The 58,737-nt window shown below is 37.9% G+C and overlaps 1 protein-coding gene across 1 annotated transcript; it reads right to left on the bottom strand.

Annotated features, from left to right (window-relative positions):
- Positions 1 to 12,975: 12,975 nt before the first annotated feature.
- ehd3 (EH-domain containing 3) lies at positions 12,976 to 41,094 on the bottom strand. Its single transcript, XM_084090188.1, has 7 exons — positions 40,940 to 41,094; positions 40,301 to 40,519; positions 36,928 to 37,104; positions 34,629 to 34,726; positions 20,144 to 20,556; positions 17,006 to 17,170; positions 12,976 to 16,471 (listed from the first exon to the last, which is right to left on the bottom strand). Exons 1-7 carry the CDS (start codon positions 41,077 to 41,079, stop codon positions 15,944 to 15,946), a joined length of 1,740 nt encoding a protein of 579 aa, XP_083946314.1. The 5' UTR covers positions 41,080 to 41,094; the 3' UTR covers positions 12,976 to 15,943.
- Positions 41,095 to 58,737: the final 17,643 nt, after the last annotated feature.

Below are 58,737 nucleotides of genomic sequence, written 5' to 3'. Positions count from 1 at the left end.
TCTTTTAAAATGTTTTATTCTGTGGTGGAAACAAGCTTCCATAAATATCTGTTTTAAAATTGAGCAAAAAAATTTTCAGGCGTTTTCAGACAGTTTTGGAGGTGTGAATTAAAATAAGAAATATCTTGATATTTTGTTGTTTTCGGCTTATTTTAATGTTTGTTTTTGTCCCTGGTTGACAACCATTACCTTAATGCACTGTACAGCTTTGGTTCTTCATTTGCCTAAGAACATTGGACAGATAATACAGACATTAGTCACTCTATGGGATCAGATCAGAGAACAGTAATGATAATATCTCTGAAGGCCATGCTTGTTAAAAAAATATACAAAGTCATGAAATTAGATGGCACAGGCTGATAGGTCCTTAACTCAATTTGTTAGCGATCACATCATTATCCACATAGTGCAGCTGATTGGTTGCGGTTGCATCATCAGCCAATGAGCTTGCTGCTCAACATTCAAATACTTGCCATTGCTTGCATCTCTGCGCCCAAGTAGCAGTGCTTCGCCTGTGCTTCACCCCAATATAGTCCCAAGTCAATATCTGCCTAGGAAATCGCCTAGTCTTAATCTGCATTGATATTTGTACTCGTTGTGAATACGCAGGCCACAAGAAGTAATTCGTTTTTTGTTTTGTTTTTTTTTAATCACTTTTACTCACGACATGCTAGCTGGCAACAAAGGATTCCATTCATTATGCTAAGCTAAGCTAGCGGTGGTGCTTCCAAACTAAAACAATGCATGCACTGAGACAAAAATGCATTTGCCCACCTATCTTAATGTAGGAAATACGGTGAATAAGCCCTATTTCAAAAAACGGTGGAGTGTTCCTTTAACACTGGTATGTCCATTACAATGTCAATCTCTCCGAGAGTTGTGATGACAGAAATAACATAAATTCAAGGACAAGAACAACATTTTTCAAGCTGATCTACAGGAAAAAAGTAACTATTTTACAAGGTATGAATTCGTACGATGTGAATTGTACAAAAACCTATGATTATTAGTGTGGTGAGCAGGACGAGGCAGAGGGCCGTGAGAGCATGGCGCGAGGCCGGTGATGTGATTGATAATGAGCGACACCTGCGCGGCGCACCGGTCTCGTATCTCTCACGGAGGAGCGGAAGCATAAAACGACAGTGAAGAAGGACGAGAGACAGGCCTGGATTTTATGTTATGTTTTGTTATGTGACAGCAGTCGTCCATGAGGGGCTGCTGTCTTTACTTTCATTTTGTATTTGTTTATTTAATTATTAAAGTATTTGAATGTTCGCCAGTTCCCGCCTCCTCCTTCCCACAACAACGAACTGCGTTACAATTAGAAAAAAGTAAGCATGAGGGTCCACTCCTAAGCATACTGGGGTCTAAGCAGATTGTACATAATTTGTACATCAAATAGTTAATAAAATTAATTGTACATAAAATAGTTACAAATTCCCATGAGATTGCACTGAATTTCACAATAGTTCAACCAAAAATGAATATTCTGTCATTATGTACTAAATTATTTTGTGTTCCACAGATTTAAACCGCATATTTGTTTGGAATGACATGAGAGTAAGTAAATATTAATGAGATGATTTTGTGGGTGAACTATTGCTTTCAAGTTCTCATTTAGCGTCATATATTTTACAATCTTCGACAACATGTCAGTGTGTCTTGAAACTCTCCTCCTGATATAGGGGCAGGGGCTCTGACCCAGGAGAGCACAGCTGGGACTTCTTTCGACTGAGTTTGGGAAAATTCCTCATGAGATGAGACTCTCAAAAAGATGTAAACAAACCCTGACAAGAGCACCAGAAGATGTTTTTAACCTCATTTCGAAACAAGATTATGACCAAAGCAACCCAATTGTACTCTTCGCTTTAGATAAATATTGTAGATATAAAAAGACAAAGCCCAGAGGAATTCCAGCCTGTGTTTTTCTGACAACACTAAATATCCATGTATCTAAATATTGGCTTTTAGGGGTTACATGCTGTTACAATGACCCTGGAGATTTGAGAAGTACTCAAAGCGCAGCAGCAATGGTTCATAATTATTTCCATCTCTCTCAGACATATCAGATTACTCCTTCTCCAAAAACATATTTTCAATATTTTTCTTGATTTATCCCTCATGTGTTTATCACCTCATCGGTTTTCTCAAGCTGTAAATCTGCCAAACGTAAAATCATGTGTTGAACTTTACCCATACGAGCGGGACTTTTGCGATCCTTCCTATACATCCTCCACACATGCCCTCACCTCAAAGGTCAAAGGTCAGTCTTTCAGTGCATTACATCTCTGTGTGAGCTCAGCTATAAAATTGCACATCTAGTGGAAATTCCTCTTTGACATTTCATGGAAGAAGTGCTTTGAACATCATGTGTCACCAATGTTTTGGTTGGCTGTGGAAGGAAGAAGATCTCCTAAAACAGATATTCACTCAATCTCACATGCACAGTCTCAATCTCACATGGATGAGACAGTGCCAGGTACAGTTTCATAGCTTTAAAAAGATCAAATATGACATGAACACAGTACATACTTTTTTTAAGTGATCAGACCAATTTTGCCTGGCAAATAAAAACCTCCCCAAAACTTACATTTATGAGGTACTGAGCCATATCTATGGACAAACAATAACAAACAACTGATCATTTGATGTGACAATAACTGACAACTGACTGAGTGGATCAATTGAATGAATTTTCATTTCATAAGAAGAGAGGGACTTGCATTTTCAATTAAAATAAATAAAAAAGTTAATTTAAAATTAATAATGAAAATAAATCTTAACTTTTATTAATAATACATATCTTCTAAAAAAAGGATATTTGAATATTACAAATATTCCAAAAGAAATCAGAGAAATATCCAGGCTAAAATATATTATGTTAAAGTTAAAACACCACTGCCTAGTCTTTACAGCAACAAAGCTAGGCATTTCCCATAAGGCCACAAGCTATCGGTTGTGATAAAACAGGAAATGTGTAGAAATGCAAAAAAAAAAAAAACTGGACGTCAGTAATATGAGGGTGGTGATAAATATGAATGGACCATTGTGACTATCTAGGGCTAGGCATGAGTAGGTTGAGTCAAGTTGAGAGAAGTTCAGGACTCGGCCATGGACAGACAAGGACAGACAAGGTTCACCCACTCTTCCCACAGGGATATTTCTTCCGGCTCACTCACAGAGATAGATTTTCATTGCATCCTGTTTTTTCTTCTAAACACTCGGAAACGAGAACAACTGCATACAGTATGTAACCACAGATATCACAATGTCAGACTGCACGTACAAAAGTAACTGTACTGTATATAGAAAGGAGCTTGGGTTGCTTGAAACTGTGCTTTGGTATAACAAGCTTCTTTTGTGTTGAAGTCTATCCCCTCTATTGACATGCATATTTTTGTGTCCAAGTGCATTATTTTCTTTTAAAATAATTTGATAAATTCATGACATGTTTCACTTTATTCTATAAAACCTTTTTAGTTTAAATACATTTTCAGTACATTCAAATAATTAATAATATTATACGTTTTGGCTAGGGCTGGGGGAATTAACGCGTTAATCTTTGCGATTAATTTGAGATGTTTAACGCATAAAAAAAATAAAAATAACGCAGCACTTGACTGCAATTGACGCAGCACCTTTTTTTTTTTTGCCTCGTCCTTTTGCGGCTTCTATTGAAAAGGCTGAAAATATGCCGTCCCGCCCCTCCGTGTTCGGCGATCAGGTTTCATTCTCGCGCAGCTTGTTTAGTAACTTCACGAGCGGGTCTTTTCCGTTCCGTTCTGCTCTGTCGTTAATGGCCCAAATGCTCCAATTATGTACCGATCACGCACCGATCACGCACTGGAAAAGCAAAGTCCGCTCAAATAACGTGAAATTTCTCAGTAGTAGACTTCTGTTTGCTGAGCTGGTATAGTCATGCTGGGCAACAATGGTAAAATTACCAGCTCTGATCACATGCTCCGGTAATAATAGCTTTGTATGACTATACTTTATTTTGATAATTAGTCAAAAAATAAATCTGTTAAATCTGAGTATGTTGTATAGAACTGAATGAAGAATAATATATTGATATATTGATGTTTAACATTTTAATATAGGGCTATTTTCTGTCCAATTTGTGTGGACATTTGTCTTTTTTCCCCCTTTTTTTGTGTGTTGTTTAATTTAATTAGTGATTCTACGTTTAAATATTGATGATTACAAGTTTGGGGGAAATGCGATTAATTGCGATTAATCACAGCAAATTGTGCGATTAATTAGTTACATTTTTTTTTATCGATTCCCAGCCCTAGTTTTGGTATCTTAAACCCCCAAAATGTCACGTGCCTGGACAAATGAACAGTCTAAGAATTTACAATGGTGCTTTAATAATGAGAAATTCAAAATAAAATACTATGGCATAATTTTAGGTTTTACAAAAAATAACAAAACTGTGTTAGACAAACAAAAACTTTTGTCCAGGATTTTGTAGTTTTGGCACAACTGCTTTCCATGTCAGGTGGTACAACCAATGTAAAAGTAGGAAAATGCTAATACAGGCATCCAAATAGAATTTAAACCTTAAACCTGTTCAATGTAAAATTAGTTGCAAAAGTCAGGTGGTGCAACCAGGAAGTCAGGTGCAACTGCAATGAATGTGCCTATATGAAATCCTAAGATTGTCTTTTAGTATTCTATTTTTTTAATCGCTCTAATAACTCTCGTGGTACTATGATATCATACACCGATTAGTCAGTGCAGTGCCACTTTAAGTCGAACACACCTACCTTCTCTTTAAAGCACCCCCCACCACCCCAAAGACATGTCAGCCAACCCGGTGTCAGCAAATGCAAACACGTAAAAGACAAATGCTGAATTCAAACCGCATACTACTCGTATTACTTTTACCATATCTTTCTATGGCAGAAATGAATAGAGAAGTATGCAGTTCCAAAGCCGTTTCAGCAAGACAGAGTTTCTGAATTACTAGTTTCTGATTGGCAAAAAAAAGATCAGTCCGCTCTGCCGACTCAGTTTTTCCACTAACGTAGCCGGCTGTCACCAAGACAGGTGTGTTTCCAAAGACACCTTTGTTAGATATACATGTCAAGTAGTAGGAACATTCTATACTGGTAAAGAAAAAAAAACCTTAAAGCATCATTAATCTTTTGTAATCAAAGCTTTACATGTGCTACTCATTGTCGTGCATTAGGGGGAGACAAATACTCACAAAAATCTCCAATTATGAGTCACACTGTTGGTGTTTGTGTGTGACACCATTTTTGTTAAGTATGACGAAGACCGGTTTTCTTCAAACAAACACAGACTAACATCAACAGGCAGATGATATACACACTCCACTACGGAAATATAAGTACGCACAGCAACAAATAGACATTTCTTATGGCCAGGATGAATTTCAGCAGAGTCAGACTCACCAAATACTATACAAAATTTTCAGAGAATGAGTTTAACTCAGCATGGAGATGTTATCAGGTTTGCTGCATACTAATAGACATTCTCCTCACATACTTGAGAGTGTCTTCAGGTCCAAGCGCTGAGTAACAAACTCGTGAGGCCTCATGCCCTGGGTTCAGCACTTCTCTGCATTGCTGTCAGCCAGCTCATCTTCACCTCTGTCAACCAAGGGCTCTTCATGTCTGAAACAATTAGCAACTTAATGTGAGCTTTCATGAGTACAACAGTCTAACCTTGACACTCGTGACACAGTCTTTCAGATCGGCAAAGGGGAATGTGAACAGCACTCTCCACAGATAAGGAATACTTTGATTTACTATTACTTAAAAAAAAAAAAAAACATTTGATTTTTTTTGTTTGTTTTTGTAAAAATGATTAGATATGCTAGATAAACTATTATTTAACACAATTACCAGCATGAAAAGTTAAAATAGCGATTTTTATTTCCAATTTCTCAATTTAATGCAAAAGCTTAGTGTTAAATGCATTTATGCATGCAGCTCAACCATTCAACCCTGTTATTATAAATTATCAAGCAATTTTTTTCTTTAATTATTTTACGGAAATATAGGTTTATTGATAGCTATAAACCAACATTTGGTCCCAAACTAGTTTGCTTTTATTGTGTAACAACTTTCTGTAAAAAATTAACAAAAATAAATACAAAATACAAAAATAATCTGCATTTAAAACATCCCAAATTTTAGTAAAGAGTTATAGAAAATTAGGCCTGCAACATTGCCTTCAATAAATGAACTTATTCAAACTTTAACAGACTCAAAAGAGGATTCTAGAACAAACCAGATGACCCTGAGAAAAACATTCACAATAATGTTTTCACTCGCTCTATTCATTTTCTCCAGTGATAATTTGATCTGACAGATCAAAATTTATTGTTGGGTTGCCAAAAAGATTACATGGAACCAGTTACATAATGTGGAATAATTGTGAACAGAAGTGAGAGCTGTAGTTTCACATTTTTACTATATCTTTCACCATCTGTGTTCAGACAATCTTTACAGCATTCCTTTTAGTTATGGATGATCTTATCAGCATCATTAATAAAGCATGTATTTGATAACAAGCGCTCACATTTCTGTAGTATATCCTCCTCTCTGATATCCTTATCTTGAAAACCATATACTGTTCTGTCAAAATGAAAATGATTAAATTCCTGCTGCTATTTTCACTGTCATGCATCTCCCTGAGAACACTTACTATTGCATCATATTGCCTTCCCTTTCAATCTGGAAATTTCAGTCTATATTAACTCTAAAAGCTATTTTAATGTACCCAGTGTTGGAAAGTTTTTTTAAAATAAATGTTATGTAATCACTTGTAAAATCTTAAGCATCTAAATGTCACAACCTCACACATCCCACTCAGGTTCTCATGCACAAATAGCATACATTAGTATATACAGGGATTCACGTGGTGTCCCTAACCGGCTGCAGGGCTCTACAGTGCGCCCATTTCACTCGCACATGCGAGTAAATATTTCAGCGTGCGAACGTGAAAAAATATTTGGGCGCACTCGTGCGAGTGACACAGCATTTTTCTATAGAAACAGCTGCAAATACATCATCATGAGGAGGGGCAGAGTAGGACACTATAGTGTATATATATTACCGGGAGATCAATTTAGGCCTAAATCTTCAGTAGCTAGTCTGTAGCCTCATACAAAAAACTACAATGCCCACACACGAACTATTTTAGGGCCCTATAATTTCCGCGATCACGGAATCGCGGAATTGGCAAATTAACGCGGAATCTAGTGTCAACGCGGAATTTTACATATTTGGAATAAAATTCTGTTTTTGTGTGGGAGAAAAACGTATGTCTGAGGAAAATCGCATATTACTGAAAGAACGAGCAGAGAGAGAGGCCCGGTCGCGCGCGCGTCTTCAAACTGTCTTGCTCTCTCTCACTCCCTCGCGCTTATTAATCTAAATCATTTGAGAGTTGACACAATGGTAAAAGATCGGAAGAACGAGATTTCACGTGGAGCATTCGGATATTTTTTTTCCTGAATTAGGCTACCGCTGTGTGTGAATTGTGCAAAAAAAAAAAAAACTTTTTTACCTTTCCTTCTTCTCTGAAAAGCGTTCCGCCCATTCAGCTGACATAAAAAACACTTTCAATAAACTAAACAAATCCTATCCAATGATGAAATGTTTTCTGTGTTGACAAATCTTGTGCGATGTCCTAAACTGCCGGGATAATCACACAACGCGTACAAGTCTGCTAATGATACGTCCGATTCGCGAACTAATGACTCATTTGAACCGATTCACTTTAATGAATGGTTAAAACAACTGATCTGTCCAACACTGAATCGGTATAATCTGTATAACAAAATCGGTAACACTTTACAATAAGGTTCCATTTATTAAACTCTGGTTAACTAGATCAGTTAACATTAACTATTAATAAACTGCACTTCTACAGCATTTATTAATCTTTATTAATGTTAATTTCACCATTTAGTAGCCTACATTATTTAAATGAAAAGTTGTATTTGTTAACATTAGTTAGCTTAATGCACTGTGTGAAGTAACATTAAAAATACAGGGTTAGGGTTAACTAAGATTAACAAAGATTAATAAATACAGTAACAAATGTATTGCTCGTGGTTCATGTTAGTTAGCCTAATACATTCACTAATGTAAACAAACCAAACCACATTTAACATCTCTTAAAATGAGAATTTTGTTTGTTACCTCTTAAATTGTTTGAATTTAGGGTCATTCCTATTTTATTTGTGTACATTTTAATCATTAACATTAAAAACACTCTTTTTACGTAAAGGGTAAAAAAAAAACAGAATTCCCAAAAATTAAAACGGAAAAAACGGAATTTGGGAAAAAATAAAACGGATTTTATAGGGCCCTACTAATTCGGATCAGCACAGAGGGGCCCTCCCTGGAACTGTTTGATCCTACAAAATGTGCTGAAAATTGGCTGTCTGCTGGAAAGAGGTCAAGGCGACCAGGCTACAAAGCTTGGCCAAGTGACTCAGACATGATCTTCATTTCAGATAAAATGTGAAACATACATAGGGCCTACATACAATGATAAATTAAATCTACATGACGATAAAATAGAATTAAATTAAAATCTTTTGTTTGAAAGTTTTGGTCTGATGTTCTTAACCTTACAGTGAGCATTGTAAATTTAATTGTTGAATGATTCTAATAATAAAACTATAATGATAAACTTATACAACAAAAATGACTGTGCCCCCAAATATTTGTCTGTGCTCCTAATTTTTTTTATTTAGGCGCACCAGTGCTCCTTGTTCAAAAAGTAAGTGTAGAGCCCTGGGCTGTGATAGAGTGTTCCTCTTCCTGAGGGATTTATCTAGAGCGCCGGATGTTTAAGAGCTTTCGAATCATGAAAATCTTCCTCTTCCTCTCATGGTTCAACATGGGGAAGGACTCAAGGTCAGGGAATATTAATTTATTATGAAATAAATGTATTATCGTTATTTCGAGTGACTCAGATACACTTTTGTCCTCTAGCGGTTAAAAACACAACACTACATGCAGTTTGCGGAAGAACATTGTTTTGGTTGTGCTTCGGCTCTACACGACTGTGGCTGAATTATCCTACTGCTCGTAAAACAAGAGATATTACCAGTTTAGATTGAAAGGTTCTCAAGCTGACTTTAGCTGAAGATGTCACTGTAGCTATACCCATCAAATGTACTTCCTTGAAAATAAATTCCAGCACAGAGCTACAATAATGAAATGACCCTTCACAATAATGCACAATGAACTCTGTTAGAGTGCTACATGGTCTTTTATCTGTTCATTAAAATACCTTACTCACCTGCTGCGTAATAAAAACACAATCACCGCGTAGCTTTTACATTTCAAATCCCTAAGTTTTCGTCATCGCCGAAAAGCCAAGCCAAGCCAGTCTTGATTTCGCATGCTCCATGTCAACCTTTCTCTTGCGTCAAGGTAGCGAGCGAGCAACTTTTCTCTATTTACGCCGCCTTCACACACTGGCAGTTGAAATCAGCTATTTCTATTTTCACGGATATGAAGAGACACGCACGGGTGACTGACGTATGCACGCAGTTTCCCGCGAAAACCATCCCGTCAGGTCTAAAATATCTATAACTTATAAATTTACCATAGTAGTGAATCAGGGTAAGACAAACCCACGTTTTGGAAGAAGGATTGATGCTGTATTGACTCATTATTTAAATTTTGTTAATTTTGAACAAGAAAAGTTACATAGTGTGTAGGCCAACAAAGGATTCAGTCAGAGAGGCATTCCTTTTTTTATCACATGACATGCATATCAATGGCACAATCAAATCTATTTATTTGTTTGTTTGTTAAATAAGAACTTTTTTTTCCTTTTTCTATTGGTTAATTTGATTGACTCTTAAAGGTTTCAGTATTCTTTTTTTATTTGTTTGTTTATGAAATGAGGCATTTTATTTTATTTGTATTCTATTATTTTTTATCACATGACAAGATTCAATGGTGTAATCAAATCTATTTGTTTGTTTGTTTGTGAAATAGTTACTTTTTTATTTTTTTATTCTTAAACTAAGATTTCAGTCAAATGTATTTTATTTTTTATCACAGAAAATACATATCAGTGTTGCAACAGACTTCCTGCTGATTTGATTTTACATTCCTGTTTTAAGTTGTTTACAGTGAGTATAGGGCAAAAACATTATTTTGGTATATTTATTTAACAAAAGTCTTACTGTAAAAACTTCTGCTGTGGAAAGAGTAAACCTTGATAACCGTTAATCTCCATTTTGAGCTATTCATTTGTGGCTTTTCTTGAGTGTTTTGGTCATTGTCTTGTTTTTGCAATGTCCACTTGTGGTTCAGCCCCAGCTTTTAGACAGATGGTCTCACTTTCCCCTCAAGTACTTTCTGGTTCAGTGTGGAATTCATGGTTGACTCTGTGATGGCGAGCTGGCCAGACCCTGAGGCACAACTGCAGCCCAAAAACATAAAGCTTCCATCACCAGGCATTACAGATGGCCTGAGATACTTTTGACCAAAGGCAAACGTCGGTTTTTGCCAAACATGTCAGGTTTTGCTGCCAGACAGCCTGGTCACTCCCAGCAGATGTTATTGATCAGCTCTTGTGGTGGGATCACCTGGCCTGGATAGATAACACGGGTCCATAAGATTTTTTTGTTGTTGAAAGAAATGAATACTTTTATTCAGCAAGAAAAATCAAATTGGAAAAAAAGAAAGAGACAATAATGTTACAAAATGTTTCTATTTCAAATGCTGTTCTCTTGAACTTTATATAAATCAAAGAATTCAAAAAAAACAAAACAAAGTTTTTATCATTTTCCACAAAAATATTAGAAAGCACAACTGTTTACTAGACTGATTATAAAAAGAAATGTTTCTTGACACCATATCAGCATATACAGTAAGAATGATTTCTGAAGGATCATGTGACACTTAAGACTTTAATACTGACTGCTTTAATTCAGCTTTGCCATCACAGGAATAAATTACATTTTTAAAGTATATTAAGATAGAAAACAGTTTAAATTGTAATAATATTTCATAATTTTACTGTTTTTGCAGTATTTTAGATAAATGCAGCCTTGGTGAGCATGAGAGACTTCTTTCAAAAACATTACCAACCCCCACATTTTTTAACAGTAGTGGATATAATTTTACATATTGTGGTTTGAACAATATATATATATATATATATTTTTTTTTTTTAAATGCAAAGTTGTATTATCTTATACATAGGATACTCCATCACTTGGAGAGAATATTCCGTGACCGGTAGTGAGGAAGGGTCAGGTGTTCCCTGCTTATCATATCCTGCTGTCAAGAACATATCCAGATGAGAATACACCCTGTGCTTGCGTTTCCTAGGACATACAATACATGATGCAACAAACAGGAAGACATCACTCACACAGACGGCCCTGTTAATGCAGGACAAGGATCTGCAGAAAACATTATGTACTGTCTCCACCGGGAGTTCCTGTGTTTAGCATGATTACCAATGGGTTTTTTTCATGCTGTACATCCATCTGACCTGTCTATCCCATTTCTAGACAAAGACAGACTTGAAATGTTTTGGGAAAACTGAAGGAATATTATTACTGCAGGTTTTGTAGTGTAATTTTGTATTGCAAATTAACATTGTGAAGTAAAAAAACATTTTTTAAATACAAAACTTTGACTGTTTTGTTTAAAATGCCACTATTATGCATGTTCAGATATTACTTTTCATGCAGTATGTAATGTAGCTGTTTGTGAAGGTAAAAGATCTGCATAGTTATTGCCTCCTAAAAGAAAGAATCTATTCTGTCTCACTTCCTGTTACACACCAACGTAACAATTTAACAACATGCTGTTTTCATCGCTGAGGAAGACTCCGGAGCTGAAATTGAGATATGGCAACAGGCATTTAATTTCTGACATGCGCTGTAAATGGTAGACCAATCACAACAGACTGGGCCGTCTGACCAATCAGAGCAGAGTAAGCTTGCGGAAAGGAGGGGTTTAGAAAGTCTATAGGCCCTACCATAGCGCCAGGCTAAGTGTTTTTTGCTAGTTTCAGCCTGACGCAGTTATCATTTTCACATCCTGCGCCACATTGTTAAAATAGCAAATGCATTTGCGCCTATTTGTGCACCCATGGGCTTGCTGGTCTGAAAACGAGGTGTGTTCGGGCGCATTGATGGCGCGTTGCTATTTTGAGGCAACAGAAACCTGGTCTAAAGTCAATGGCGCAATATTTTTTGGGTTATTTAATATGCGTGTGCTTTAGTAATATGCGCCTATAGGCGGGTCCAACACGCGCGTACACTCTGATTATTACACACACAGGGACGCGCAGCAGCACACAAACCAGCCAAATATTTAAAATATAAGGATTACAATGTAAAAGATTATTATTGTGTACATAAAGATATGGTGGAATCTGGCTTGTCCCGTAGATGATCTGCTTGCGCACTTTTACCTCGCGCACAAGCAGTTCCGTTTGTGCTCTGGAGATGCGTTCAGTCTTTCCACAATCAAATTCCGTCATGTAAATAGGGAATAGTAATAGTAAATAGCGCGAGCGCAACTGGCATTTAAAGGGAATGGGAGATGAGACTCTGATTGGTTTATTGCACACTCATTACTCATTAAGAGAATAGAGACAACCCTTTTAGACCATTTTTACCATATCATTTTTTTTTTACTAGTTTAACCGTCGTTAAACTAGTAAAAGTGGATTCGGACACGCCCTAAGTGCACTTGCACTGTGCGCTTCGATAGTTAAAATAGGGCCTGAATCTTTAAACAAACTGGTTTCAGACTGTTTGAGAAATGAGGTGATGTGCAAAGTATATTATGAGAGAAAAAAAAAAAAATTGTATGCATTTAAACCAACTGTAGGAGCACTCCAAAACAAAATTAGGAAAAGAGTAAAGAGAGTTGTTGTTTTACTCTGGTATAAGTTAGGTCGACATGTAACAAGACTCAAACAAAAAAACCTGAACACAAAAGACCTTTAAATGAGTTTGATCTTTATTTAGTTGGATAATGTCCACCTCCCTGAACAGTAGTGTCTCACATAGTTTGTCCGCACTGGTTAAAACACAATGAGCAACAGAGCATCTGTGCTTCACACAAGCACACGTACACAAACTACTTCACAATACATTTGCAAACCATATTGCACCCTTATACATGTACATACTTGGTCAAACACACATATACACAACCCTACTTTATGGCCCAAAAAAATCTGATGTGCAAAACTTCTGGAATTTTTTCATTTGAGACTCACATCAAACTGTAAATGGAGCATTAATGAAAGTTTTTGAAGAATGTCAGTTCATTTTATTAGCATGTAATGGTATTGTAGAATACGACAATGTGCTTTATACATTTCTAATGTCACAAATCTGATTGAGGCGGGTGTGTCTCAAGGCACCGAGGCAGATTTTAGGTTTAATTCATCAAACTAAACAGGCTTTTGTTGGAATCAGAGGAGATATTTCACATAAGCAACTGGGCAGTCAAATCAAAGCAGATCAGATTTAAAGGAACAGTACACACAGTAAAGATCCTGTCATTATTTAGTCATGTCCATCAAAATGTGTATAATTTTTTTTTATTATCTCATGTTATTCCAAACCTGTATTTCTTACTTCTGCTGAACCCAAAATACAATATTTTGAAGAATGTTGATAACCAAACAGTTTTGGTTCCCATTGACTTGCATTGTATTTTTGTCCATTTACAATGGAAGTCAATCTGAACCGAAACTTCTTATATACCAACATTCTTCAAAACATCTTCTTCTATGTTCCACAGAAGAAAGTAAGTCATACAGGTTTGAAACTACATGAGGGTGAGTAAATTATGACACAATTTTAGTTTTTTGGAGGACTACCCCTTTAATGTCAGTGATGCCAAATGTCAGTGTACCTCATAACCAATCATGACATGCCAAATTACAATATGTACATAATATGGACGAATTTCAGTAAATAATCACTTGAAGACATGGAATATAGTGTATCAAACTATTTTATGACACTTTATGGGGCTTTTTTTGAGCTTGTATAGAAACAAAACAGATCTCCTTTTGTTGTCAACCACAGTATTTAAATCACAGGTTTGAAAATACATTGTGTTGAGTAAATAATGACAGAATTGTCATTTTCTGGGTGATTTTTCCCTTTGGAGACTATTTAGTTCAGTGCATCAAACCCTATCAATTTACCTTCAGATCCTAAATATCTGCAGGAGAAAATGTGACAGCTCTAGATAACTGCTTTTCAAGGGGTGGATAGAGAGGTAAATAGTTCATTAAATGCTGATATAATAAAGTAAATAGGACTTGATACATATTAGATCCAAAGCCGCTGCTCTTTCAATGGGCATTTGAATGTAGAAACTCTCATTCACATCATTTGAATAAAGTGTTCAGCTGTTTCGCAGAGTCAATCTATTTTTTCTTTTCTTTGGAAATCAGACCGGAATTACTGTATATAAACACTAATATAACCCAAGTTAGTTTAGATATGTTAAGCATTAACATATACAGTATACTATTGACAAGGATACTAGCTCTACGGGTCCATCAAAACACTAAACATTGAGTCTTCTGACATGACGGCTATACAGTTTTAACAGTCTCTTGGTCAGGCTAGAAAGGACTCGCAATCATTAAGATGCCGCCTTAACAAGAAGAGAATACAATTACACCTAGTTATAAAAGGAATTTTGCTTTACTCGTTCCATTTCACCAGTTGTGCATGTAAAACAACAACTGATACTAAGATTCAGAATAAAATTCATGTTTTTCTGCAGTAATTGATGTCTCACACCCCACCCGAGACACAGATCAGTCTGATATACAACACGTTCAAAAGTTTGGGGTCAGTTGGTTTTTTTATTTTTTTTAAAGAAAATATTTTTATTCAGCAAGGATGCATTAAAAGACATTTAAGACATTTATAATGTCACAAAAGGTTTCAACTTCGAATAAATCCTGTTCTTCTGAACTTTCTATTTTTTAAAGAATCCTGAAATATGGATCTTGCTTTCCCCAAACAATTTAGCAACTCTGTTTTTAACATTAAGGATAATAAGAAATGTTTCTTGAGAACCAAATCAGCATATTAGAATGATTTCTGAAGGATCATGTGACACCGAAGACTGGAGTAATGATGCTGAAAATTCAGCGTTGACACCACAGGAATAAATTACATTTTAAAATATGTTCAAATAGAAAACAGTTATTTTAAACTGTAATAATATTTCACAATATTATGTTTTTTTACTTTATCTTTGGTGAGCATAAGATACTTTCATTGACCCCAAACTTTTGAACAGTAGTGTATTAAACATGAAAGTGAAATATATTGATAAAGCATTTTAGCACATCCTTACCAGACGCAAAGCCACAAGTAATTCTTCGGAACGCAAAACAGCTATGCAACATGACACAGTGACAACCAATCCGAAGACACTGATGTTTAATGTAGTTACGTGAAGTAGGTCCAATGAGATTTCACTGTGGGCGAAGCTAGCGAGCACAATAGCGAGCGATCGACAAAATGTGCTGTTTTACATATAATATCTTTTAATCGCAACACGTCTGGTTAGGACACAGTGTTAGAGTCATGATAGCTGAAAAGATGAAATTGAAACTATGGCATAAAAATATAACTGTAAAATCTGAAAGCACACGTAAAACGATTTTAAACACTGCAGACAGTACGACTTGTTTATAATAATAAAAAAACTAAACTAAACTAAAAAAAAAACATACACAGGTCAAAATAGTTGAAAAGGTGGATCATTTTCAAATCCATTCTTGCAATTGAAGCATAAAACACACATTTCAAAGAAGTCACTGTTTTTTTCTATAAGAATGGTTGTCCAGCCATCAATAATTCAACCGCAACCTAAATGCACACTATTCGCTTTTCCAAAATCCATCCAGATTCCAAGCCGCTTCAATCTTACTCTGTAACTTTTCTCTTGGAGGGCGGCACAAGATGAGCAGGCAGTTCGCTTGGAAGCTCGTGACCTTCTAGTTTGACCTTGATCAGGTGGTTGGCCAAGGCAAACTCCTCGTCATCGAGCATCCCATCTTTATCAATGTCAGCCAGCTTCCAGATCTTACCCAGCACAGTGTTTGGCAGCTTGGACTTCACCATCTCCCTCTTGGCATTGGCCCCAGTCACTTTGCCATTGACAGGTGAGAGAGTGTAGAAGATTTCATCATACATGGGTTTGTCACGTGCCACCACCCATTCGACTTCATCAATGCCCTCGCCGGCTCCCTCGCCATATCCGTGTCCGAACGGCCCGTTCATTGTGCCCTCGAAGGCGCCGCCCTTCACCATCTGATTGGGGCGCTGCGTCTCCTCCTGGCGTACCAGAACCATAAGTTGAGCAATGTCGTGGGCCAGCATGTCATCCACGGAATCCAAAAGCTTCATTTTCAGAGGCTGGAACTTGTTCAGATCATGTGCCTGAAGCTGATCCTATTCAGCGGGAAAGAATGTAACAAAAGATCCTGTCAACATCTGTTGATACTTCTAGGGTAAAACAGCTCCACTTCCCTCACATACTCTGTTCCAGACAGGCTGTTGCTGCTTGGTAATATGAATATTTTGATGCTTTGGCTTCTTTTGGAAATAGTTTTGTGTTGGCGGAGAAGAAACATACAAATTTACTGGCCAAATTTTGTCTGAAACGCAAATTACTCAATATTCAATTGTTTGTAGAGCTGTTTTATACAAGCATCAATTATATAAACTGCATTCTTACTCAAGTGGTCATTTTTAACTATAAGACAGACACATAATCAGGTATGGAGAGGTCCACCCAAAGATGAAGCATTTCTATTGCTTTTGTTGATTTAAAAAAGTCACGTGGGCTTGAATGAAATGATGTGGAAAATTGAATGCTGCTTTTTAATGTGCACTGAAAAGTGCCCACTGATTCTAGAGAAAGACCTTTTAAAAGTCCAAGTGAAGCATTCTTGAATCAGTCTCTGTTGTTTCGATTGACCTTACCTGCATTTTCTTAAGATTAGGGAAGTCTCCCGGGGAAATCTGGTGTTCTCTCTCAATGCGGCTGTAGATCTCGCCCAAGCTGTTAATCAGCTCCTTCTTTTTGTTGTCTTTCCCAAAGACTGAAGGCATGTCTTTCTTCAAGGAGCTAATGATGTATGCATGGACCTGTGAGAACACAAAAATAAAGCTCCTTGTAAGTTTATAAAGCAAGCATCAGTAGACTACAGTTACTACTACTATTTCACAAAAAAATGTAAAATAATATGTGAAATAATAGGGGGGAATGTGGAATTATCATGGAGAATTCATATTATTAAAACATTAATTTGTCTTCTTTATCATTTATAATAACAAAAACAGCCCTTAAATACTGCTAAATCAAGCTAGGATGTAAAATGACTGTGAATGGTCGATCCAAATAAAACAGGCTTCAATTTCTTTGTAGATTTTAGTCTGAAATATGACTTGAAAATGTTCTTAACAAGCTTCATTAGATTGTATAGCCTTTATAGAAAAAAAAAATTACACAAGCTACTAAATAAATCATCATGTGTGGCAGAGAGGGGCCTGGCCCCAGCGTGGAAGGAAGGTGACTGTATAAATGATGACAGGAGGGGAAGCACATCTGTATGATCAGGGTGAGGGACAGAACTTAAATGTTCTTTTTCAATGCATTCGACTGGACCTGGAGATCTAAATGGAGTGTGATAAGTGACTAGTACTGACAGTCCCTAACATTTCCTCTTCCAGAACGGGTCTCTTTAACCCAACCCTTGTGTTTTGAGCAACATTTGCACTGATGGGGATAATAAAGGATTTCAGACGTAAATGAACCGACATAAGAGAGTTTCAGTTTCCTTTTAAATGACAGCTTTATGTTTGCCTACCCGAGCTACAGTTATATCTAGCAGGTGGATTGCTGTTGAAAAACATTGTTTTAATGTGGAATCTGGCCATTACAGCAGCTGACAAAAGATAATAAAAACGCTAGGGCTGTCAATTAATACATAAACACTGTGATAATTAAAAAGGTAATATGCTTTAAAAAATAATGCTGGTCCCTCTTTATATTAAGTGTCTTTAACTACTGTGTATTAACATTTAAATTAATCATTTGATACAATGCACTTATTGTGTACACACATATTTTTACATTGTACTTATATTTTTTAATATACCTGCATGTATTTCAATTTCTGTAAATACATCTATAATTACACTATTGACCTTTCTCTTGCACCTTAATTCACCCTTAAACCTACCCATATATATTTTATATTATCATTCGAAAGAATGACGAAAATGAAAGAACGAAAATGTTTAGTTCTGTACATTGGCTTTTATACTTCTATAACTTTTTTACCCTTTCATTTTATGAAGTGCATTCACTTCTGCAATAAATGGTTGTTTGCACTTCATGAATGCTTTGGAATACAGGCCCAAGTTTGCTCTCTTTTTTTTTTAAAGAAGACACTTAGTTAGCAGTTTAAGTTCAGATTTATGCTCAAAAAGGGGGGTTGACAGTTAACAGGTTAAGTCTATTGTTTGTGTTCCTTTGAAGAGAAAAAGTCACACAGGTTTGGAACAAATTGACGATGAGTAAACTTCCTTTAAATGAATGTGCTATTTTAGAATTTGTAATTAAAGCAACGAAGACTGTTAAATCACTCAAGGTCATTTATAATCATGTCTTTATGGGGAATGACATTTTGACTCATGATCCCTCAGTATCTTTCAGCACATCTAACAATCCCCAACTAATCACTGACCCCTGAGTCAAAGTCAAGGACTTTCTTTGCATTTTCTCATCTAGTTTAGCTGGAGCTGATTTCTTGCACAACCAGTATCTTCTATGACCCTTGCGTTCAGTCTTGATCAAAAATGTAGCCAAACATCAAGGAGCCACATCAGCAGACAGTACAGTTTGGAAAATGTCCTCATTACTGTGTAAAGTCTGCAAGTTCAGACAGACAAAATGCCTGTAAACACTCAAAATGCATGCATACACTGCTATTACTTTTACACTAGAGCTATATGCTGGACCACATCAAAAACACGTTGGAACAGCAACATGTTAACTGAATAAATGAAGAAACAGACCTTTTATTCAGAATCACACACACCAAATAGTTTCCCTTTGAACATCAACATATAAAAGCATAAGTGCTGAGACTCAGCTTGTCTTTGTTCTGACAAAACTTGCTTGCCGAACATTAAGCAGTTTGTTAGCCATATCCAGCTTTTGGTTTAGAACTCATCAAGAGTTTGGAACTTATAGGATTAGTTCACCCAAAAATGAACATTCTGGGGCTGTTTACACCTGGCCACTTCATGCGTTTTCTCAGATCGGATAGCTATCTGATTTATCAAAACGATTCCATTTACACCTGGTCACATAAATGTGTTTTTGCGAAACGGATTTAAATCCGATCTTCAATTCCCGCGCTATATGCAGATTTAATGGAGTGCACGTCACCGAAAGCAACAGATATGAGCTGCATTTTATTGATCATCAGCTAAAATTTCTAAATCAAAGACCGCAATAAGAGAGAACGGCAACAGCCCTGGTAAGATCATTTCGTTTCTCTACTTTTAATGATGATGATTGTGTGTTAAGCGTCTCACTTTCACTTTGATTTGCGATAGTTTGCACGTTGGCTTAAGAATAGATGCTCAGCTTCTCATCTGCGGTGATGCGTGTTCCAGTAGCGTCGTCATATCTGGCTATAACATGACATATAGCCTATAACACGCTCTCACACGTTTATTTTTTTAGCATTTTTGGGAGGAGTACAATTTACATATGTGGTTTCAACAACCAGATGCGTTTACACTTGTCCAGTTTCGTCTGGAATGCGGCCCAGACCACCTCCTGAAGTGGTTTGAGCGATCGGATTCAAATCCGTCTCGAATGCATTTCAGAGGGCATTTACACCTGGTCTTTTCACGATCTGATAGCTATCCGATCTGAGAAAACGCATGAAGTGGCCAGGTGTAAACAGCCCCTCTAACTCAAAAAGGAGAATCTACACATATACAAGTGTGTTTAAATTCAGTGTTTTAGATAAAACATCAGGTGGGTCATTTGTTTGCTGGATTACATGACAAACTTGATAGGTTCAAGTAATAAAAGTTTACCTTAGCCAGACGAGCTCTCTTGATCAGATCGTTGAGCTTGCGAAGGGCGGCGTTGCGGGGCAGCGATTGGATATCCTTGAACAGGTCTTGCTCTTCCGCCTCAAACAGCTTGCGATTGTCTGAAATCAGCAACGGATGCGACCAAAACGATCCTATGTAGACACGAATCACCTCAGGTGTGTTGACGATCTTCCCCAGCGACCACATGAGGGCGCCGTAGACGCGCATCAACTGCTGCGTCTCGATCTGGTCGGCCTTGTTGAGCACCACACGGATCTTGTCCTCGTGGTTCTTGAGGGCCTTGATGACCTCAGAGAACTCGTCCGAGATGTCCAGCTTGTGGGCGTCGAACAGCAGGATGATGCGGTCCACGCGTTCGGCGAACCACTCCAACACCGCAGCAAAGTCATAGCCTGAAGGAGAGATTGGAAAAGAGATTGATATCCTGTCCAATATCTACGGTTCACAAAGCTTTTGTACCGCATGGATGCTACCACGAGAGCGGAGAGGCAGCCGGCCAATCAGAATGGGTAAAATGACCTTGTTAGACGCTCAATAGCACTGAAGCTGTTGACTCTTTTCCAAGTATCGTTAAAATGCTCAGGCCTGTTGTGGTTTTTATGATCTAATGTCTGCCAGTTAATGGCTTCTGCAGCTCTCTCTGGGGATGTAGCGAGTCAAACAGCAAATCCACCATTCAAGAGGACAGCAAGATGATGATTCATTTTAAAGGCTGCATTATGTAGAATATTTTGGAAATATTTTAAGTCAATTATGTATTTAGATGCACTAAGCAATATTAGCAAATGCCTTTCCATATTAAAAGTCAGTTTAAATAATAATAATAATATTCACATTATTATATACGTTATTTTTTTAAGATAATATAACACTGTTTTACTTGTAAAATTCCCTACAGTATATGCATTTTCAGGCATTTGTAAATACTTCTACTGTAAGTCAAGTCTACATCAAGTACTGAAGATGTTTATGGCAAAAGCCCATCTGTGTGATTCAGAATGACCCTTTTTTAAAGTCTGGCTCTCATTTTAAGGAGCTGCAGACCCTTTATGGAGGAGTGTAAAACTAGCTTTTACATTATCTGGGTGACTGCATGTTCAACTTCCTAGCTGCTGAGATTTTAAAAGGCGTCAGAATCCTTCAAATGAACCTAATGCTACGGTCTAATTAGTCTTGTAATACACGATGCGATATCTCCAAATCCATTTGCATTGCTGCAATGGAACAGAGGATAAAAAAGACTTGATTCTAGGACATTTGATGAATAAAAAAATATATATGTTATGCCAATGCAATACAGTTCAAATTAATCAGAAACCACACCGCTGTGTCCTAATCAGCCTCAACAGGAGATAGGCTAGTTATTGTGCAGTGTTTGCTTTTAGTGGTGACAAATTACTATCCCATTGCAAGCGGTTAGGACACTGTGTGCTTGTGACAAGAAAATCATAATATTGCTAGATATAAAGTTTACACTGGCAGAAGAAAAACCTTGAAAAGATACTCATAAATAACATTACATGCTAAAACTGAAATTAAAAATTAAAAAGCTATGTAGAAATAATTTAAAAACAGAAACTAGTAAAAAGAAAGACTAAAATTGAAATATTATAATATTATATAAATACTTTAAATATTCTTAATAATAGTATATACATTTTTTATATTATTATACTATTATACAGGGCTCTAGACTGCAACCAAATGGTAGCATTTTGAAACTTTTTTCTTGCTAGTTCGAGTACATTTTGTTGGAGGTTGCACTGGTGTGACCAACTGATAAGAGCTGCCATTTCTGTTGAATATGAGAAACATCAAACGGCAAACAAAAAGTAAGCACAATGAAACCGTGCTTTTTGTTTGAGCTGTGCAGCACGGACAATTTATCAGCCCGGACCAATATTAGACAGCACGGCGTGAGATCGATCACGACACCATTTTTACACAGAGCCAGCCGCCAGGAGATCCAGTAAGAAAGCGTTTGAATTCACTGCAGTATTATCGCTGCAAGAAGAGAAGCATTCACAGAATTCTCTGTTATAAACCATAGATATCAGATCAAACAGCGCTGATGTGGAAACCAAAAGAAACATTGTGTCATGAACAAACAAGTTATAGAAGGCTTTTAGTAGTAACGCTAACTGTAACCATGGTATTGTGGCAGAAATGGTTTCATTTCAGGGTTCATACAATCTTTTGAGAGTGAAACCTTTTTCAAGGACTTCAAAGCTATAAATATTATTCAGTTTAAATGTTATTAAATGTTATTTTTACATGATGACCAAAAATAAAAATTATTTACATTATATTTAGTTTTTACATGTTACTGTTGTTAATAATATTTATTGTTATCTGCATCTCAACTAGCTCAGTGCTCTACTGTCAAATGTACTGTCAAATTGCTGCACATATTAATGCAAAACAATAGTAAATTAAATTACATTTACCCCCAGCGCTACCAAATCAGGTGCTGGTGCCATCATCTGTAGAACTTTCTCAAATCTCAAACGTTAGTCTGGAGCACTGTTATAGTTTTTATAATTAATATTTTGAATTAGCTTTACTATTTCAATAATTACCATTTAGGACACACTTGATGGGAAAACAATATGAAGGTTTATGAATAACTAATATATTCCACCCTGGAATGTTAATTTTTTTTTTCTGAAAGGAGAAAAGGCAATGATGACTGACCAAGCTTTGCTTTTGAGCTAGGTCAATCTGTCATTGCTTTTGTTCTGATGTATATCTTCTGTAACATCATCCAGATTAGTGCGAGTTACAGCGTCAGTGCACCACCTTTATACCCAAAGGGTTTTGGCACGGCCGTGATTGAAAAAAAGAGTATATTTCCATAAGTTATAAGTTGGCAGTTCTGTTGGGAGGAATTAGTGTGTTAATATTTCAAATCAGTGACATGGAATATGGCCGACATAAACATTTCTTCCACAGGAAGATTCCATGCCTACAGGAATGGGGTGGACCATCCCTTCCGATTTGGCAGTTTCACACGGAGAGGCTTTATTGTCACCTGCAATAGTGTGGTTTTTCTTTTCAACAACTTATAGATCTCTATCCAGTACTGTTGTAACTTCAGACTGAGACTAGCAAACTCAAATATCTAAGAAAGACAACATCTACAGTAACAGACACATGAGACGGTGTCATTGAGAGCAGGACAATAACAGCGGTGAAACTGGGCTTGGCATTACAGATGTGATTATATTGTTGAAGAGGGACAGATCTGAGTGTTAATATCAGGAGGCCCTGTGATTTCACAGCACGTCTGGAGTGCTGGAACTTCATTGGCGTAATAAGCTGCAGGTGTTAACAGTAGTTTGGCAATATCTACAATACCTCCATACGGACATTTATGCAGGCTGCTATAACCACAGCCATCTTCTGTAGCAACTGTTCATGGGAAGAAAAAGATACAAAGATATCAAATTACAGTTACACAGGGAAAAAAGGATAGACTTTTAATTAGAAATGTCTCAAATTCTTCCTTTAATGACAAAAGTGAAAGTTTAGGTAGTTAATGGCACTAGAAACAGAAATACAGAATGGAATGAATAGATAAAATAAAAAAAACATGGGGGGAAAGGGAAATGAAAGAAAATGATTTTGGCTGATGCTGTGCTGCATTTCTACACTGCAACGTCCTGAACTGATGAAGATGTTAAAAATATATGTCAATCATACAACATGCACAATAAAAAACAAACAAACAAAAAACAATCATAAAAAACATCATTTCAATGGACAATGTCTAGACGGACATCATTGAAACTACTGATTTCTTTCAGTTCGGTTAAAGGGGTGGTATAATGCCCTTTTCACAAGATGGAAAATAAGTCTTTGATGTCCCCAGTGTGTATGTGAAGTTTTAGCTCAAAATACCCGACATATATTTTTATATAGCATGTTAAAATTGTCACTTTTTGAGGGTGAGCAAAAACGCACCGTTTTGTGTCTGTTCCTTTAAATGCAAATGAGCTGCTGCTCCCCGCACAGAGGGCGGAGCTTCAAGAGCTTGCACTCACATGGACATGCACTGAAAATTTCAAAAACTTTTAGCCTTTTATGTTCAAACCGGATTCAGACAATGATGGAGAGACTCAAGAAGAGGTGACAACATGTAGAATGCAACAGGACATTTCTGAATCGTTAGTTGATGAATTTATATAGCTTATGTGTAGTTATCTTCTAGTCATTGATTAGCATATTCTGTCTTGATAATCTATAAATCGTGTTCAGGGGACGGGGTTTATGTAAATTTTAGGGTTGGTAATGTCACTAACCCTGGAAGAATGTCATGTAGTCCCTACCAGCCGTTTGTTGTAGTCCTTAAAAAGCTATTTCTTTAAAAGCAAATATCTCCCTTTGGTTTGAACTTTGAGCATTGTAACTTTGCAGATGTTGTTTATGCTCAAACAGCAACATTACATACTAACTAAAGTTAAAAAAGTGAAATCATAATCAACCACCCCTTTAAGATGTTGATTCAGTAACCGCTCCTATGAATTCAGTTCAGTGAAAGTCAGACTGATTCAAACTGGTAATCCAACATTTGAACTATACATTAAGAGATCCAACTGATTTGTCCAAGAATCAGACTACACTGGTTGTGCTGTATGTTTTTGATTCACTAAATAGAACCAACTCATGACAGTCATTTGTTTATGAATCAGATTACAATGGTTGTGCTGGGTGTTATCGGTTCAATGAAAAGAACATGCTGATAAGAGTAATTTGATTATGAATCAGATTACACCGTATGAGCCGGATGCTAGTGATTTGCTAAAAAGAACAAGGTCATAAGAATCCTTTGTTAAAGGAGTCATAACCTAGTATTACCTTGGATACCCACGCTCTATTATAGTCTTTCAGGCCCTTCTAAAAAAGAAAAGTGGAAAAAAAGTGGAAAAAAAATAAACACAGAGCTCCTCTGACCCTTATTTCTGAAGGCATTATTGTCTCGCGAGATCTGATGCGATATTTTGGCTGTCGTGGACGGTCATTGTAATAATGCAAATGTGCTGGATATTACTGATTCACTGAAAAGAACCATCTCATAAGAATCATTTGTTTGTGAATCAGACTACACCAAGGCTGTGTCCGAAATTGCCCCATACCCTTAAATAGGGCACTATTTGAGGGGACAGCCATTCGTAGTGGTGTCTGAAACCATTGTGGACGTTATTGAGTGCACTCATTCAATCCCACAATGCACCACAATAACAAGTGTACAACTGATGCGGCTCAACGGCTAGAGAATATCCATAATGCACTGTGAGAGTCGCGCGGTGAATGAATTCCTGCGTCTCGCCAGGAGATGGCGCCGCAGCTGGATCAATCATCCATCCATTTTCCAAACCGCGCTGGTCCAGCGCAATATCATACAGGTACAAATTTCTTTTTAATTGATTATTAAATTGTTTAATTACAGTTTATACATGCTAGTTTCCATGACAGAGTTCAGGATAGATCTTTTCATTACTACTGGAGCTGAGCTAATAATTAATTATTAAACAGCAAGCACAAACTATGCAAAAGCTGCAGCCCTTCCGGGGCACTCAGTGTCCAAATTCACTCACTTGTTTTAATTCACTCCTTCAAGTGGACTATATTACTGGAGTAACGTAGGGAATAGTGAATGAGGGTATAGGGGGCGATTTCGAACACAGTTCGAAACATGTCTGATGCGACTAAATGGCAAACATATTCACAGCAAGTTTAATGCAAAATTTACATCATTCAATAATTAAGTCAATAGGATTAAAAAATGTTTGTCAAATTAAGACTTTTTAATCTCAATGTAGGCTACAAGGTGTTTCACATATTATTGCAATCTGAGCCCCTAACCTTTTTCTAATTCAAGACAAACAACATCAGGTGTGAGGTTTTGAGCTCTGTGTGGTTCAGAGCCAAGGTATTATTTAACATAGTATTCTACTACAACACTAATGCCATTAAATGAACCTTAACCACAAACAGAGCAATTTAAGTGACCAATGCGTATCTACAAACCTACACCGGAGCCACTCTCATCTGTTAAACAGTCAGCTGAACATATAATACAACAGAACTCCAGTGATTGGATTTGGCAGGAAGTATTTCCTGAAGGAAACAAGGTCTATTTCACAGCACCTGACTGCGGTGGAGGTAGAGGAGAGCTGGGAATGATAAAGCTATCTTGGGAGCAGCGCTGGCAAGCGGTCAATAGAGCCTTACAGCTGCACGCTCAGAAACACGCTGCTCTGCCAAACACTTGAAAATGGAGTAGAAGAGAGGGAGAAAGGGATAAGGGGTCCTACAGTATTACAGCGATGAAAAGTTGAATGATGAAGCTAATGGCCATTCTCTACTAAATGACTCTCTAAGCAGTGGAGTAACTAGGATCATATGGGTCCAACTGCAAAAAACCCCCAAAAAAACGTACAAAAAGATGTGCGTATGTGTGTATAATATATATATATATATATATATATATATATATATATATATAAATATATATATATATATATATATATATATATATATACATACACACACACATACGCACACACACACATACATAAAAAAATACGACTTTAATATTGGTATCATGGTCGGCTGTATTGCGAATATACTGTATGCTGTGTCGGTGTTTGTCAGACAAAGTTTATAATGCGTTTTTTCTGCGAGGTATCTTGTAATGGATGCTTTAAAAAGTGCTGATGGTTGTCAGAACTGTTCAGACGTTATTAATGGAGTCATCTGGGTGAGGAAGCATCTTTCAGTGCTGGTGCTCTATTCTTTACATCAGTAAGGTTAATCTGACATTGATAATGCAGGTGCTGTCAGGAAAAGGCTGAGTTAATCTCACCTAGCCACTTTATAATTATATATTAGCGTCATTAAGATTTTTTTTAAAGAAATTTATACTTTTATTCAGCAAGGATGCATTAAATTGATCAAAAGTGGCAGGAAAGACTTACATTGTTAGAAAAAAATTCTAAGAAATGCGAGTCTTTTGAACTTTCTAATCTATTCAAAGACTCCTGAAAAGAATGCATCACTGTTTTCATGTTTTCTGAAAGATCATGTGACACTGAAGACTGGAGTAATCATGCTAAAAAATGTTGCTTTGCCATCCCAGGGATGAATAATAAAATTGAAAAGAGTTATTTTAATTTGTAGTATTTCACAATATTACTGTATTTATTTTTTTGATCAAATAAATACAGCCTTGGTGCGCATAAGAGACTTAAAAAAAAAAAAAGTGTATGTAAATGTTTCTCTACATGTACAATGGGGTCCACAAGTCGAAGATCTCAAATGAAAATGCTTCTATTTTGTATTTTTCTATGTTAAAACATTTTCCCCATTACAAATTATATTACTAGCATAAGTCGTCAAACTGAAAAAGTAAGTTAAGAATTATAAATTGTCCAATTTCTTAATTAGTGTTGAATTTTATTATGTTTCTTATGTCATTTTTATATCAAATCATGTCATTATGTTTTAAATATTTCAAAATCCTAAAACTTTATGTATAGGTTTAAATTTGATTTTTAATGTGGTCTCAGACTCTTGGGACCCACTATATATCTTCTGCAAAGCTCTTTATAAACACTACAGAATTGAGTGCAAGAAAGAAAATCAGACCTGACAGTTTCAGCCTGTTTTTATGTTGTGCGTGTTTATTTATTTTTTATCAAATGATGACCATGAAAGACCTGTGGGTGTGCCGTCTGGGACAAGGCTGAGTAGAAAGACAATAAGAGCAGCTATAATTACAGCTGCATAACACATACACACACAGCGAGCATAAACATGAACACATGCACCTGGCTGAACACACCTGGCCAAATCCTCCTCACAAACAGATCTCACAGAGCACACAGGCAATCCAGGAACAACAGACATCTTGGCTTACTGATTTAATTGAGTGCATATGAACCACTGCCTACAGGAAGAAGCGAAATGTGCTGCCTGTAGTCATGAATATGAGAGAGAACGTTCCTCACTGTCATCTCATGTGACTGCGGGAGAAATTCCACAGTCACGCTTGACATAATCAAAGAACAGAGGGCACATGACAGACATTTTCTCATTACGTCCTGCTAAATACAACCATCACACTGACGTGTAAATGAGACTTCTGGAGAGAGAAAAAGAAGACAGCAGGGATGCTAATTTAACAAATCTGGGTCTGACTCTGATTCTTTAAAGCGTTAGTTCACCCAAAAATGGGGAAAAAAGTGTCATCATTTACTCACCCTCATGTCATCAAACCCGTAAGACTTCCATTCATCTTCAAAACAAATTAAGATTTCTGTCCCTCCACTGACACTCCACACAACTACCACTTTGACGCTTCAAAAAGTTCATAAAGAGATCATAAAACTAATCCATATGAATCGATCAGTTTAGTCTAAATTTTATGAAGAGTTGTATAAACATAGCCATTATGTTAAGACAGTGTCTTAAGATCTAGTAAGGCCCACTTAGCAGTTAGTCAATTGGCATTCAGTCTTACTTTTCAGTATCAAATTAGGCCAATCTACATTTGTATGCAACTGATTTAAAAAAAAAGTTATGAGCAGTCTTAAAGAAAAAAAAGATCTTAGTGGTTTATGCAACCGGCCCCAGTTCTTGATTCTCAATCCTGAAAAAAAGAGAGACAGACGATGAGAGAAAGTGAAAGAGATAACTGTTCTAGCAACTCATGTTCAAGCAGGAAGATTGATCGCAAAACACTAGATTAATGCTATGAATAAAGCAGAATGCAGTTTGGTGTAACTCATGTGTGAGAACACTCCAAATGACTCAATCCACAATTCAATGGCAACTTTAAAAGCTCAACAACAACATGTTCATTGCAATCAATAGCTCTTTAAAGCCATAGCTACAGACGAGCACACACCAAAATCATTATCGTTAATTTAAAACCCTTTTAGCACCACATGTTGTAAGGTTAGAAAAACTGGAAGAGAGGGAAACTCTCTGAGAGAACAAAGGAAATTAACATTTGAACTCACTCAGAATCATCCTAATCTACATTTCTTTCCCTCTTCCCCCATCCCTTCTCCCTCATGCTGAAATCACCAAAATTCACCCAAGAATCTATATGGTTTAATGTGAATAATTATCATACAGTATTACACATGTTTGGTATCATTTGAAATGTCTCAGTGCGACTGGTACAAAGGTACCCTGGTAATCCAGAGTTCTCGCGAGAGCACAAGTTGAATTTGCTCAGCGAGTTACTCTGGTGTCGAATAATGATGCTCATTAAATATGCCCCACAATCTGAGCTGCACCAATCACATCGGGTTATCTGATATAGGCGGGCCAGAGGCGAGCTAAACAGATGACGACAGCGCTGTGACGTCGAAGTCATTAGTAAACATTGCAAGATGGCTATGGATGAATACCAGTTGTTTGAAACGGCTTTGGCCGCTACAATGAACGAGTTAGTCTTGGCTTTTTATCTAAAACAGGAACAGAAGACGCCGCTCGAATCGTTCCTTTGCAAGAAGGAAGTTTTTGCTGTTTCGCCGACCGGATACGGTAAAAGTATAATCAGAGAATGTCTAATAAGGTTAGCTCCGCTAGTGGCTGGGGTTTATTGTTGTGATTGGTTGTAGTGTTATCCAATTGACCCGTCGCTAAGCCACGCCCGAAAACCACCACAGGCCAATCGTGGCTTAGCAACCGTAACTAGGCGTGGGAGGTCTGGCAAGCTTTCGAGCGAGAGGGAAACATGCCGAAGCGTTGTGCGTATGGATTGTGCAAATGTGATACCCGGTATCCTAAAAGTTTGGACGGGGTGGTGGATTTTGTTCCCTTCCCAAAACCTAAAACCCAAGGGGAGAAATGCCGGGCGTCATCTTAATTTATAAAGCGCTTTTAACAATGTAGATTGTTCCAAAGCAGCTTTACATTGATAATAGGAAATTAAAAGTAAAGTGTTTTGGCTTTATAGCAGCTCTAGAATAAAGTTATTGTCCAGCTCGTGGATCAAGCAGTGTGATTAAAGGCAAGACGGAGGCTCACTGACATAATTTAACGTTACTTACAAATATATTTCAGCATTTTGTTAATCGACGGCCAAACTAGTAACGTTACCCCAATCCGATCGAGACTCTCCCGGTGTTAGTTCTAGTAAAAGTAAAAGGTAAAAGGAGGGAACATCAGGGGGCTTGCCGGAGATCTCCAAGGAAAAGGTTGGTATGCAAACTTAATCAGTTAATAACAGTAGTCACTAATGTCACACGACGTGTGAGCAGTAACGTTAGCCTGGCGCACTACAAATATAAGTGGGAGAATGTTATCATTGCAAAGTGGTCAGGCTAATGTCTTGTGTTTATTCCACAATACATATGGATAAGCTGTTTGATTTATAAATATAAGAATATTTTCAAATTTCACTTACGCTGCTGTGCATGCACAAAGCTGTTCCTCAATTTGTGTGTTTCCCATTTGAATGGTCAGCATATGAGGCGGTTGCTGCTTGCGCTGGGACCTAACGACGTTATAGACTTTAGCTTAAATTTTGATGAAATTATTCTCTAATCGTTTGCATATTATGTCGTGGATATAGCCCTCGAATGCATACTGCAGTCTTGCTCTCTCATATTTTCACCCGTTCGCCAAAAATGACTAATTAGCTCCTTAGGAATGTCTGAAACCAGTGCATACATACTGTAATAGACGTGCCAGGCGCAAAAGCTTGACAGGCGTAGCAACAGTAACTAAGGAGGGCGGGGCTTAGCGAAGGGTCAATTGCATGCAGCGAGATTTTCAAACGTACACTTGGTGCCGACCCTCGAGCAGGGCGATTTTCATTAGTCGACGCCAGACCATTAATCTTTTAGATTTAGGTCTGGATTTCCAGGCTAGTACAAAGGTCTCATTTCCAAAGAAGTAAAACAAAAGGTAATAAAGTTTTTAAGAGTTTAGAGATAACTCGCACACAAAGGAGAGTGGGTCTTCCATGCAAATAGCCTCCTGCTCTCGAAAGGTGTAAACTCCGAATGCAAATTCTCATTGTTAGCAAATGTTTCCATGTGAAAAGAAGTTTCTGTTTATATAATAAAAGGCAACAAGAGGCTCAGCGCGATTTGTAGCTCGAATTGGCCCATGATGCTGAGAGTGACTGAGACCCTCAGCATTATGTATTTACTAATGTCAAGGTTTGCATCTTCTCTCTTTATTCCAGAGCATTTGATGTTTTGTATCTATCATCTTTGAACTGATTATGAAATTGGCATGATACATTTACCTGACATAATAAATTGTAAACATTTGATTTTATTCTAACAGACTCTGACATTACTTTCAGTAAAGAGTTAAAAAGAATAGTCAAACCATTCGCTTACATTTAATGATGGACAGATATCATTAAAACCTTTTCATTTATGGAGTCAGATGAAATAACGAGAAAAATAAATTTTCTCATATGTATTCATTTAATCAAATTACTTTGCCACGAGGAATGACAGTATCGCGCAAAAACCGGATGCCTCCATTCGGCCGATCGAGTCGGGCTTAACATGTCTACTCTATGTCTACTTTATTTTAAAACATAATTATTTTGATGTTAAAATACTTTTCCCTGTTTACCTAAGAAAGACTGCTAGTACAGCATTTGTCAACTGAGTGTAAACACTGTGAATAGAATACTACTGTACACTTTACTGTTCCAAAGTTTGAGTTAAAATATATTTGAAAGACGTCTTATGCTCATCACTGCTGTATTTATCAAAAGCACAGTAAAACAGTAATAGTGTAAAATTTGATTAATTTAAAATTACTGTTCTCTATTTTAATACATTTCGAAATGTAATCTATTCCTGTAATGGCAAAGCTGAATGTTCAGCATCATTACTCCAGTCTTCAGTGTCATTTGATCCTTCAGAAATCATTCTAATATGCTGATTTGATGCTCAAGAAATATTGCCTATTACTATCAACGTTGAAAACATTGGAAACCATGATACATTGTTTTTTTCTTCACGATTCTTTGATGAATAAAAAGTTCAAAAGAATGGCATTTATTTGAAATAGAATTTCAAATTTTAATTTGAAATTAGATTTATTTGAATGGCATTTATTTGAAATGTGAATTAGATTAGTCTTTTATAAATCTTTACTGTCACTTTTGATCAATGTAAAGCATTATCACTGAAAAAAATGATTAAATCCTTCAAAAAAAACTAAAAAAATCGTACCGACCCCAAACTCTTGAACGGTAGTGTATACTGTGTATGTACTGAATAAAAAAAAGTATGTATACAGATGAGATATCTGGAGTATATTTGCCAAAAATGTGGAGTATTCAACCAACGCACACTACGGGTCACTGTATCCCACAATGCAATGTGCTTGGCCTTCCTTTTCCAGTAAACATCCTATTAACATCACATTTTCCCCCCCAATATTTGATCGACTAAAAGTTAAGACATTTTCTTACACAAACACAGATGCATGCAAAATAGTTTTCATTTCTATGACTGCAGTACGCCAAATGTAATATGACAACATTGTAGCATACTCCTGTTTGAAGTGATTATCATAACATAATGCATACCGTTTCACATGATATTTTGAATAGTAGACAGTATTGAATGTATACACTAGTACTGTGCATCTATCATCTATATGGTACCTCTATAGGCACAGAAATGACACACTTCTGCTTGAACTTCTGTTTTGCAGTAGTACAAATAATCTTTAGAGAGGCTCAAGTATCAGATGACGACTAATTTTAATGTCAAGTGACCACCTCTAAACCAACATTTACTACTTTCTGCACAAATGTGGGCTGCTAAATATTTGTTCTCTGAAATCACATCTGAAATGACCTTGGGGAGCCCAGCTCTTGGCTCAGGCCTCAGAAACACTAGTGTCTATAATCCTCTGGTGTATCAGTTCGGTCTGTGAGGCTCAGTGCGGTGACTGGGTAAAATGAAAAGTGCTGATGCCAGGAAGCACAGTGGCAATACTACCCTCAGCTGCAATAGAGTTTTCTGAATGAGTGATGAAGTAACCATGTGCTAACTGTTGTTACAAGGCCATCTGTACAGTAATTTAACTAGAAGTTACTGTATAGTATTTTTTATATCACTGAAATGTCATTTATATATGAAAGTAGAGATGCACCAAAATTAAAATTCTGGGCCGAAAATTCAGGAAGCACTTGGCCAAAAACCAAAACTTATTTAATAATCAACACTCAAATAGATAAGAGTTTTTCCTATCAACTGTTTAACTCTTTCGCCACCATTGACAGAAATTTCCGTCATTTATGAGACAATGCTTCTCGACAAATTTTCGGGCTTTCCGTGTTTTCTTGTATTATAAAGCCAAATTAGTATCAAAATATCTGCCAAACTTGTTATAATCCATCACTATAAGCAGCAAACACGAGAACGAAAAGAAGCACACACCAACCATTCCTTGATACAAATACAGCTGTGGATGAAAAAATATTTGGTGCAAACCTAACCCCTTTGGTGCAAAACTATTGTTTGTTTGTCTATTACGTTTTATGCACTAGTTTCACACTATAAGGCCTGCTAGGAGGCCAATGAATTTTGTATATGTCCTTATAGTTTAGAAGCCAAAACAACACCCTTCTTCTTGATAAAGCCTCGTCTCACCATGTTCTAAGACTTTCAACACATCACAATTAAAAACAGATTGAAACTTTGCTTACACAATACACCACATCACATGCTCTTACTCTTCATGAGAAAATCATGGACAAATACTGAAAAAATTCTAATCACTTTTTTCAAGATCAAGTCTTGTGGTTAGAATTTCCTAAGGAACATCTTTTTCAGTTGTGACTTTTTCAGTCACAGGGAAAACAAAGAACTAGTATTCAAATTTTAAATCACATGAACTTGATATGCTGTTCTGGTATGGACTGGTATAACCAACCAAAACAATAGTAAGCTCTTACATCTAGTATTGCTAATGTGTAAAATGATCAACTTTAAACCTCCAACCCTTAATATTTGACAATTTCCTGCAAAAAACAAAACAAAACAAAACAAAAAAAAACAGTACAAACATGTATAATGAAATTAAGGTTTGGCAAATCCAACTTAATTACATTTGAGAAGTTTTGAGGAAGCCAAGGAGAAACTGCATATGCATCTGATATCATGTAGACTGCGGTTCAAAGGTTTGGAATCAGTAAGATTTTTACAAAAGATTACTATTTCAAATTAATGCTGTACTTTTGAACTTTCTATTCATCAAAGAATCCTTAAAAAAAAAAAAAGTTTCAGGGTTTCCACAAAAATATTGAGCAACTTGCTATATAAGAGACTTCTTTCAAAAACAGTAAAAAAAAAAGTGTACCGACCCAAACTTTTGAACAGTAGTGTATATACAATAGCTCCAGGGTCAGTCGACATTTTTATTTTGCGCACATGTGCGTTTATGCATTTTGGCAGTCGGTTACCTCTGCTGATCCTTTGTTTCTCTCCGCTCAGGATTCCTGGAGTGTCAATCACACTGATGCTCTCCAGAACAGGATTGGGTAGCTGGGCACACACAAACCTGAAGGCCAACCCAAACAAACAGGAGTCACACTCAAGGACACTGCAATCCTTCTTCATCCCACTTTCTACACTTATATTCTTCATTCTTGATTTGAGCTTGTGCTTCTTCTCTCTTTAAAGCCAAAATATTCATCCCACTTTCTACAGCTATACGCTTCATTCTGGATTTGAGCTTGTGCTCAACAAGCTCTCAACTAAAAAGTCCTAAATATGCAAAACTGTGAAGTTGCAGTAACTTGGCATAGATATAAGGAGCAGAGTGCCATAAACCATTATTTTACCCATGCAGTTTGACCAAGTTGGACATGTTAAAACATAAAAAGCAAGTAAGACTTTACATTTTTATAGCCTGAGTAAAAATGTCGGCCCTGAGACGCTTTAAAAGCAAGCCAAAATGTTGTGCATGGCTTTTGTGGCTTATAGTGTGTGAACTAGGCCCAGAAAAAGTGTGTCATGTTTTGGAGTGAATTGCTAGGGAAACTTTTTCCTAACATCATTAGCTCTTCTTTTGACCGTTACTATTAGAACATGTTGGACACAAACAACTTGAAAGCACTGAAGAGAACATTCTAGCATGAACATTTACTGAACATCTGGCACCAAACCTAACGCTAGTACAACATATCTAGTGGTTTAGGCCAAATATGAACGTTTTAAGCTGGAGAGTTTTATTTAAAATGAGAAACTACTCAAAAAAAAAAAAAAATCTAATTGCAAAATAACCATATTTGTAGCGGTCTTGCTTGAATTGTCAAATAATTTGTTGTATAATTATATGCAGTAGTTTACACCATGTACACTGAGCTGCTGCTATTTGTGCATTCATAAATGATATACATATCTAAAAATATATCTGAAAACCAGGGCAGTTGTCTCAAGCATTTCAAATTACATAAACCCACAGCCAAAAAGAGTGCATGACAAGTAATATCGCATGAGCATGTTTACTACCTCCTTGTACCAAACTGTGAAGAGAAATTTTATTTGCAGAAAGACGGTAAAGATGGTAAAGAGGAATTTCACCAAAAATTCTGTAACCATTTAATCAACTTCATGTCATTCTTTTCTTCTGTGGAACTCAAACTATTTTTTTTTTGTCCACACAATGGAGGTCATTATTGTTTTGGTCCCTATTGTTTTTCATATTGACATTCTTCAAACTATCTTCTCACAGAAGAAAGTCAGTCATACAGGTTTGGACTGACATGTGGTTAAGTAAATGATGACAGTACTTTCATTTATGGGTGAATTATCCCTTAAAAAGTGTGTGTTCATGTGTTGCTGGTCTTCTGACAGAATTGCATGAGACAATTTAAAAAATATGCAACTTGGTTGATTCTCGATTGCAAAAGGCAAAGAGTTTTTCTGCTGATTTGCACAACAAGCAGGGCAGCCTGCCAAACCCTCAGACTACTACGTGCAGCACAGACCACTTGCACAAATAATCACACGCATGCGATTGCATCCTTAGGGATTTATTCATGAAAACTGTCACTCTATCATGCACACTTTTATTGTTGAGTAATTTTCAGACTGTGAACGACAGCCTGCTTATGCTGGTGAGCTCTTTTCTGTCTGTGGCTTAATCATGTGACGGGAGGTCAGTGGATCAGACAGCATGAGGAAACTCAATCAAGAGGAGGAATGTTGCCTAGCACCCCCTCTGTGATGTCATCATGAGTAAGGAAGACCATGTTACTTCTGACGTTTTTTTTAGTTGAAGATTTATGGAAACTTTTTTCAGACAAGAAAACGAATCAGCCCCAGGGAATTTCTATGTCAAAAAAATGTTGGTTTGATCTATCAAAATTCCTTGCTTCAAAAACTGAATTGGATATTGCCTTAACATTGTGTGATATAGTCTGTTATTTCTCTCATTGTACTTATAATATAGAATATATAGGAAATGCATAATTTTATTGGCAAATTTTTTTATTCATAAATGTAAACAATACCCAAATGTAATACTTTTCTTCATTACTTGAATTACTTAATTATGACACTAAAACAATTAATAATAAAAAAAAGTCATAACTGTGAAATTGTATGACAAACTTTTGAATGTAGCCTAACTTGATTTATTGCCTCTTTAGCATATATATATATATATATATATATATATGTGTGTGTGTGTGTGTATGTGTGTTCATTTAAAATAAACATGAGAACTAAAATAAAACATTATTGTTTTAATCTAACCTGTTAAGGAAGGCATTGCCAAAGGCGTTGAGTTTCCGAAAGGGTTTTTTGGGATCCACAACCAGTGCGTTTCCTGGAATTAGTCCTTCCATGTTGCCATGCATCACTGCTATGAAGGAGTCAGTTGTGGGTTCTGGACCAATCCGCATACCAGGGAAGTCCTGCTCCAGGAGATATCTATAAAAAGAGATTCATTTAGATCAAAACACTTCTAACGAACATTATCATGTGTAAAATAAATATAAAAATAAACATTTTAAAAGTTTTAGAGTATCTGAATTTAACAGTCCTTAAAGGAACACGCAGACTTTTTGGGACTTTAGCTTATTCACCGTATCCCCCAGAGTTAAATAAGTCCACACATACCCTTTTTCATCTCCGTGTGTGCTGTAACTGTCTGACACACCCACGGCTAGCCTAGCTTAGCACAAAGACTGGAGGTAAACGGCTCCAGCTAGCATACTGCTCCCAATAAGTGACAAAATAGCGTCAACATTTTCCTATTTACATGTTGTGATTTGTATAGTCACTGTGTCTCATGTGACCTTGTTATTTGTACACGCTGTGACTATACAAATCACAACATGTCCCAAAATTCCAATGTGCTCTCAGACTTAGGGATCCATCCCTGTAATGGACACTTCATAAGACCATGTTCACACGATTCAGATGGTTAAAGCAACACTCTAAAAGAGAATGTGAGTTTGCTGAGATAATGTTTACTCTTCTCGGAGCAGAGTCATTCAAACAAACCCTGCTGTGGACATGTGACGGCACTGAGACTGTTTGGAATACAGTGTAGATCAAAATGAGAGTTTGAGTAACTACAGGACACTTGGCCTCAGCTGAAAACTTATTAGCTGCAGTTTATGCAAGTAACACAAGAGTGTCAACAGAACACTGGCGTCATTTGGATGTTTTGCCAAGGCCAGTGTATCTAATACAGAGGAAGTTGTCTATCTTTTTTCTGTAATTCTGTAAACAAAATTAAAACAAATCTGTCCCTAGCTCAAAATATACACAATCGTTCAAAAGTTTGGGGTCAGTACGATTTTTTTTTTAAAGAAATGTATACTTTTATTCAGCAAGGATGCATTAAATTGATATATATATATATATATATATATATATATATATATATATATATATATTAAGGTGCACAACTGATACATGTTTCTTGAGCACCAAATCAGCATGTAATTAAAACAGTTATCTTAAATTGGAATAATAATTGACAATATTAGTGTTTTTGAGCATAAAATTAAAAATAAATATTTAAAAAATATAGCCTAACTTTTTGGTAGATACACTGATCTGGTATATTTAATCTATTAAATGTTAAAATATCACTTTAAATGTTTGTGCATAATCTAATTAACATTCATGAGCTACACCTTTGTGATGTCAAAACAAGGGGTATCTCCACCATTTTGTATAAACAAAGTGACGAAAATGAATCGGAGCAACACTTTTGTATTATGCGACCATGTTGAAATGATTCAGTGTTAAGCATGAAACTCCTCATGACATTATTATGAAGTGTTTCATGAGTTTTCGCACATTCAGGAAACATACAGAGAAAGTGGAGCTTATTTTCTTTCATAGTTATGTGTGCAGTCAGCAGAACAGACACTGTGTCCACTGAGGCTCTCACGACCCTCATGAATAATGCACAGGAGGAAAGAGAGCCAGAGCCAAAGTGAGAAGGCACATTTGTTACTGCTAGTGCAGGACAATACCTCACTCTCACATTTAAGGCTCACCTCTAGTACAAACATGGCATAGTTATTAAAAATCCCAGATTATGTTATTAAAATTAACTACAGCCAATGACATTACATTTTATGATGGTTATGAATCAGAAAATATATACACTAACATTCAAAAGTTTAGGGGTTGGTAAAATGTTTAAAGGAGTTTATGGTCAACATACTGTAAGACTGCATTTATTTACTAAAAAATACAGTAAAAACAGTAATATTTTGAGATATTATTACAATTTAAAATTACTTTTCTATTTTAATACATTTAAATTTTTTATTTATTCTGGGAAAGCTGAATTTTCAGCATCATTACTCCAGTCTTCAGTGTCACGTGATACTTCAGAAATCATTCTAATATGCTGATTAGGCACAGAAACATATTATTATCAGTGATGCACCTTCATATTTTTGTGGAAACCGTAATACATTAAAGGCTTTTTTCATAATAAGTGCTGTTCAATGCATTCAAAATTGTTTTTTTTTCTTCAAAAGTCTATAATGTCACTTAAATTTAATGCTTTTTTTGCTGAATAAAAATATTCATTTCTTTCAAAAAATGTTTTTACTGACCTCAATTTTGAACAGTAGTATCATTTACAGCTGATTCATTAAAATTTTAGCATTATATAATTGTTTAAAAAAATCTACAACTTGCTTATAATGAATTCAGAATGTTTGCATATACCTACAAAAAAGCTCAAATAACTGTTAGGCCTAATATCACACTTGCTTACTAACTTTAAGCTATTCGTTTAACTTATCTATCAGAATAATCTTCAGGTTAGTCTTAAAAATGTTGGAATGACCACATGACGACTTTTCAAATGGATAAAAGGAGTGTCTCCATCCACATTTACATGTCTAAACTTTTCTGCATTCTGGAACCTATTAGTGACAACAAGTAACTATGGCAATGCTGGTGTCATTGGAAGTGTCTCTTGTTGCCTGGTAATCTTTAGTAGTTTGTTGCGTTTCTTTTTAGACCTGGAAGCCTTAAATAACCCCTCAGACAAGCATCACACCACAGCAGCGACATTGTGTCATAGAGATACATCTTAGAGCTGGAGCCAAGCCTGTTCTGTTGACAGGTTAACAGTCTCTGTCCAAGCTAAAATTATAGTACTGTTAAACTTTGTTTAGCATGTAACATCAAGATCTGTATTCAGTGAACACAGAAATTCTCATGTAAACAGATGAATGATAAATCTGTATCACTAAAGTCATTACATTTTGTGGCTTATAGGATTGTGAGGAATCTCACATGGAACTTGAAAACCTGGTTCTGGATGTTGCAAATGTGATTGTGACAGTTATTTAAATATACCAAATATGTAAGTGGTGCTGTTTGAGATGACTTTAAATAAATCATAAATGGGGAATATTTTCTGATTTTACTGAGCTTCTCAGTCTTAAATATATCTTTCACAAAAAATAGGGGTGTGACACACAAAATATTAATGTATCCTGTTAAATATTATATTATTATAATTATTAAAATATATTCTCATGAATAAAAATAATGAACATTATTATAAAGTTTCCTGGCTGATGTCCTTAGAGTGCTCAGGACACCAGCACCTGTTTAACAGGAGCCAAAACACACATCATACCTTATAAAGCTGGTTTTGCCAGTGGAATACTGTCCCACCAGAAGAACCATGGGTTTATTGTCAAAATCTGCATCCTCCAAAGCGGGAGAGTGAAACTCGTGGAATTTGTAGTGCTCCTCCAGTGGAAGCAGTTTGGTTTTGTAGAGCTTCTTGAGTCCTTCACTGACAGTCTGGAAGACTTCTGGATCCTTCTTCCTCCTGTCATCGGTTCCTAACCAGCTGAACATGGTGCAATTCGAGAATAGGCAACCTTACACGATTATTTCGGTTTTCCTTGGACAATTATATCACAATATGCACCAACGAGCAGTATTCAAATGAATGACTTTTTTTCTGACGTAGATGTATTTAAGAGTCCATTGAAAATGTTCCCTAGTCTCTAGGCCACTCACGACACAAAAATGCACAAAAGACTAGACCATAATTACAAAATATGATGCATTATATAATATTCTGCGTATGTGTCACGGTCAAAAACATAGCAAAACAGGCAGCCTTTCATTCAGGCTTTGTTAGAATAAAAGCGCGCGCCGCTAGACGCAATGTATCACTCAGCGAACGCAATAAACACAGTGTTGGAAATTTGAAAGGGGAAAAAAAACAAGAGCGAAAATCCTGCAGCGGAGCAGATTCACTCACAATGACAGGCGTCCACAGGCTTTCCACTGCAGCAGATTTAAATGCCAGTGCGCTGGAGAAACCCGACACTGGAGGAAATGCCCCACTGCTGGCAAAGCCCCACCCAGAGCACAGGAGCACAGTCTGGGATGCAGCGCCATGCTCGCGGATGGTGATGGTTGGAACTGCTGCTGCTTTCCTGCAGAGATATTTTTATTTACATCATTACAATGATTGGTAAATAAAAAACATACTTCAAGGATGTATAATATAATATAATATAATATAATATAATATAATATAATATAATATAATATAATATAATATAATATAATAGTAAACAGTGGCATGTATATCCAAGAAGTAAAAAAAACCCCCTTAAATCTCAATAATATAAATACAAAAGAAAAGCATTATTTATCAGCACTTGAATTTAATCATAGCATCCCATATAGGCTACATACTGGCTATTCGCATATCTAATGTGTAAAGGTAAAACAAGTGTGGTTGAAAATGTCCACCTGGTGGCAAGCCTTTGTAGAGCAACAAACTTGATAATGAAGCATGTCATATTTCAAACAGGTTATAGAAGAAATTATTGTGCTCAAAATAGGTAGAATCCATTTTGCCTCAGATGTATAGAGCCCAAAAAGTCAATGTTGACAAACAAAGAAATTGCTAACCACACACTGAATTAGATCCAGACTGGAGAAAGTCTAGAAAAATATATTTTTATTTTATAAACTGTATAGTGCAAAAGTGCACGTGAATTAAAAACTAGACAAGCATGAGCAAAAGTTTCAGCACATTGCTTTCTTCAGTGCTCACCATTAATCAAATTATTACATAATATAGCCTATATTATATTATTGTCAGGGGATATGTTAGATTTCATTGTTTTCATTCATTTCTTGTGTTTCCTTGCAGTTTAGTCTTGTTAATCTCCTTGTTAATTTCCTTGGTTTATTATTACACCTGTGTCTTATTTAGTACCCATTGTTTGCTTTACTGTCGGTTATCGTCTTTACTTTGAGTGTGTTTATGCTATTTTGTATTCCTGTGTATTATTCTGCAACCTCTTGCGTTCTGGTTTGATTATTGAAGACTTTTGAATTCGTACATCTTCATGTGTGTTGAATAGAACAAACCAAGAATGTGACAATTATATATGCCTATAGATATATAGGCCTATGGCATGTTCAGTTCAGTGTTGATTGTAATAACTTCGAGAAAGACTATGAGGTGGGCCAAAAGACTGTAGGGAATCATGACAGAACAAATTAAAAATACTAAAAGAAGATAAGCCTGTAGGCAATATTCAGCATAGTTTAAGTTAGGGTACCACATACTTCAGAGGAATGGAAGAGGATTCAGTAAATATTTTTTATACTAAAAGTATATTTTCGCAATAAAGAAAGCCTATGGAAATGTATTTTTAAATGTATCACTTTAAAAAGCATGAACTCATTAAATAAACAGGAAATAGAAAACAAGAAATGTTGATCAAATCGCGTTTTTAAGTGCTGTTATGCAAATTTTAAACAAGTACAAAGCGTCTAAATAGAACACACCACTAGATGGTGCAATAAGACAACGAAACACTAACTTCGAAAGCCTAATAGAGTGATGATGTTAATACATTTTCAAATTTTTACCTCTTGAGTGATTATTCTAAAATGTTTGTACTCAAATAAACATTGTGTAATGATAACAATTTGATAACAACACTTGTTGACACTCACTGTCCAATTCATAAAGCCGTGGATGAATATGCTGATGTAGCCTAATGTAACAGCAAAGTTAAGCGAAAATATATTGGGTCAAACCTCATAGACTGGAAATTTTAATACATCAACACTTCCACAGTACATAAAAGGGTGGAAAATGTGACTTTATGCGTTTACCACGTGATGTCTATGTCAGTCACACAAACGGGTTGGTCTTTCGTTTCAAAGTTAAATTCAAGTCGAGGACAAAAACAGAGGATTACTGGAGAAACAAATGAAAACAAACTGCTGCTGCTGTAATCAGATCATATTATTATTACATTCTTGTGAGTTAAAAGATAGAGTCAGATAACAGATGTAATATGCTGTGAAGCAGTTTGGTCATAGAGCAGAAACAACGTTCCTCTCCTTTGTATTTTTGATGAAAGGAACATGGAAGCAAACAACCATGACACGTTTTCCTAGATGAGGGGCTGAATTTTTATAATTGAAAAAGGAAGATAATTGAAACTTGGCTATTTAATATTCAGGACCTGTATTGTATACCACTGTTTGTCCTTGTTAGTGGCTGATGAAGCACAACAGATACGAAGACACACTTCTGCTAAGCTCTGTTTCATGTGCATGAAGCCCTGAGGCTGTTCATGTTGCTCTCTGAATCCCATTACAACAGCCAACTGTTGTACAGTAGTACTGTGACACAACAGTAGTTTGCCTAATGGACGATCAAAGCAAAATAAGTGTGTATGATAAGAAGACTTTTGCCCCTTTAGTACCTGTATCAAAACTATACAAGTATCAAAGACACTCCTAAATTAAAATGTTGTCTTCATTGTATGACCTGTATGGCTTTCTTTCTTCTCTGAAACACAAAAGAAGGTATTTTGAAGAATGTTGGTAATTAAATAGTTTTGGTGACCATTGCCTTTCAATAAATGGCCAGATTACCCCAAATTCAAACTATTTTCTTTTATGTTCTACAGAAGAAAGAAAGTCACACAGTTTTGGAATGAGGGTGAGTACTAAATGATAACCTAATTTTCATTTTTGGGCGAACTATCACTTTAATGTGAAAAACATCCATGGTGTGGTTTTATCTTGGATAGTTATATCATAGTAAGTTGGCCGTTATTAAATGAATAAATGTCATTATTTACTCAATGTAACATTTTTCCAAACCTCTAATACCTAGTTTCTTCTGTGAAACACAAAAGGAGACATTTTCCAAAATGCACATATCAAAACTCACTCGGATTTATCCATTTTCCATCATATTACATGGATCACAATGAATAAATGCATGGTCATAAAATATTAATTTGAGATTAAGTTATTTTATTTACCTGTATAGGCCTATTATCTTAAAACCTCCCCAAAGAAAAATAAATAAAATCCATTTCAATGTATAAAAAAAACTGGCCTAGCAACAGGATGAATGCTGCAGCAATATTACAGTAATATTCATGGTGAAAACTGATTGTTGTGAAAATGACACTAGATGGAGCTGCATTTGTATGAAACAAGAAAGTGCAAGTTTGTCGTGTGACCTGAGGGAAAGTAGTACCGATTTACATTATGATCAGAGTGATGTACAGTCCAGTCTTTCCATGGACGACATCAAGAATTAGGAAATTGTGGAATGCAGTAACTGACCAATCAGAATCAATCATTCTAGTGTGCCGTGTAATAATGAGGATGACAAAACATAACTGTAATTTTTGGGTTAACCATTTGTTTAATGCAGCCATAAACATTAGAATAAACATTGGAATGCAATCTCAAGAGAAACCGCAGAAGGTGTTCGAGTAAAATTTTGAGGGAACAATGAAAGGAGACAGTCTCATAAAGTGGCAGAGAGAGGTGGATACCTAGGGAGTGCAATGCTCCATCTGTCTTGTCATATTTAAGGCCTAAATCTCTGGGGCAGCTCGCGCAGACTTGATTTATAATCTGTCATACATCTTGATGAGTTCGCCAGGCATAGCATCTAGCCTGTGTTTGTGTGATTCTGTCACTTTGGTGGAGCCCACAAGGCTATGAAGACCTGCTACCTGTTTGTGCCAATTCACTCTTGAATTATCTGGGCAGATCTGTAAATATTGGTATCACAAATAGAGCTTACTTAAATTCAAGAATACCACCCTGCATTTATCTTCTTGCGCTTTTGTCACACGTCCAATTTCCTAACAGGTCATGGTTGTGTTGTGTAGCATTTCTGTATCGATAAGAACAAAAAGAAGTATTTTCTCTCACTCTCCTCTTGAGCTGAGATGTGGGCTGGCAGCTCATTCTGAGCATTTAACAGTTTGAGTGGCTCCACAAGGATCCAATTATACACACATATTAAGCCATACAGTGGAGTGTTTAATAGCATAAACGCCAAGGCGTATTTTTCAATCCTGTTAAAATGATGTTTTATTTACCATATCAGATGTTGGGGTTTTTGCGGCTAGCTCTGGGTAATCCAATCAGAAAAGAAATATCACAAATGAGATCACTTTACAGTAGGATCTCAATTGTTGCTTCTAGACAGCATTCACAGACGGCGGATTACAGAAACCAAAAGAAGACTTCAAACACCCCAGTCATTGTTTCAGATGAGACCTCATCAGTGTCTCAAACTGTGCACAGATTTGGCAAGATATCGAAGTATGCAATGAAAAATCAGCAAGCTCAACATGAACTCAAACGTTTTGTATTCAAATTATTTTTAAACCAAATGATCTGTCACAGATTGTCCACTTTCATTTTATAGCTCTACTTTGGCATGTAAGATATGCTGCTGCTGCATAGATAGTTATATAAATCCTGTAGCAGATCTAGGCAGGTGGAGCTGGGGGAGGTGGAGGATTTCAGAGGAACTCTGATAACGCGTTTCAGGACTAGCTCACAGCAAACAATGAACCAGACTATTTAAATGTTGAACAAGCACTCTCCTTGACTGCAGGATCAACATGGGCCAATCAGCTTGTGCCATTCGGTAATGATGTGATTGCTTGTAGATTGCATGTCAAGCACGATCACTCTGCACCCTCTAGAGTTTCATGACTTTTGATGACTAAACTAGTCATCAAAACTTTTCATGACTAAACTAGATTTGTCAACAACTGTCTCTTTTATTTCTCCTAAAGGGATTTTAGAAGAAATATAAGACAAAACTAAAATACTTTATATTGATTAACTGCTTTCTTTGATATATGTTCCTGAGCCTTGTGTGAATGAATCATCTGTATAATATTTTTTTTTTATATTATATTTGTCTTCATAATTTTTAATCAAAATATATCTTGATCTGCCTCTGACATAACTGTGCTCTTAATATTTTTCATTATTCAATCAGTTTCTAGTGGATAAAATCAAGTCCCACCCTACATTTTTTTTTCTCATGTAATATCCTGTTACACAGAAATATATCACATTATGGAATTATTTGTGTATTGTGAATGCTGTTTCATGTTGACTGCGACTTTCATGGCAATGCAAACAACATGTAAAGCAATAACATTTCTTCTGGGAGGACTGCTAGTTTTTCAATCACACTCTATTATCAGAAGTTAGACAAAAAACAAAATAAATACGCAGTGAGTAGTGTTCAAAGGGTTAAAATAAGATAAAAAGGCATAATGTGCATGCAAATGTATGGTGGTGGGAGTGATTGAGGGTTTGAAAGGAGGACAGAGTGAGATGTGAAAATCAGCCAGCCTGGTTCACTAATGGTGAGGAAGCTAATGGACTGATGGACTAAACTGCAGGTGGGTCAGAACCACTGGCATATTAGCGGGTCAATCAAAGCACTGCCGTCCACTGCGCAGCAGGATTAAACAGCACTGTAAATGTGTGGGCTATATCAAATATTACTGCCCTACGCTAATAGCTGAACATTATTATGGCCATTAAGGCAATTCAGTGTTCCCACGTTGTCCAGAATCACTTCTCGTGGACGCCTGCTGCTGCATGATGTGTGACTCCGATTTTCCTGCCTGACTTTCAGCAAAAGATCAATGTTAGAAATAACACTGATTTTATTACGCTAAATTCTCTATTGCCTTTCAGATGGATACATTATGATCTTATTGTGCTTCTTTAGTGGTTGATGAGATTTCAGTTTTTATATGAAGGCATTTTCACTCTGCCAGCAGGCTAATAACTGCAGAAATGACTTATTCTGGTTCTAGTGTATATATTCACATCCTAATCCTATGCATGATGACATGGTGAATGTGATTTCATCAAGTACAGCATGTTCCTGGATCACTATTTGTTGATCCTGGAAGAACATTTCAAACAATCAATCAAATCTGAGGGACAAGTTTACAGTTTATGTCAAGTTTAGACTTAGGTTAGGTGCTTCTACATCAGTGTTATTCACCCATTATTTCCCTCTGATTTAAGGGATAAGTTACGGGTTATGTTAGGTTTAGGGGTAAGGATAGGGTTAGGATTACATTACATACAGCAAAATATGTTGATCCAGGAACATGTCTTACTTGGCAAAATCACGGTGACCATGAAGACATGACTCATTTTGAAATGCATACAAGTCTTTCCCAGCTAACAAAAATATGGGTAACACTTTATTTCGATGGTCAAGTTTAGACATTCTAGTAAATTTGCAACTACAACATGTCAACTATCAGTCATTATTAGAGTGTTGAGTATTAGTAGACTGTCATATCTGCTAACACTTTATTTTGATGCTCCCCAACAGACTGACTATAAGTAACTTTGCAATTACATGTTAACTTATTCTACTAACCTGAACCCTAACACCTAACGCTAACCTAACTACAGTCTACTAATGAGAGTTAGTTGACATGTAGTTGACAAGTTACTTATAGTTAGTAGAATGTCTAAAGTGGACCATCGAAATAAAGTCTAACCAAAACGTATTATCAAAATGAATGATAATGTTGCCATTAATGTAATTTCTTCATGTTCATGTGAAAATGGTTTAGAGCCAAGATTCCATTTTATCATTTTGCAAACATTATGGGAATGTTTCAGAATGTTCAGAGAACATTCAAAAGTAACAAGTAGCTATAACATAAAAAAAAACAAATAAAAAAAACCCAACAACAGATAAATGTCCACCTAAAACGTTTCAGGAAAAAAAAGTTCCATGAATGATGTGTAAATATGTTTTTTTTTGTGCTAATGTTTTGAGGACATTATTTAATGCCAAATAAGAACATTCTGTTAACGTTACTGTAAGAACGTTTGTTCATAACTTTGAGAGAACCCTGCCAGAACATTATCCAAAGTTCTGAGAATGTCCCCTGTTAGCTGGGTTAAGTCTGTAAGGGTTACCTTTTTTGGCTATTTAAAGTGTGATGTTTTTGGTATGGAAGAGGATTAGGGCCAAGCAATAATAAAAAAAATAAAACCATCTCGAGATTAAAGTCACTATAATGCGAGATTAAACTCGTAAAATTTCGAGAAAAAAAGTCGAAATACAATCTTGAGAATAAACTCATTAAATATCGAGAATAAAGTCGTTGTGTTTCGAGAAAAAACTCGTTAAATTTCGAGAAAAAAAACTCGAAATACAATCTTGAGAATAAACTCATTAAATTTCGAGAATAAAAGTCGAAATGAAATGTAGAGAATAACGCATTCGATCAGTGTTCATTGCATAGACTACTGATATCAACCTCATCGAGGTTTCGTGGTTTCCCAGGATACCATAAGACGCATTATTAATCGTTGTTGGTTGTGTACGCCTCCATCCACAGAATGTAACGACTGTAACCATCTATACATACAGCCATTAATGGTAATGCCGTACGGTTTTAATTTATCATAGCTGTCCATATGCCAGAGTGCATTTGGGCCAGCGCAAGTGTACTGGCGTCTTCTCAAGCATCTCCTTCGTCGAAATTCCACACCTTGAGGATCAACAAGTTTAATAATGCGTCTTATGGTATCCTGGGAAACCACGAAACCTCGATGAATTTCATGTTGGACAAAAGCGAGTACATCGCGCAAATTGGACTGATTTTTTCTTCTAAAAAGACCTAGCTGACCTAGACCTAAGAATGTTCTATTCTTTGTTACTGAAAGAAAGTCTAAAATATAGCTTGACTAAGTGATCCAACTCTGCCATGTCCTCTATCAGTAGGCTATGCAATGAACACTGATCGAATGCATTATTCTCTACATTTCATTTCGACTTTTTTCTCGAAACACAGACTTTATTCTCGAAATTTAATGAGTTTATTCTCGAGATTGTATTTCGAGTTTTTTTTTTCTAGAAATTTAACGACTTTTTTCTCGAAACACAGACTTTATTCTCGATATTTAATGAGTTTATTCTCACGATTATTTCGACTTTTTTTCTCGAAATTTAACGAGTTTTTTTCTCAAAACATAACGACTTTATTCTCGAAATTTAATGAGTTTATTCTCAAGATTGTATTTCGACTTTTTTTCTCGATGGCCCTAATCCTCTTCCGTATTTTGGTCATTGTTACTAATGTCTGCAAAATTTCTGCTTTCAAGAACATGTGAAATGTGAGTGAATGAACGCTGCTTGAATGGCAGATTAATTCATCAGACACGGAACAAGACAGCTTCAACTGAGAGCGATAAAACACCTGCTACATCAATGCAAGCAATCTCACAGAAGAATACAGTTTTTATCTAAACAATTTGAACTCTTAATATCAACACATTCTGTATGTGATGTAGCATGATGCAAATAAGCTGTTGTTGAAGAACTCAATGAGTTTTGTCAGTAAAGAGATTAAAGGTGACATCCTGCCACTGCCAGTCAGGTGCACTCATGTGGAGTGATTCCCTCTGTCAGACACTCAGGCACTCTTCCCACAGTTCAGCTCTTTGTCACCTCTCTGACTGGAGTGGGGATTTGGTGCTACAGCCATGATGGATGACATTCTAATTGAGGATAGAGAAGGTGATGTTCTAAATGATCAGTGGGCCACATGAGGTGACCAGATAATAGTGATAAAAATATCAGGACAGGCCAGAAATATATGTGCAATGGAATTATAATGCTGGCGACCTGAGTTTGAATCTGGGGTGTTTTGAGTGAATGTTTTTTTGTTAAAAGTCAGCATAACAGAAGATGCAATAGCCTTTTCTTCCCTATTGGGATGTATATCAGAGTGAAACGGCTTCTCGAACAAGAAAAAATGTGGGGACTTGATTTTGTCCTTGGGGAATTGATTGGATGGTTGTGGTTTGTGACGTCATCGCAAACTCAGCGTTCGTTTCATACAAATGCAACTTGCGCCTGAATATTTAGGATAATGTACAGGTAAAATAGTAGCCAATTTCAATTGTCATCTTTGTAATTGCATGCAAAAAAGAGAGACCAGCACACTACCAAAATTCTATTCTCACAGTTTGGAATGATGTGAGTGTGAGTAAATGATGACAGAACTTTCATTTTTGTGTGAGCAATCCTTTAAGCGTGAAAGATTATTTTAAATCACATCATCTCATATTCACAGGGGCTTATACACTCTCCCCCCAAAAAAAAAAAAAAAAAAAAAAAAAAAAATGCTTACACTGTTTTAGTTGCTATATTCAACAAGTACTGTATGGTTGCTTATAAATATTCCCTCTATCATTTTGTAACATATGTTACAGACAGACAGTTTTCTTTCACTCTCTCCCCTGTAAGTGCGTCTACAATAAAAGAGAGAGTTTTTCCCGGGCCAATTCATTATTGAGAGCATGAATTTCATTCCTTGCTATTATCGCCATGCAGCAGTAACTGCTTTTTCACCAAGATAGGCTAGCAAATATGAATTTAAAACTGCAGCAGTGATGTTATATACACAGGTCCTAATAACTCACTTTGAGTTGCTATATAGCTTTCTTTAAAAGTTTCTCGGCATGGGATTCATAGGAAAATGATTGAGAATTCATGCATAGATTTATCAAGTACAGCTTAAGAATGTATATTGCTGTGGATTGGTCCATTGTGAGCTCAGGAGAAAGCATGCATGTGTTTGAGGCTATACTTCTAGAGGTATAATAAGGCAATCAAAGCCAATATTTTGGTCTGCATTTGGAGAATAATGAACATCCACGTCCAAAAAGGAGAAATCCATTTTCACATTTTCCTTCTGTACCGTGCCAGTCCCAAAACACATTAAAAAGTCAGATGAAGTGCATGGCTTCATACGATGCATTAAAGCACAGTCAAAATGTAAAAATAGGTACAATGCTGCAGTATCGCACAATAATGTTTCTGCTGCAGTCAGCAGCTAAGCTCAGCGGATCAATGAAGCTCTATTGACACCACATCTTTTTCATGTCATGAGCTATAGCTGCATGAATAATTAAACTGATCAATCTAAGCTAGGCAGGAGCTATTATCCCTATTGACTCTGACATTTCTTTATGGGCACTGTTTGAGCTTCTGAATGGATGGTGAGATCGTCTCTTTTAGATGACATGAATTTTTGAGAAGAAGGTAACTGAACTGATCTAATCATCTTATTGTACATTTTTTATGTGTGTTAGTACTTAGGTGTATATTTGTGTTTATATTGTTTTATATTTAAAACTATTTTGACTTGTATTGTTGTAGCTGATTCAAGCTATATCTCCATACAAAATTATACAACAAAACACAGTTCCTTCATTTCTCATTGATCAGAAAATAGCCTATACAAACAGTATTGCATTGTAGTTGTTGTTCTAAGTTCAACTTAAATTGTGTAGCTCAACACAAGTGCTTAAGATTGTTGCTGTATTTAATTGCACCTAATTGAGAATAAATGATATGGATCATTGCATCAAATCTGTCTCGCATGATCTCGCAGTGACTCTGAGCTCAGACTGTAACCTTGGTTATTATGGGCTGGTCAGACTGCCCCAGGTCTGTTCAGCTTGATTTCACAACTAAAGAGTAAATCAATGAGCACTAGGATGATCCGCATGGGTCAACAAGACGAGCATGTGCCTGTGTACTTTATAGATCTCATTCAATGTTTGTGATGTCTCTCTCTTTATATCCCTTATAACTCACATATTAACACATCAATTCAAGTGAATACACAAGCATGTGCTTGATTTAGGCAAGTCTAGAATTATAAAGTGGGAAATTTACTTAGGCTATTTTTTACTTTTTCTTTGCATATTGCATACTTTTTTAGGCAGTCGATAGACTGCAGTGTGGATAAGTGGTGGGCACTTTTCAGTGACACGTTACATAGTTGCACCGGTAAGTGGCAACAAGAGACCAATCTGGTTAATTCATTCTGTCGATGCATTCAAAACACTGAATCATAAGGAACGAAACAAGTGCTTCATCGAATCATTCATTCAACCGATTCATTCAAAAACAGGAGCCAAACAGATTACTGGCTGTGTCTGAAATCGACCCCTATACCTTTAAATAGGGTATTATTTGAGGGGACAGCCATTTGTAGTGGTGTCCGAAACCATAGTGGACCATATCAAGAGCACTCATTCAATCCCACAATGCACCACAATAACGAGTGTACAACTGATGTACACTCGCCCGCAGCTGAATCATCCATCCATCCATTTTCCAAACTGCTGGTCCAATGTGGGTACAGTGTAATATCATGCTGGTATAAATTCCTTTTTACTTAATTATTACATTTTTAACTAAGATTTCCATGCTAGTTTCCATGACAGAGTTCAAGATAAATCTTTTCACCTTACTACTGGGGTTCCCTTTCAAGGGAACTCGCGTTGCGTCGAGTTTGACGCTATGGGAACGCTTTGCGTGATGACGTCTTGAAGCACATGTAAAATCAGTCCAATGGTGTAGCGGGACGTCAGAGGCGGGTGACGTCACGTACCAGGAAGCTATAAAAGCCGGCCTGAAGCAGGAAACAACAGCTTTCTGAGTCTTCAGTAGCGCTCTGTGTTGAAATCTGTCTGTCTTATTTGGTGTTGTCTGATATATATATATTATTCAGTATGGCGAGCAAGCAGCAGTTTAGAGTGTGTGTCCATCCCTGCCCGCGTTATTTAACGGGAGGTGACACACACACTCTTTGTGTTGTTTGTTTGGGAGAGGAGCATGCCCAGTCAGCACTCGAGGGTGGTGACTGTGAGCATTGCTGTGCGCTTCCTTTGCGTACGCTCCGATCCCGCTTGGCTCGGTTCAATCCCGACCACGTTCCCCAGGGCTTTGGTCCCGCCGCTGCCGAGGCACGGCGTCGATCTCAGACCTGGGGTTCGCAGATGGATCTGTCAGTGGATGTTGAGACGGGCTCTGCCTTATCTCAGCATCCTTCTGATAGATCCAGTGCCTCTCATCAGGGTGTGGAAGCACGCGCTGCGGTTTCTTCCCCCCCGGTGGAGGCACCAGTACTGCAATTGTCCAGCTCTGAGGAGCTGGACGTTGTTAGTATTGAAGCTGAGTCTGAGGATTCGCCACCTCAGTCTCACGCTTTTGAGGAATTGCTCGATGTTGTCACTAGAGCAGTTCACAGATTATCTATTGAGTGGCCAGAGGATAGGCAGGACGTTCGTTCGAAAAGCAAGCTCGACGAACGCTTCCTGCCATCTCGTACACAGCCTCAGCGAAGAAGCCTTCCGTTTTTTCCCGATCTCCACACCGAGGTGTCGAGATCGTGGGGAAAACCGGTTTCATACAGAGTGTATGCACCACAAACATCCCACTATTCTTCCATTCATAAATATAAAGAATATGGTTATGGGGAGATGCCGAAGGTGGAGGAGACGCTTGCGAGCTATCTCTCTCCAGCAACGGCATCTTCCCTGAAAGCTCCTTCACTTCCCTCTAAGCCAGTAAAATACACATCATCTCTGGTTCATAAATCGTATGCAGCCGCTGGTCAAGCTGCAGCGTGTCTGCATACGATGTCTATTATGCAAGCCTATCAGGCAGAATTATTGGGGGATTTAGAGGAGGGCGGGGGAATTGGTCCTGACACAGTGGCTGAACTTCGCAGAGCCACAGATCTGTCTCTCAGGGCCACCAAGGAGACCGCTAAATCAATCGGGCGGTCTATGGCAGCCCTGGTGGCCACTGAGAGGCATCTGTGGCTCAATCTGAGCGATATAAAAGAGAAAGAAAAGCACGTTCTCTTAGATGCTCCGGTTTCCACTGTTGGTTTATTTGGTGATGCAGTAAACAGTGCGGTAGCTAAATCTCAGGAAGCTGCTAAACAGGCAGCTGCATTGCAAAAGCTTCTCCCCCGCCGTTCATTCTATGAGGCTGCTGAGCGGGAGCAGCCTCACTCCTCTAAAAAGAGCGCTGAACACCGTGCCACTCAAAAACAGAGTGTGTCCTCTCGTGCTCCCCCACAAAAATCTCGGGGACACGGAGGGCGCGCTCAAACCCAGCAGTCTTCGAGGGGTAGAACGGATCTGCGGACCGTTATTACCGCCAAGAAGGCTGCTGGGAAAAAATCCTGACGTCCGAGGGCTCAGGATTAATGAGGGTAGTCCCCCCCGAAGCAGAGCGGTTAACACCTCTTTTTACGGTGCCCGTCTCTCTTCGGTACCCTCAGGGGACCGTTCTGCCAACCCTGCCGCCTCAGGTGTTACAGGGCGCAGCGGTCTCCGGCGAGCACATATCTCAAGGACCACCCGGAAACGTAGTGGCCTCGGGATGCCCGCCCCCTCCGAGGAGGGTGTTAGAGCAGTCTGTTCGGTCGCTCCCTGCCGGTGCGCCGTTACAGGGCGTCGAATTGACTGCTCAACAACAACAAAATCCAGAAACCAGTCTCGAGAGGCTGGTACCTCTAGTAGAATCTTTGACAGCGTGGAAGCTACTGTCAAATGTTTCTCGTTGGGTCCTGCAGACCGTGGAAAAAGGGTATCTGATTCAGTTCGGGAAACGCCCACCTCGGTTTATGGGGGTTCTGCCCACTGTGGTGGCCCCCGAGCAGGTTCTGGTTATGGAACAGGAAGTAAACACTCTGTTAGAGAAAGGGGCCATAGAATATGTACCTCCCTCCGACAGGGAAACCGGGTTTTACAGCCGGTACTTCATAGTTCCAAAAAAGGACGGGGGATTGCGTCCCATTTTGGATCTTCGAGTTCTGAACGAGTCAGTCATGCAGCTCAAGTTCAAAATGTTGACATTGAGACAGATCGTGCCACAGATCAGGTCCGAGGACTGGTTTGTCACGATAGATCTCAAGGACGCATATTTCCATGTTTCCATCCGTCCTTGTCATTGGAAGTTCCTGAGGTTTGCTTTCGGGGGCAAAGCATACCAATATCGTGTTCTTCCATTCGGCCTAGCTTTATCACCCCGCACTTTCACGAAATGCATGGATGCAGCTCTGGCGCCTCTGCGCCTTCAGGGGATTCGCATCTTGAACTACATCGACGATTGGTTGATTTTAGCTCAGTCGCATCAGTTGGCGGTTCAACATCGAGATGTTGTTCTCGCCCACATGAAAGAGCTGGGGTTACGGCTGAACGCCAAGAAGAGTGTACTTTCTCCACTCCAGAGAACCACTTTCCTAGGCGTGGTTTGGGACTCAGTGTCGATGCAGGCGCGCCTGTCACCGCCACGTATAGAGTCCATCCTTGCAGCTGTGAAAAGTGTAAAGCTAGGCCAGCTACTCACTGTCAAACAGTTCCAGAGACTGTTGGGTCTCATGGCAGCAGCTTCCAACGTGATACCTTTTGGACTACTGCACATGAGGCCCCTGCAGTGGTGGCTCAGGACCAGGGGGTTTTCCCCGAGGGGCAACCCATTTCGCACAATCAAGGTCACGCGGCGATGCCTACGTGCCTTGGTTATGTGGAAGAAACCTTGGTTCCTGTCCCAGGGCCCAGTGTTGGGAGCTTCTTGTCGTCGCAGACTGCTAACGACGGATGCTTCCCTCACGGGTTGGGGAGCGATCCTGGAGGGTCGCTCAGCACAAGGTCTGTGGGAAGACCATCATCGTTCCTGGCATATCAATCGCCTAGAGATGTTAGCTGTCTTCCGGGCTCTGAGGAGCTTTGTCACAGACCTCAGGGGACACCATGTGTTAGTGCATACGGACAACACGTCGGTAGTCGCCTATATCAACCACCAAGGGGGTTTGCGCTCGCGCCCATTATCAAATCTGGCACGCCATATCCTCTTGTGGTCCCAGGGGAAGTTGCTGTCACTCAGAGCAGCCTACATCCCCGGGGTTCAGAATATAGGAGCAGACACTCTGTCGAGGCAGGGGCCGAGGCCCGGGGAATGGAGGCTCCACCCCGAGGTGGTGGAGCTGATATGGAGGGAGTACGGCCAAGCACAAGTGGATCTGTTTGCGTCTCGAGAGACGTCTCACTGTCCACTCTGGTTCTCCCTCACGCATCCAGCTCCTCTCGGACTGGATGCTATGGTACAGGCGTGGCCGAGGCTTCGTCTGTACGCCTTTCCCCCAGTTGCTCTGCTCCCGGGAGTTCTGGAGAGGGTTCGCAGGGACCGGGTTTGCCTGCTTCTTATAGCCCCGCGCTGGCCGGGCAGAGTATGGTTTCCCGACCTTGTGTCCCTCCTCGACGGGCCTCCTCTGGAGCTACCTGTCAGGAGGGACCTTCTGTCCCAAGCAGGGGGTTCAATACTTCACCCCCGCCCAGAACTGTGGAACCTGTGGGCTTGGCCTCTGAGGGGGCCCAGCTCATAGAGTCAGGTCTCTCAACTGAGGTTGTTGAGACCATTCTGCAGTCCAGAGCTCCCTCCACGAGGAAACTTTATGCCCTGAAGTGGAGAGTATTCACTTCTTGGTGTAGTGACCGTCGGCTGGACCCAGTCCACTGCCCAATTGGTACAGTGCTGGAGTTCCTGCAGGACCGGTTCACTGCAGGTCTGACCCCGTCCACTTTAAAGGTCTATGTGGCGGCCATAGGTGCTTACCACATTCCTTTGGGTGGAATGTCTGTGGGGAAGGACCCTCTGGTATCTCGTTTCCTTCGTGGCACTTGGAGGCTGAGGCCTGCAGTCCGCTCTAGGGTGCCGCCATGGGACTTGTCCATTGCTCTACAAGGCCTGTCCCTGGCCCCCTTTGAGCCCATTGAGGAGGTTTCGGAAAAGTTTCTGACTTTGAAAGCTATTTTCCTTCTTGCCATTTCTTCTCTTAAGAGAATTGGGGATATTCAAGCATTGTCGGTTGCTCCTTCCTGCTTAGAGTTTGCTCCGGGTATGGTGAAAGCTTTTCTCCATCCCAGACCGGGTTATGTCCCCAAGGTCCCCACTAATGTGGCCAGACCTATTATTCTGCAGGCCTTCTGTCCTCCTCCCTTCCAGAATGCGGACCAGGAGGCTAATAATTTGCTTTGCCCAGTTCGGGCGTTAGACGCCTACGTCCACAGAGCTGCCCTGTGGCGCAGAAGTGATCAGTTGTTTGTTTGCTTTGGCTCCCCTAACAAGGGAGGGCCGGTGTCTAAGCAAAGAATGAGCAAGTGGGTGGTCGAGGCTATCTCACTTGCTTATGAGGCGGCTGGGCAGCCTTCTCCTTTGGCTGTCCGGTCACACTCTACAAGGAGTATGGCGGCCTCTAAGGCCCTTATTTCAGGAGTTTCTCTACAGGATGTCTGTGATGCGGCAGGCTGGTCCTCACCGCACACTTTCGTCAGGTTCTACTCTCTGGATCTAGACTCTGCTCCAGGGTCTCATGTTTTGTCTTCCTAGTGCTGCTCTTCATGATTTCACACAGGACAGACTTTTGTAGCTATGGAGGCGTTGGTATAGACGTTCCCATAGCGTCAAACTCGACGCAACGCGAGTTCCCTTGAAAGGGAACGCTCCGGTTACGACTGTAACCTCGGTTCCCTGAAGAGGGAACGAGCGTTGCGTCACCTTGCCATATCTCCTTCATGCCTGTCAGCACGACTTCAGACTTTACTAAGCTGTTGTTTCCTGCTTCAGGCCGGCTTTTATAGCTTCCTGGTACGTGACGTCACCCGCCTCTGACGTCCCGCTACACCATTGGACTGATTTTACATGTGCTTCAAGACGTCATCACGCAAAGCGTTCCCATAGCGTCAAACTCGACGCAACGCTCGTTCCCTCTTCAGGGAACCGAGGTTACAGTCGTAACCGGAGCGTTTTTCATTAACATTAATTAGCACACCTGTCTGTATTTTAGTTTGTTATCCTGTGTATATATGTCATCTGTTTCAGTTCCTCTTTGTCTGGTGTTATTTGTGTAATTTATGCACACTGTTGCTAATGTTGTTTAGTTGTTAATTATAGTTAGCCTATCTATTTTGAACTACTACTTTGCTCATCTTCCTCTACTTGGACTATCTGGGGTTTAGACAAATCGTACGAATTCATACGAGTGAGGTTGTATGAATTCGTACGAATCAGCCACATTTTAGTGACTCGTATGAATTCGTACGAATTGGTCGCGAGATAGCGTTGGACTATCTGTGACTGTCACACGGTATTATCTTAATTGTTTATTTAACTGTTGAATTAAAGCACAAAAGTTGTATGACATTTCCAATCCTGCTGTCTGATATCACTTGCTCATTTGATAGTTTAATCACTAAAATATTACTTGCAAATTCTTGTCTGTCAGTGGAGATCACCATAGAATAATTTTCCCTTGCAATATATTATAAACCATGTTCAGACGATGCCAGATTCGCAAATGAATCACTCATGCACTGAATAATTTACAGTGGTTTCTCACATCGAAAGGTGTGAGGTGGATATTTACCTACAATCCATTTTAGGAAACAAAACTTGGAAATGTCTTCTACCGTTTGAAGCAGATATTATGCATCCAGCTTGTGAATGAGTCAAGTCATGTCGACTTTATTTATATAGCGCTTTATACAATACATATTGTTTCAAACCAGCTTTACAGGGATAAAAAGTAAAATAATGATCCAATGATGCAAACAGAGTTCAATTCTGCCAGAATCATTGTCCAGCTGAGGTCAGCTCTACTAGTTACACTGGTAAAGACAATATATATGTCTGTATATATCCATCTCATGTCACTATAGGCAGACTATCCTTGAAGCTATGTGTCACTGTGGTTGAAAGTGTTGGCGAAATCACAAATTAGTAATTAGTAAAAAAATGGAAAATGGACCTTTCAGTTCATGAATGGGGAGTGGCATCTCGATCACTGCAATATAAAGGGATTTTGCCCTATTAAAGCATTTAATGGC

Source organism: Abramis brama (assembly GCF_963993115.1).
Source record: "Abramis brama genome assembly, chromosome: 18".
NCBI classification, from domain to species: Eukaryota; Metazoa; Chordata; class Actinopteri; order Cypriniformes; family Leuciscidae; genus Abramis; species Abramis brama.
The sequence above is the reverse complement of the archived record's forward strand: the minus strand, read 5'-3'. Positions and strand labels throughout refer to the sequence as shown.

What these genes read in the sequence shown, in the direction of transcription:
- ehd3 (XM_084090188.1), bottom strand. Translation starts at nt 41,079, where the DNA reads ATGGCGCTGCATCCCAGACTGTGCTCCTGTGCTCTGGGTGGGGCTTTG. An exon ending in GGCAATGCCTTCCTTAACAG is followed by an intron (nt 34,727 to 36,927) that starts GTTAGATTAAAA and finishes GTTGGCCTTCAG; the next exon opens with GTTTGTGTGTGCCCAGCTAC. An exon ending in CTAATCTTAAGAAAATGCAG is followed by an intron (nt 16,472 to 17,005) that starts GTAAGGTCAATC and finishes CCCGCTGAATAG; the next exon opens with GATCAGCTTCAGGCACATGA.